The sequence below is a fragment of the Aristolochia californica genome, unplaced genomic scaffold (genome assembly GCF_029961685.1).
Source record: "Aristolochia californica isolate CCGP_79_NKW_82.1479 unplaced genomic scaffold, dmAriCali1.0.hap1 SCAF_8, whole genome shotgun sequence".
In the NCBI taxonomy this organism is placed as follows: domain Eukaryota; kingdom Viridiplantae; phylum Streptophyta; class Magnoliopsida; order Piperales; family Aristolochiaceae; genus Aristolochia; species Aristolochia californica.
In genome coordinates, this window is record NW_027182279.1 from 36003809 (window position 1) to 36075897 (window position 72089).

Genomic DNA, 72089 nt, shown 5'->3' on the forward strand with positions numbered 1-72089 from the left:
ATTTGGGAGATGTGTTAAACTGTACTCTTGTCCGGATACTCTACATAGACCATATGACATTTGTTAAGCACCTAGCCAATACTACCCAAAAGACTGGCCTATTAGGAGCGGAAGACATAGGTACTTAACCCTAGGACCATAACATCACACCTCACCTTCGCAATCCGATGACCATGATGGCGTAACGACACTGGCCCAACCCGGTGGCCTACTCTAGCGGCGGCCTGCTCCTAGTGCCCCTTCGCAGTTCTCCAGGTCGCCCCCTCCGCTAGGTCGCCCCTTCCAAACCTACCAGTAATTTTAATCCAACCTTTGCACACCCCGGGACTTGAACTCGCTACGTCGGAGCCCGCTCTGACACCAAATGTTAAACACTTAGCCAATACTACCCAAAAGACCAGCCTATTAGGAGCGGAAGACATGGGTACTTAACCCCAGGACCATAACAACATTCTCCAAAAAATGTTGAATACTAAACAAGGAGAAAATATCCATGAGTACTTGGCCCGCTTTAGAGGCTTTCTTCAAGAGTGGAAGTTAGCTCAGCCTTCAACCACAGATATTTCTATCCAAGACAAACAGAAGGAAGCTTTAATTACTCTTATTTTTCTTGTAAATGTTAAACCCCATCTTGAGATTGCCAAGAGTCAACTTGTGAGTGCTTCTACTGTCCCCAAGTTTGATGATGTATGCGCAACACTACTTTGTATTCCAGACACTTCTTTCTCCACTACTGAAGCATCATCCACTATGTATTCCGATCATAGAGGATCATCATCTGATCGCGGCCGAGGCCAAGGAAAAGGTTATAGAGGAGGCAGAGGAAGAGTTGGAAGGACTGGTGCTGACATATGTTAAGCACCTAGCCGACAATGCAGCAATCCGAAACAAAATGTAGTAAATCAAAGAGGCTATTCTCCAAATTAATCTGCGCATGGGTGAATGGATTCCACGGGATGCTCCTCTGTCGGGAAGTTTCAACAGACCTTCCGATCAGCCACCAATTCACCCACCCCCAATGCCTCCTCTACGCCCAGCTCATCCAATTCCAGGGGGGACTCACGACAAAAACCATTCCACCGTGCCCAGGTATACCAAACTCGATTTCCCAACGTATGATGGGTCCTCAGACCCTCTGATATGGTTGCACCGATGTGACCAATTCTTTTGGAATCAAAGAACCCAACCCGAGGATAGGGTTCCTTTAGTTGCCTTCCACATGCTCGATGAAGCGCAACTGTGGTATCATCAATTTAATTATAAGCATCATGTGTATGATTGGGACATTTTTAAAGATTATTGCATGTTAAGGTTTGGTCCACCAACACGCAGTAATCCTTTGGGAGATTTTGTCAACCTCAAACAAACAGGTTCCATTGAGGGTTATCAAAAACAATTTCAGGAATGGCTGGCACGAGCGTATGTGAGACCGACTTAGTATGTTCATCTGTTTACTGCTGGCTTAGTTGAGGCACTTCACCTAGAATTAGAATTACATGACCCCCTGTCCTTAGCACATGCTATGAATTTGGCATGTACATTGGACACCAAGCAAAGGGTTCTGAAAGAATCTCTAGGGCGTAGACTCCCCTGGCCAAGTCGAGTGGCCACTAGAGCCCCACAAACCAATAACTCCCCTCTGTGCCAAGGGCCACTTCCCTCCTATCACTCAGAGGCACCCAAGTCCACACCACCCGCACAATATATTCGATGCCTTTCCAAATCAGAAATGGACCAGAGAAGGGCACAAGGTCTCTGTTTTAATTGTGATGCAAAATACCTGCCAGGGCACTTATGTAAACGACTGTTTTGGTTAGAGGTGGAGGATCCAGAAGATATCCCACAACCAGTGGAAGAGGAAGAGACTGAGGTGGAAGAACCAATAATTTCCATTCTCGGCATGACAGGGTTACACAACACCAACACTATGCAGGTCCACACTGGCATACAAAACCTCATGTTACTTGCATTAGTAGACTCGGGCAATACCCACAACTTTCTCAGCCAACCAGTAGCACAACAATTGGGCTTGCCAATTCAGTGCAATTCTGGCATTTCGGTCTCAGTAGCTAATGGGGAAAAGGTTTCCAGTGTTGGGTTATGTTCAGTAGTTTATTTTGTTATTGAAGACAACCACTTTGTCATGGATTTCTTGGTCATTCCCCTTGTTGGGTTTGATTTGGTATTGGGTATTAAATGGCTGCAACAGTTGGGTCCGATTTTTTGGGATTTCATGTCCTTAACTATGAGTTTTACTTCTGACCAGCAACCCATCACACTTCATGGGAATCATGCACCCTCCCCTTGCACACTCTAGAAAATACAGGTGGTAGACTCCGACCGTTGTAAGTTAAACTCTCTAATTAAAAAATTTGTGAATTTATTTATGGAGCCACAATCACTTCCTCCTATCAAAGACTGTGACCATCGGATTCGTCTGAAGATGGGCATTGAGCCCGTAGTAGTGAGGCCATACCGTTACCCACATTTACAGAAAGATGAAATAGAAAGGCAATGCCAAAAAATGTTGGAGCAAGCCATTATCAAGTCCAGCAGGTCTCCCTTTTCGTCCTCAGTGTTATTAGTAAAGAAAAAGGACCACACTTAGCGATTTTGTGCTGACTACAGAGAATTAAATGCACAGACAGACAAGGATAAATTTCCCATACCAGTGGTGGATGAACTCTTGGATGAACTACATGGCGCAAAATTCTTTACTAAACTGGATTTACACTCCAGGTACCATCAGATCAGAGTACACCCTGCAGATGTGGAGAAGACTGCCTTCAGTACCCATCATGAACACTTTGAGTTTCTGGTCATGCCATTTGGGCTCTCCAATGCCCCCTCCACATTCCAAGCGCTTATGAACGAGGTATTTTGACCACTTTTACGAAAATATGTACTTGTTTTCTTTGATGATATTTTGATCTATAGCCACAACTGGGCAGACCATATTCAGCATTTGCACTTTGTGTTCAACATCCTGTGTGCCCATCATTTATTTCTCAAGCAATCCAAATGCTCTTTCGGTACCTTCGAGGTCGCTTATTTGGGCCATGTCATATCCGCATCAGGCGTTCAGGCAGACAGTACTAAAATCCAGGTCGTTGTTGACTGGCCCACTCCACAATCAGCAACTGCCTTAAGGGGATTTTTGGGATTATCAGGATACTATCCCAAGTTCATCCGCGATTATGGCCAGATAGCAACTCCTCTAACGAGTTTACTTAAACGGAATGCCTTCATTTGGTCTAATGCAACGACATCCTCCTTTGCTCAGCTCAAGCATGCATTAGCCACAGCTCCGGTGCTCCAACTTCCAAATTTTGAGGATCTATTTATTATAGAATGTGATGCTTCTAGGGAAGTCATGGGCGCAGTTTTGCAACAACAGGGTTATCCAATTGCATATTTCAGAAGACACCTTGCAAAACACCATCAAAAATTAGCAGCATATGAACGTGAACTTATTGGCTTAGCCAAAGCCTTTCAGCATTGGAGGCCCTATCTTTGGGGTCGCTACTTCCTCATCTGCACCGACACTACAACTTGAAATACCTTTTGGAGCAACACATTACCACTTCACCTCAATAGCATTGGCTCAGTAAATTGATGGGGTTCGATTTTCAGGTGGAATATAAACCAGGCCAACTCAACAAAGGGGTTGATGCATTATCACGCAGAGAGATATCCGATCCCCAACTCAATGTCATCAGTCAACCATGGTTCTTGTTGATGGATTCTCTTCGGGAATAAATTCAACAAACTCCTTAACTCCTAGCAGTGTTTAACAGCATTGAGCAGCAGACCAAGGACAACAACTGGGCCATCCATGACCGGCCTGTTAGGAGTGGAAGGCATATGTACTTAACCCCAGGACCATAACAGTACACCCCACCTTCGCAAGCTGACGTCCACGATGGCTTAACACTCAACGACGGGTGTTGGGTCAAGATCCCATAATCCCTTACAGCAACCACGTTCGGGCTCGCAACACCCGCGTCGGGACTCCCTCACGGATTTGAACTCGCACTATGGGAGCCCACTCTAATACCAAATGTTAAGCACCTAGCCAATACTACCCAAAAGACCGGCCTGTTAGGAGCGGAAGGCATAGGTACTTAATCCTAGGACCATAACAGCAGAGTCGATGGGAAAGAATGTACTCATTGTAAAAAAAATTGCTACAATATAGATCAATGCTATTATAAGGATCCCAAGGCATGCACTTACTGTGGATAATATGGCCATTATAAAGAAATATGTTATAAAGCCAATGGACAGTTAGAATTGACAAGGGCTAATTAAGCCTTTATAAGTGATACAAAAGAAGAACAACCCACAAAATCAGCAGCACAGAAATTGTTTACTGATGAAGAGTATGAGCTATTTCAGAAAATGAAGACAATGTTGGGTTCTTCTACTAGTTCCTCCACAACTACTACTGCCACTACCGCTTCAGGTATGCTATTTGCCTCATCTTCATCCTGGATAATTAACTCAGAACCCTCTAAGAACCTTACAGGTAACAAAATTTTATTACATTTTCTATCTCCGAGTCTTTCACACAAGTTTGTTACCATAGCTAATGGTTCTCAAACCAAAGTCCAAGGGAAAGGTTCCACTTCTGTCACTCCATCACTTCCGCTCACTAAAATTCTTTTCATTCCTACTTTCCCTTTGAATCTATTATCTATTAGTCAGCTGACAAAATATTTTAATTGCTCTGTTACCTTCTCACCCACTTCATGTGTCTTTTAGGATCTTATAACGAAGCAGGTGATTGGTGGAGGCCATGGATAGGGGGGGCTTTACTACTTGGACGTGCCAAAAGTGAATATGGTTTCCACTACTAAAAATGAGACACGGTTGTGGGACAATCGGTTGGGATATCCATCTACACAATCTCTCCATTATATGTTTCCTTCTCTTAAAGTAAGGTCAGAATTTCATTGTGAGGTTTGTCAATTGAGTAAACATCAAAGGAGTACATACTCTCCTCGTCCAGAAGTCAAAAGTGTTACTCCATTTTCTTTAATTCATACTGATGTTTGGGGGCCCTTGAGTGTCTCCAACATTTCTCAAGCAAAATACTTTATTACATTTATTGATGATTTCACTCGTACAACTTGGTTGTTTATATTTAAGAAGAGTTCTGAGATACCATTTATTTTTAAGTCATTTCATGCTATGGTACTCACACAATTTGGTCAGAAAATAAAAATTCTCCGGTCTGATAATGCCAAAGAATATGTTTCCAAAGACCTTGACTCTTTTTGTCAAGAAAATGGCTTTATTCATCAAACATCATGCGCTTACACTCCTCAACAAAATAGTGTAGCTGAACGGAAGAATTGTCATATTATTGAGGTAGCTCAAGGTTTATTATATGCCATGAAAGTTCCATACTTTTATTGGCCTCATGCAATCCTACGACTTGCTTTCTTATTAATCGTCTACCATCTACCATTCTTGGTAATAAATCTCCTTACTCTAAATTATTACCAAATGATGATTTGTTTTCACTACCTTTGAAAATCTTTGGATGTCAATGTTTTGTTCATAATTCATTTCCTAGACACAGCAAACTTAATCCTAAATTTATCAAGTGTATCTTTTTGGGATACTCTCGCACACAAGAGGGTTATGTTTGTTATAGTCCTACTCTTCAACGTTTATTTGTGTCCAAGGATGTAACATTTTTTGAAGACTCCTCATTTTATTCTGATAGTGCTCCTCCTGTTCTGCCCTCAGTACTAGGTTCCCCTCGACCAGTTATGCCTCGTGATACCCCCAGAGCAAGTTATTGACCCCACACCTGCCGAGTTAACAGATCCAATAGAGGTAAGTCCTTCATCACCAGTGATTTTTGTCCCTCAATATGATACTCGTCCTATTGCTATAAGGAAAGAACCTAGATCATGCACTAGACCTTCTACTTCTCATCCATTTCAAATTTTGTGTCTCATCATCGCCTCTCACCTTTATGTGTCAGTTTCTTTCTTCTATTTCCTCCATATCTATTCCACAGTCCTATCAGGAAGCTCTACAACATCTAGGGTGGAAGGCACCAATGGATGAAAAAATGAAGGCCCATAATGACAATCATACATGGTCACTGGTTTCTCTTCCAACAGATAAAAAACTCGTCGGTTGCAAGTGGGTTTATACTGTGAAACATAATCCGGATGGATCAATTGCATGACTAAAGACTCGATTGGTTGCCAAAGGTTATACTTAGTGTTATGGAATTGATTATGAAGAAACCTTCTCTCTAGTGGCAAAATGAACCTGGTACGTATATTATTATCTTTGGCGGCCAATTCATCATATCCGATATATCAACTTGATGAGAAAAATGCATTTCTTAATGGTGATATTAAAGAAGAAATTTACATGCAACAACCACCTGGGTATGTGGTTGAGGGAGAGTCAGTATGTCGCCTAAAAAAAAAATTATATGGTCTAAAGCAATCCCCTCGGGGGTGGTTTGAGAAATTTAGTCAAGCCATCATACGAGCCGGCTTTTACAGATGCTCTGGAGATCACTCAGTATTTATTGAAAATACACTGAGAGGTAAGGTGATTCTGGCTGTATATGTTGATGATATTATTTTAACTGGGAGTGATTCCAAGGGCATCCAGAAAACAAAGGAGAAAATATGTGCTAAATTCAAGATGAAGGATCTTGAACTACTCAAATATTTTTTGGGTATTGAATTATTACAATCCAGACATGGGATTGTGCTATCCCAAAGGAAGTATGCCCTTGATCTACTAGAGGAGACAAGAATGATGGGATGCAAACCAGTAGACACTCCTATGAACTCAAATACAAAATTATGTGGAGACATTGGAGAAGATGTAGATATTGGAAAATATCAAAGACTAGTGAGACGACTTATTTACCTGAGTGTAACAAGGTCGGATATTTCATATGCAGTAAGTGTGGTAAGTCAATTCATGCACAAGCCACAACTTAGTCATTGGCAAGCACTTGAAATGATACTACAATATCTGAAAGGAGCTCCCGGAAGAGGGCTTCTCTAAAATAGCTATGGTCACTTCAACATCGAAGGATTCTAAGATGCAGGTTGGGCCGGATCCCCGAATGATAGAAAATCTACTTCGGGATTTTATACGATGGTTGGAGGGAATTTGGTGACATGGAAAAGTAAGAAGCAAAATGTAATAGCACGGTCTAGTGCAGAAACAGAATACAGAGTCATGGCACACACTGTTAGTGAACTCATATGGATAAGATCTCTTCTCCCTGAATTGGGATTCTACAAAGAAGCTCTGGTAGATCTATACTGTGACAATCTAGCAGCAATACACATTACATCGAATCCAGTCTTCAATGAAAGAACAAAACATATTGAAGTTGACTTCTATTTTATACGAGAAAAGTTCTAAGCAGGTTTCTTATTTTTTGAAGCATATATCATCACAAAGTCAAATTGCAGATATTCTCACCAAGTCGGTCACTCACAAGATTATGTCTACCATATGCAACAAGTTGGGCATTTATGATGTCTTCTCACCCCCAGTTTGGGGGGGGGGGGGGGGGGGTTGTTACAATATGGGAATCAAGGAAACACGAGTTAAGGAATTAAGAAGCACAAGCTGAAATGAGTTAAAAGTCTTGAAGATCAAGTGGGACCCACAAATATCTCACGAGCTGGCAACCTTATCAAGATGAGCTGGAAGATCATGAGGGACCCACAAGGATAAGGCTACGAACTGGCCCTCCCTTATATTCACATGAATGAAAAAAGAGTTCTAGTTCTACTCATATTAGTCTTCTAGTAGATTGGTTTGAATAGACTTATCTTAGAGAGTTAGAGTTGGAATGTAATTAGGATTGAAAGGCTAATTGTATAAGGACTCTACCTTTTCCTGTACTATAAATAGAGGTGTTGTAATTCGAAATTAATCAAGTTACACATCTATTTCGTGAGTTAATCTCTCTCTCTCTCTCTCTCTCTTTCTCTCTCTTTGTTTGGCGCAACCTCTCTTTTCTCTTTTATTTTTTCTTCTCTCTACTTTTTTCTCTTGCTCGGAATTATGGAAAATGGATCCTAAATTCAACAATATTCTAGGAAAAACTAGAAATATTTTTCCTAGGATACATATTTTCAAAAAAACCTTTAAATAAAATCCTATTACTATTAGTGAATTACTAGAAAATTACAAGAAATATTTTAAAATTTTCTTAGGAAAGTTAAATGGACCTCTTATTGCCTCTTTTAGGGAAATAAATAAAAATTAATAATTAATCTAATATATTACTATACTTATAGATAATTTTTTAATCAAATAAAATGTCAAACACAAAATTGCTATGAAATTTGCTTCATGCTAAAAATATTACAGCATCAACTGTCAAATACTTAATCAAAGTTTTTTTATACGGTTTTTGCAAAAAAATCTTGCTTATAAAATTATATCATTTTTTTAATAAGAATTTCCAATTAAAAAAATATTTCAAAAAAACATGAGGTACTAATAGTCTCTAGAAACGTATTTCTACTAAAAATATTTTTTTCAACATTTATTAAAAAAACTACTAATAGTCCCTAAAATTTTTTATTATTTTTTTCACTTGTTTATGATCTCGCACGTGCGAAATCGTCTTCTCGTGGGGGGGGTAATTATTTTTCCCTTCTAACTTAGGTCCTCTGGTATCTGCCTAGGACAAGGAACGATGCGGAGGGAAAACCTTCCAGCGGCATTAGCGAGGAACGTTCGTCGGAGATAACAACTATGACGACGAAAACAAAGGCAATGGCAGACGAGGGGGAAGAAGTCGAGCGGTGACGGGAAGGTAGAAGGCGGCCGGAGAGGCAATTGTCGACGGCGACAGAGGCGGCCACACAGTGGACAGGAGGGGCTCGACGGTGACAAGGGGAGGAAAAATCCCCCCCTCTCACTCCCGCTCCGCGCGGCGCTCCAACTTTTGGTCCCGTTCCCGGTCCCGACTCCCCCGAATCCCGCGTCACTCGTTAAATTAACGAGCAGGCTCGCGAGCTTTCGAGCCAAACCTTGATTCAATCGAACTCAGCTCGTTAATTTAAATTAGCCGACCCCTGATCTCGAACTCACTCGAGATCCGAGGTATACTGAATCGAATCAAACCGGGACCGAACAAAGTTCGAGCCGCTCACGAGCTGGCTCGGTTCACAGCCATCCCTAATCGGGGTCAGACGATACGAATCATCCAGGAGGCTTCCCCAATTGAATAGGAAAGGATGCGTGTTCTTCTACGATGCACAAGTAGGTCCTTCTCCGTGGTTTTCAGATGCGAACTTGATTTCATAGTAATGTCGATCTTCGGTGACGCAAAACTAGGACCTTACGTCTCTTGGTTTTTCCTATTCTAAACAAGAATTGTCTCTGAGATCACAAAATTTTCTCCCTTTGGCTTTGATCTTTCAAAAGGATGCGTTTCCTCCATTAAAGTGGCCGTCTGGTTAGAGCAGCTAAACTTCTCGTGACCATTAGAGCACGCATAGTCCGAGAGACGTTTTTTTTTTTTTTTAATCTTCAGAGACCTAAACGTCTTTCTCACAAAGTACAAACCATGAGGGCAAGCAAGTCATTGTAATTACCAGAGGAAACACAAAAAGACAAGAAAGCATGTTAATTTATTGTATTCCTCATTTGCACGTCGCGTTATGTCTTCAGGTCTGGCAAATCGATGTTTTTGAAACTCTTCAAAATCACCTTGGTTTCATTTCTACCGCTGCATTCCTGCCTATAATATATCTTTGCATGTGTAGCTTTTTCCCCATCTACGGTTTAAGAATTGAAGGGTCTCATTTGAGGAATCTATGTTAGATTTGCTCTCCTCTAGCATATGTTCTTCTGTTGGAATTGGCAGGCGAAGAGCTTTATTGGTGAGTGTATCTAGAGGTATTTATCTTCCTTGACCTGTTTTATTTGAGATTATTTCTGGTTTTTCTTAACTTATCATAACCCATTTGCTCTTTTCGAGTAGTAATGGATGCATGTTTGTTTGTGAAGACATTTTTTTTACAGCTTTTATTTCGATGGGTCTTCTCTTATCTGCTTAGTTGGCATTCTGCAATTATGATTTTTTTTTTAATTTCTACCTTTGAGGTATGAATATTTGGTGGCGTACTGTCGTTGGATTTTCGGTTTTATGCATGTTTCAGTTTTTGGTTCAATGGATAAAGATTCCTTGCGATTCAAGTTTTTCTTAGTGCGCACGGCACTGAAGATAAACATTGAGTACCCTATTTTTGAAGGGTGTGTTGGAAGACTAAGCTGATGAGTCTGGTGTATTTTCTTTCACAATTCTTGAATCTATGTTGGAAAAAGGAAAAATCGTGATACCTGCGGCAATTTTCTGTATCGTGTTCTTGTGTAATTTTCACGGCAGTCTTCGGAATAGCTTCAAAGTAAATTTTTTCCTTCGTATTTGTTCGAACTTTCTGAGTAACTTCTTGCAAGACCTTCAAATGTGGGCGAGGTAGGTAGACAAATTCAGGGATTTAATTTGGGTATATATTCTGTTATTTCTTTCTTTTCCTCTCTTAGAATGTTATATCAGTTAAAGTGTACGGGAATAATTATATCAGACCGGCTATTATTGTGTTATAGTTATTTTTTATTGTTATTTATTGTTTTTTTTTTTTTTCACTTTGGTTATCTTTTCCTGTGAACTGGATTACTACCAATTTTGTCCTCTCTTAGAATGTTATAGCAGTTAAAGCGTTAGGGGAAAATTTTAATATTTTTTTTTTACTTTGATTACTACCAATTTTGTGGGGCTAACCTGTCGAGCAAGATTATTAATTAGTTTCACAGTCATGACCACTGGAAAAAAATTATTTTATAATTTGAGAGGAAAAGGAATTATTTCTCAGAGAAATTATGTAAGGAGATATTAATTGGTTTTATCAGTGACTGTCTGTAAAGAGCATCCAGCAGGGAATGGATGGCCTTATCCCTGAAAATATAGCATTTAGAAGCGGATGAGAAAAAAACACAAAATCTGGACTATAACATTCTCAACAGACGTTAAACCCTTAATGACACTGATAAAAATCTCAAACAATGTTACTCCTAATAAAGTTCACCTAGTAACTCTCAGGTTAGTCTTCCACAAGTGGGGCACTGGTTGTCTTGAGATGTCTCATTCACATTTGCTTTAAGAACCCTGTAGCTGTTTTATTTAGAAAGTTGATTTTGTACATGCAGTGAGCAACAAATTAAATGATCAAGCAATTCAACATTAACCTGTTGTATCAAGATGAGAAAAGCATTAAGCTGAGGTTGTGCTCTGTAAGTCACACGAACTGCATGGGCATTTATCATCTTGTAGCTTCTGCTGAAGTCTAGCACAGGTGTCCTTGTGGTTTAGAGGTGACCATTGGAAGGGAAAATTTTGCACTTCTGTCTGTTCTTTATTAAGCTCTGTTTTCTTTTTTTTGTTTAGAACTCCCTTCAGATATCTATAACACCTTTTCTTTCACTTAGACCATCCATGAATCCACTATAAGTTGCTCTTTCCATATACCCTAAACCCATGTTTGTTACTCTTTGAATTAATTGCTCTAGAACTCCTATTATTTCATGAATTACCCTAGTAAATAACCTCTATTTCTTTTTGGGGCTGTGGTTCCCAAACTTTCAGTTTTGCTTGTATAATTATCAGATGGCATCTTTAGATCATGCACCTCCCTTAAGGTTTCTGGAATTCAGACCTTGTCTTTGGCATCTCATGTGGCAGTTTCTCTCTTTTATCTAGTAAAGTTTCCAAAGATTAATCTCAAAGATTAGAGGCTTATGCCTTTTTAGATTTTTAAAAACAATTTTTGTATTTACCGGATCTTGCTTTGTTTAGTAAAGAATGGATGAATAAAGGCAAATTACAGATTAGATTTCTAGAAATAGTTAATGCAAATTTAAGGGTTAATTTTTTTTATATCACTTTTCAAAAAGAAAGAATCTTTATATCAGTATCACAGTGATAGACTTTCTTACCGTCATATACTTCTTTGATAAGCCTTTTGTTCATGCTTTCTCATTTGGATGTCTTGATCGATCGCATATTTCTATACCTCCTGACTGAGGTATTTATTTCAAGCATGCATTTCCAGGAAAAGCAGTTAGGAGATTAATCATGAATGTAGGACATGCAGGTTGGAGTTTTGAATTCTTTAAATGGAAACTCAGGAAAGGAAGTGGCTTAAGAGAATGATAACACCATATAACTGAGAGAAAAAAATTGTGGTCCCATCCTTTTATGTTGAGGAAGTAGGATTTTATGTAACAAACGTAAGAGGTTTCAACCTCCTTATTAGTCAGTACCTGAATGCAACTTCCTTACTGCAATGTCAAGGAATTATAAGTGCCCAAGCTTTTTGTTCAGTTAAGTGAGCATGTTGCTCATGCATGACAGATATGAAGCTTATGGCCAGCAATTATTGCAGTTATGAGGAATAAATCATCTTAATGCTTTTACCATTTGTAGAGTCGTGTTAACATAAAAGTAATTTTCAATAATTAAATTTTGATCAAAAGAGAAGAGGTTTTTCAAAATTAAAATAGTAAAAATTATTCTTAGTCATCTAAATGGCACATTCTCATTTCTGCAGATGACCTGCTTCCACAAGTGCATTATACTTGGAACATTAAAAGTACCTTGCACTTTGAGGTCTAGTGAACTTATCTTTGACTGGATAAACTTAATTGTTACTACCATGCAATTTTAACCCCTACTTTGTGTCTGTAGACTTTAGAGCTGCTTTTTTATATTTCCAAATTACATGAAACTGAAGGGTCATTACATCTTAATTCTTCTAGAAGATTGCTGTGTAATTGCTCTGTGATTACTTGGGATGCCATTTACTTTATAATTCCGTCTTTCAGTTTGATGATTATAATAAACTTCAGATTGCTGATTGCGTTCATTTTCTGGAGCTTGTATACGTAGCATTGTGTTGATGTTTAACTATTTTGCATTCTTGATACTAGTTCAATTAGTTCGGCACTTCCAGTAAGCTGCCCATAGCCCTATGATTGGTATGACTATATGTAGATTGAGAATCAGAACATCGAGCAGCTCGACTATTTCATTCATCACATTATCATGGGTATTTAGAAAATTGCATCTAACAAGGGGGGTGCAAGTAATGGTTACTTTCTCATACTATATTGTCCTATTTCCTTATCCTAATTGATGCAATTCCTGTAAACAATGGAGAGAATGATAGGAACCATTTTTCGTGAGACTTGAAATTTTGACATCTCAAAGCAACTAAGCAAAGTCAACAGTAATTTTACAAAATAATTGGCTGGCTATAAAAAAATAAGTTGGTGTCTTCTCAGTGTAGTCAACTAATGATTTATTTAAGAATAGTCTTACATGGATCAAAGATTAGAAATATCCTGTGCTTATCCGTTGCCTCCTAATTTGACTAGTTATTTTGGGATAGATTTCGACCCAACTCTAACATGTTATCAGATTGGGTATTTTTTATGTGTGCTTCTACCTAAAATTGTTCACATGTAGGGGTCACAAATAGGGCCTACCGCAAAAGGGGGGAATGTTAAGATTAGTTTCACATGGCCAAAGATCGGAATGATCCTTTGCTTATTTTTGGAAGTGGCCTTCAGATTTGATTAGTCATTTTGGGATGGACCTTGACCTTACATTAACTGAAAGGATGCAATTTCGGAGACATTACTACCCCATAATTTAAGAATTGATAAACATGGATTTATGTTCCCATAAGAGCATTAGGGTTCTTTTGATATTTATAGTAAAACAAGGACACGTGGTGTGAGAGGCAAAATCTTCTTTTTTGCACAAAATTTTATGAGAAGGCAGATAGTATCCTATTTTCGAAAATGACATGTTTTCTTTTCCAATAACATAGGCCTTAAGCAGGGAGTGATCAAATGCCTCCTTTTTGTTGGGTTCCTTCTTGCTTGCAAAATTTGTTGGAGAGTTTTTGAATTGCAAATTTGACAACTATGTGAGATTGCTTTCGAGGAACTTGTTGTAGAAACAAAGAGGGTGAGATCTGATTTTACTTGTGGCAATTATTTACTGCCAAGCCTTACTTTGACTATCCAGAATGTTCCCTGGTGCAACTGGGCCATCCTGGACTTGAACCAGAGACGTCATCCGTGATGTAAATCATTGCACCTATGATCTAGAGAGAATCGATAGATTCTTTTTTGGGTCCTTCCTGAATGCAGCATACAACTCTCCTTTGTACAGTGCTTTCCAAGTGTACTTGTTTCCTCATGATTGGAAGGAACGTCTGATTTATTTTTGTGTTAGAAGTCATGGGTATTTTATCTCCCGTATCAGCCATAGAGATGCCCAATAAACAGCAATTGCACTAGTAGTAATAGCAGCAGATAATTCCGCACAAAACAACTGTCTCAAACCTAAGGTCCCCACACTTTATAAAATTCACTAGAATTTATAGAAAATCCTGAATTAGTACTCGGTAGTTCACTAGGAACAACAATTACAGCAATTAACCAAAAAATCAGGAACATACATGTACCCTATAAGGTCTGCACAGGCACACTTGTGTCCCAGAGATAGGCACAAGTCTTCCAAATCACTTCCCAATGCTTCATTTGATCCTTACAGGATCGGAAAGACATAATAATTGCTTTATGTAGCAGCACAAGCCATTAACCCTTAGGTTAAGGCACAGAAAGGGGATAAAGAACTAATCTTTAAGTTCAACCAATGGAAAATTGAAATGACCCAACTTGGAGAAAGGTCACAGGCTTGAGGAAGAGAAAATCTCTGACTTTAGGTTTATCTACAGATTGGATTGCTCTGATAACATGAAAAGTTGAAAATTGAAGAGAAATAAAAGAGAAAAAGAAGAAATAAGAGAGAGGGGAAGAGAAGAGCTGCATTGTGCTGCCTGCTTGTTAGGGTTCAAAATCAACCCCTCATCCTTTATTAATCTCAATTAACTGAATAAATGCAAAAGGACTAAAATGCAAAAGGACTAAAATACACTCATAAGTGACATGTACAGCAACATACAATGGGGCATTAGATAAAGGAAAATTACAGATATGACCACATCAAACAGTATTAGATTCTGGACTGTTTCGACTTCAAATTCTCTGAACTAACCATCTATAAAATTACTGAAATACCCATAACTTCTAACAATTTGTAAGTGCATCTAAAGTGTCTTTCAATTGAGGATTAAATAGTGAAGATCTCCTTGACTTCTGTGTTATGCATGAAGTAAACCATATCAGAAATAGATGCAGCTTAACCATTGTATTTATACTGGTGGGTTCTTTTTTGTTATTTTTTTGTATTTGCTTATCTCTATTTTTCTGATCTTTTTCTGTGAAATTATGTTTTGAGAGTGTGAAATATTTCTCTCTTGGTGAGGGGGGGGGGGGGGGGGGGGGGGGGGGGGGGGTTAGTCCACGATGAGCTTGAATTGAACTTAAATGAATTGATTCAACTTCAACTCATCTTTGGGTGTTAGTGTAGACAAGTTTAAGTGCACTGGAAAACAGATTCCAGTGTTAGTGCCCCCATATGAAAAGTATGATATAAACAAGAGAATGAGTAACCTTTTATAATATACTTAAATAGAACATATATCTAAACAGATAATTAACTAAAATAAACATGGTTACTACACTTGTAAGTGATTTAACGTGTAATATTAGAATATATTAATATCTTAATTAATAAAAAAACTATATTATATTACTTAATTATAATAGTTTATTATAAATTAATACAATTATAATTTGTGACTAGAATAAATTATTAAAAAATAAAATAAATAAAATAAAAATAACATAAGATATGTTTTAACATTAAAAACCACTAATTTAATACAATAATAAAAAATTAATATAATAAATAAATATATATTTATCAATAACATAAATATATATATATATTAAAACCATTGGTTTAATTAATTATAGCAATGGGATAATTAAACCAAAATAATTTATCAAATATTTATTTTAAAAATATTTTAATTATGACTATTAAATCACTAATTTAATATAGTAATTATAATATAAATATATTAAATAAATAAAAATAATTATTTTACAAATAAACATTATAAATTATTATTTTTATGACGATGGTTTAATTTTTCCTAAGTTAGGAAAAATTAAACCGTCGTCTTCCTTAGCGCACGTCGTCTTCCTCAGCGGCGGGCCAGTGGGCAACGGCGACGGAGGTGGCGCTCCAACGGTACTCCGAGAGGGAGGCTGAGAGAGAAGAGAAGTTGGGAGCCCGAGAGGCTCTGCGACAGAGGTTTGGCCTCCCGTGCTCTGCGACGGAGGTCGAGAGGGAAGGAGAGGAGAGGGAAGCCGAGAGGGAGGAAGGCCGACAAGGGGGAGGGAGGAGAGAAGCTGAGAGGCTCGGCCTCCTGTGCTCTGCGACGGAGGTCAAGAGGGAGAGGAGAGGGAGGCCGAGAGGGAGAAAGACCGAGAGGAAGGAAGGCCGACGGGGGTGGGGGGAAGAGGGAGAAGAGAAAAAAAAAAACTTTGTTGAAAGATCGCAGGGGGGGGGGGGGGGGGGGGGGGGGGGGCGGGAGCAACGCGTCGTGCGCTTCAATCGGTTGATTCGCAAATAGGTCTGAATCAGCTTTCCCCGATTTTTGCCTGAGAGAATGAAGTGATATAATTTAACTTCAATGTAATTCATTCTACACTAACGACATTATTTAATGAACTAGGTAATGCGGGAGAATTCATTCCACTTCATGGTGGACTAACCCCCCCTTGGTAATCTGAGAGGGTTCATCCATTCAAATACCAGTATTTTTGGTGTCATCCAGGGATTGGGGATGTTCAGCATCAGGAAATTGTCCTCTTTGCAAAAAGAAAAAAAAAAAGCCTGTACTTGATGAGTATAGGAGAACTCCTTGCAGATGAATAAGTTTAATACTCCGTTGTTAGCATTACAAACTTGATCTTATGTTTGATTTTGATAAAAGATGTGTCACTGTATTGTAGGGAAAATTATAAATGGTATGAATAGTTAAGAGATCTTGCACTTAATGGGTGATTTAACTAGCAGCCCTTAGTTTTATTTCAAAATTGAAAAGTAAGTAGTCTAGGGATGCAAAATTTGAAGATATGGGCGAGACTTCTGTGAACAACGTTAGTATAAATTTGGGAAGATATGTGTATATGCCTAGCCATTACACCAGAAGATTTGATTAATGCAGCATAGAAATCTAGGCCCTAACCTATCTTTTTCTAAGCTGCCCCAGTGTCATTCCCTTACCTCAGGGTACTCCATAAACAAATAATAACCCAATACAGTGTTTGGATTTACTTTCAATTGGTAACTCTTACTCTCTCACTTTGTAGCATTTTCTATAGGTTGCCCTGCTGGATTTTGAATACATGACATGCCAACTTCCACCCCAACCCACTCTTTGACCGCTTATACAATCAGGTAGCCTGTTTCACTTCTGATGGCTCTGATTTAGGAATCAAGCACGAGAGTGGTGCTAAATTTGTATCATATTAAAAAATACAAGCAGTGGTTAATGCATGTATTAAACTCTGCATAGAAGATTTTGTTTTAAAATAACGGAGAGTGGTTGTGAGATCTGTATGAGAATAACAACCACCTTAGAGAATGATGGCCCTTACATCTGTGGATGAAATTTGGCAATTCTCTGGGATTTGTACTTTCTCTGATTCAAGGGATGAGACATTTCTCTGAATTTTAGTGCCTTCTTATGTTAGAAAGTACATTCTGCCATCACCATTACCAGGAGTGCTTGAAGGTTCTATTGTCATCAACAGCTTGTTTTCAATCTATCAATGTTCTCTCAGAATAAGGTTACTTGACATACCACAAAAGAGTTCAAATAGTCAAAGTTTTAAGAACAGTGTCCAACCCATCAACAAAACCAGATTGGACAGATCCGATGCGGTCTGTATCTTAGAAATTTTGAATTAACTTATTTCAATAATAAAAAATAAAAAGGAAGGTTTGTCTTCCAAAATAAACAGAAAATTTACCCTGTTTATTCCAATTTGTCTTGTAAATATTCTCTGAATAACATGGAGTTGGATTTGTTATTTCCATAGGAATCTGGGCATGTGGTTGTGGTAGTACTTGTTCGGTCGCAATTTGGTGTTTATTCTTTTTTTAGTTTTGTTGAATTTGTTAAGGATTGATACGCCTGAGTTTTGGATAGTTGAAATCAAAGTGAGTTTGACAGCCTACTTTATCATATAATGAAAACAATTGAGTGAAAGAGCTTTAGCAATGATGAGGTTAGGAATGGCACAGGTTGGATGATAGTCCAGTTGGGTTGTGCATACCTAATTAAATTGGATAAGCATGGTTAAAAAATTTCTCGCTATAATCTAAATGTTTCAATGTTGGCTCATCTTCGACAATACATGAGTTTTGACTTCAGTAGGCAAACCAGTCACTGTAGGTTCATGGTCATTCAATATTCCAAAATGTCTTTTGCTGCTACTAGGCTCAACTGCGTAAAAGGAATGGAAGGTTGAGGGATACATTTGGCTGACCTGAACATGGTTGGGATAAACCCTGATCATTGATGATTGTGTTTCTCATCATGTTATGCTTTTTATATCTCTCTGTCTATGATATCATAAAACCACAATTTACCTCTGTTAATACCTGTTCAATTACTGGGTTGGGTGTGATAAGTTTAAGTCTAGAAGGTAAGTGTAACCTGTGGCAAACTTCTGAATATCTTATAATTTGATTTGTACATTCATGATTCATATATCATTTAGTATGGTTGGAATTCTATTGAGAAAGCATTTTCCTTGTTAAATAAGGTTCTAATGTCTAACTTGATTGCTGCTATTGAACTTGATTGATGTATAAATGTTTGGCAAGATAGCACAAACAATAGACCTTGTTTGAAGATATTACAAATGGTGATCTGGTGAATATTTGGGATGAAAAATGTTCCTAGGGGGCCTCATGTCTGTTTAATACTGTAGGTCGCAACAATCGTGATTAATATTGTGGGCTTTCACAAGTGTCATGCTTAAGCTCTATCTTGTTTCAGTTATCGTTATGTACTTCCAATCCAAATCTAATAAATAACCCAGTGGTGTATGTTGTTTACAGATGATTTAGCATTTGTTAGCTGATGTATAGGTGGGATGTGTAGGAAGGTATATACACGGACGCCTCCCTTAGAATAAAAGGCTTCAAAAGATGGCTGAAGTAAGGCTTATATGTATGCATTGCAAATTTTTAGTTGAAAAATTCAATTAACTTCATCTGAAAAGGTCAAGCTTTTGTTAACTAGGCCTGATCATTCGAGGAGAGACTGAGGTGAATGACAATATAGGTAAATGCTGCTTGGCTGAAGCCCTAAGATTAGTGTATGAGAAAGGGGTTAAGTAAAATCTTGCAAACACTTGTATAGCAGGTGCAAGTCAGCCTAAGCTTGAGAGTTGGGTAGAACAGAGGGCGAGGACAGTAGGGAACCAAGAGTGGCTCAGTTTGGGCATGAGCAAGGAGCAAAATAAAGAAAATTGAGAAGGGTAGAGCAAGTTAGAATGAGAGAGAAGAGGATAGAAATAGGGCAAGAGAGGAGAGAGCTCAATGTGAACCCTCCTCTAAATTGTCTTCTAATTTATAAAACAGCTACTTACATCCTCATCGTAATCAAACTAGGACTTCTTTAATTGATACTTTTCTAAATTAGACTCTACCAACTCCAGCAACTTGGAGACTTCTCTAATTGAAACTCTGCGAATTTGGACTCTCCTAACAGCAATTTCTAAACTAAAAGTCTTTTAACAACTAGGACTTACCAACAAACTTTCCTAAATCACTATGGATTCACTAGGAACTCGTGCACCTGATTTGCACGTTCCATGCGCCCCCTTTCTCATGCCACTTAATTACATTACAAAAATATTCTGTATTAAAAAACCCTAAATTACATCCTATGCCCTTAAACCTTAACCCAATATGCTACAAGGAAGCTGTAAATACCTGCCTTGCTTTGTGAAGTGGAGCAATGGGCAACAATGAAGCACCATTGTTTCCAAACAAGGGGATGCATCATTTCTAGAAGGGGATGGCAATACAGATCAGTGTTTTGGTGGTGCATGTATGGTGAACTGGGAAAGACAAAGTTAGAAATGAATGTATGAGAAATTAGCTATGAGTCGCACCACTAGAAGTTAGTGGAATTTTTACTCAAAAAAAAAAAAAAAAAAAAGTCACGCCACTAGACAAGAAAATAAAAGCTAGTTATTTGAGATGATTTAACCATGATCAATAAAGACTCAGTAGTGCACCGATAGGAAGGTTTTATTAGTTTAGGTGACATACAACAGATAGAGGCCAAAAATATCTTAAATGGAAGTCATGAAAAAGTACTAGAAGGCTAATTTAGTGAATAAACTGTGCTGGAGAACAATGGTTGAGGTTTTTTTGTTGTTGACATAAAGTTAATTGGGATTGAAGCACAATGGATGAGGTTTTTGTTACTGGCTTAGTTTTAGTAGGGACAAGGTGTAAAAACGAAGAGGAAGATTAAGGTTTGCACAGATCTGGGTGTCAGAGCTAGGTGGTTCCGTCCACCCTTGGTCCACCTGGGTTAGGTACTTGGCTTTCCGCACTTAACAGACTGGTTTGTTGAGTTGTATTGGCTAGTCGTTTGACATGGTATAAGAGTTGGGCACTACGTTCCGCGTTTGAATCCCGACGGAAGCGGTAGGGAACGGGAATGGTGGGTGTCAGAGCTAGGTGGTTCTGGCCCACCTCGGTTAGGTTCCGTCCACCCCTGGTCCACCTGGGTTAGGTACTTGGCTTTCTGCACTTAATAGACCGGTCTGTTGAGTTGTATTGGCTAGGGGTTTGACACTGGGAGAAAGAGAGAGAGGTGGATGAATATGCGCTAACAACTAATAAAAGAAAAGGTTATCCTTCCTCTAGCCATGCACTTCTTTCTTATATAGATGAAATAATATAATTATAGTGAAACTAAGAAATATAAATGAATGAGGATGCTACTAGGCTAAATAGGCTAGATAAACTAGGAAACTACCTGGCTAGGATGCTCCTAATTCAATTGGGCACATTCTCCTAAGTGAGAAGGGAAAGTTCTTCAATCTAGCACCTTTATGGCTGGCGCCCCCTTTTCTTAAATTCCTTCTCTACCCCTCTACTTATAAAATAATTACGAACATGCACTTATTATTTATGCTCTTGCTTGTGGAGTGATGTCATAATAGAATTGCAAATAGTTGCTTAACTATGACATACCTGTTTCCCAATGAAAAAGTTTGGTTTATGTAAGTTTGAGGTCCAGATCTTGCTGTTCTCATTATCTTATTATCTTAATATCCATAAAAGATCTTATCACTAGATCTTGCATAGTGTGGTGATACTAAAATCTGCACGTTCTGTGGCTTTTTATCTTTTTTACTATTTTGTGAGTTTTTTTGAGAACATAATGTGAACGGTATCAAGTTTTCTGTATTTGCATTGTTGTCAATGTTTTTCATCTTTGAAGCCATTCAAAGAAAAAAAAGTAGATTATCCTATAGCTTTCCATATTTTGTCAGTGGTTATCGTTGTAAAATGTTTGTTTCATAAATCAAGTATTTATTTTATCTTTGATGTCTGGACTATAATGTTTGAACTTCTGACTGGAAGAAACCTAGCATGCTAACTGGCTGAATTTTTGCAGGATTATCAACATCACAGAATTAAAACAGTTGGATGACTTGGCATTTGTAGAGCCGTTGTAATTGCTTGACACCATGGATAATGTACATGGAGAAGATCAAGTAAGATTATCACTTTTTTAACTTGTTTATTCAAACGTGTGCATGTTTTTGTTATTCTGATCTCGAAGATTTTGCAGGATGAAGTGAATGTAGCGGGATTTGAGGTTCCAAGGTCGCCCGAATCAAGCTACAACAATCCTTTTCCAGGAACAGAAGATGAATCACGAGACCCACCAGCTGTCCCTCCTCACTTGCAGCACACTTTGCTGAGCGTCCCAACAAGCGGAGATGCTTCAAGCAGTCTCCCCCTACCTCAGAATGTAATTCTGAACCATCTATATATAGAAAATCGGGAGAGTCCAAGATCTGTTGTGGCCCTGGGGATCACCCATCGTTTCCGGTCCAAATTCGTTACGGTCGTACTGTATAAACCAATCCAAAGAAGGGGAACTTAGTATGACTGTCTCCTTTCATATATGCTGTTTAGATAGGAAATCTGACCATTTTGTGATGGAAGATGGAGGTGTAGCTCCAACTTAAACGGGTAAATAGATATATTGCTGTAAAGCTGCTAGGCTCTTCTGGCAACATCAGAGGATACATTTACAGTAACATGGTTTGTTGGGATCACTTGTAGACAATGCAAATCCCTCATAAGAAAATTGACAGCTTCAGAATTGCTACTTGAAAGATTGCAGATTGGACCCAATTTGATCTGCTGCCATTCTTTTCTATTTGACTACTTCCATGCAGGCATTCCTATATGAAAATATTCCTAAATGTATCTCAAAAAGTATTGAAGTTCGGAGTGGATGGAACTTGTGGTAGGGAGTAATTCTACTACCAGGGAGTGAGTAGGATTGCCTGCATGGAAATAATCTCTTTTGGTTGGAATGTGCAGAAAGCTTTCATTGCACTGTTATGTAGTAGCTTTAGGGTTTCCTAGATTGTGTTCCAGTTTGAGACAAAATTGAGGGGTTGAGAATTTTGGCCAACATTTTCTTTCAGGTAGACATGTAATTGGGTTGGCTGTTCATGTTTTTTACTGCTAATAGATTGGCCAAAAATGAAAGAGGATGATTGCTAAAAAAAGAGGCATGCATTGAAAGAGGTACCTTTTCTCATGCATGTAGTTGAATTAATGGACGCTGTTGATAAACATCTGAATTTTGAGGAGGAAACAGACGAGATGGACATGTTAATTCAAAGATGCAGAAGTGGAACCAGGGGCTCCAAATTTGAGTAATTACCTACTAGAAAATTGCTTGAAAATTTAATAAGATTTTCCTAATAGTTATTAGTAAAATTTGTAAAGAAATAATGAAAAACATTTGTGCATCGATGAATTGGAATGGATTTGAACTTAAGTAATACAAGTTAGTAGAGTATTTGATTTAGGATCTCATGATAAAGTCCTCAACCAAAGTGGTGAGAGAGGAGAAGAAGAGGAGGAGAAGAAAGAAAAGAGGAAAATGAGAGAAGGCTAGAGAGAGATGGAGCTTATGAGAGTTTGAGCTAAGGGAGAAAGGGTAGGGATGAATTTGAGAGAAGAGGGGAAGACTTGGATGATCTACCGCTTACCTTGAGCTCTATTTATAGTTTATGAGAGAGAGTTACATTGACTACAATGCCTTTAGGGCTACAAGTTTTTAAAAGGAAAAACCATAAGTAGACATATATCATCTTACATAATTACGCTCATTGTGTCATCCTTATGAGAAGAACACTTATTTACCCTCTGTGCCACCTCTTTAACGTGGGCATGCATATTACCTTAATGCAACTTGAGGTGTCTTCCAATACTCCCTCTCAAAGTGGTGGAGAGAAAATATCGTAGATACCCAGCTTGTCGACATTTTGTAAAAATGTCTGTCACTTGCCCTTGTGATGAAACATGACTAAGAGATAAAATACCAGCCTCAATTTTTTCCATAGAAGGATCAACCAACAAACCTTTTGCTGAGATCAAAACACTATCAAAATCATCTCATGAAAGGTAGAGAAAAAAAAAATTTATCTGACTTGTTTGCTGAGCCTTTGCTTCACCAACAAGAATGCATGAAGCTTGATAAAACTCACTTAATTACCACCTTAATGTTGAGATCCTAAACCCATTGCTTTGATATCGTATTAGATTTAGGATCTCATGATAAGGTCCTCAACCAAAGTGGCGAGAGAGGAGAGGAAGAAGAAGACGGGAGAAGAAAGGAGAGGAAAAAAGAAGAAAGAAGGAAAAAGAGAGAAGGGTTAGGAGAAAGGAAAAAGGCTAGGACGAATTTGAGAGAAGAGAAGAAAACTTGAATGATTTACCCTTTACCATGAGTTTCTATTTATAGTTTATGAGAGAATGTTACATTAAGGGGGGGTTAGTCCCCCAAATGGATACATGAAGATCAAGTTCATGTCCAACATGAAGATCATGTCAGTCATGTACATGAAGATCATCTTCGCACTTGGTGTTAGTGTTGACGACTTTATGTGCACTGGAAAACAGTTTCCAGTGTTAGTGCCCCAACATGAGAAAAACATAAAAAATGTTAATCTTTAAACCCCAAATTAGGTAAAACAACCATTATTACTACACGAATAAATTATTTAATGTATAATTAAATATATTAATATATTTATTAATTGAATTAGATATTTTATTATGTATTAATATAGTAATTACATGAGCCAATGAAATACGCACATGATTAATTACAAATAATAAATAAATAATGTTATAAATAAAAAAAATGAAAGTAATACATGGAGTTATTAATAACATATGATATACTTTAACCTAAAAATGAATAATTTAAGAGAAAAAATTGATCTAATCATAAATTTAACACACTATATATTTGTACATAATATATTTTATGTATTATTAATTAATAATATATTATCACAAAATTTAAAACCATTGGTTTAATTAACTATAGCAATTGGATAATTATGCCAAAATAATTTATCAAATATTTATTTTAAAAATATTTTAATTATGACTATTAAATCACTATTTTTAATATAGTAATTATAAAAAAAATAAAAATAGTTATTTTATAAATAAATTTGATAAATTAATGATTTTGATGCCGATAGTTTTAAACTATCGTCGTCTTCCTCAGGGACGAGCCAGTGGGCAACGGCGACGGCAACGGGCTAGTGGGAACCGACGACGGCGGCGGCCAACGCCGATAGAGGCGACGCTCCGACGGTACGCAGAGAGGGAGAAGAGGGAGGCCGAGAAGCCCAAATGTCAAAATCAAAGAAAACCAAAACTGAAACAGCGGAAATCACAAGAAATTGGAAGGTCTTTTTGGGGAAAAAATAATAGCGTGAGGGAGAAGGGAGTGAGATGCCGAAAGGGAGAAGAGACAGAGAGATAAGAGAGAGGGAGAAGCGAGCGGGAGGTTCAGAGGGAGAGCGAGTCCGAGAAGGAGAAGGACGTCGGAAGGACATTCGCAGCGAGAGAGGGAGACCGGAGAGGGACGGCGGAGACGAGAGAGGGAGCGCAAAGCTCGGGCTTCAAGGAGACGACAGAGGGGTTGCGGGAACGAAATGAGGAGAAATGAGTGAGACGGTCTGAGCTAGAGAGAGCCCGCGCGAGAGTCATGTAGATGATTCTCAAAATCGGGCAAAAAGTACTTTCCGCCCTTTACTCTTGAGACATGAACTCTTGAGTCATGTATGTTCATGTACATGACATGAATTTCAGCGTTCCTTAACGACATCAGGACATGAACTGCGTAATGTGCATGAAGATCATGTCCTGAGTCATGTGCACTAACCCCCCTAACTATAATGCCCTTAAGGCTACAAGCTTTTAAAAGGAAAAGACATAAGTAGACATACATCATCTTACATAATTACACCCTTGTGCTATCCTTACGAGAAAATTACTTATTTACCCTTTGTCCCACCTCCTTGACGTAAGAATGCATATTACCATAATGCCACTACAGTCAAGTCTCTTTGATATTGAGCTACCATTTAATCTTTTTACATTGAGCATGCAAACAGTCCTTTGACCAGTCCAGAAGATGTTCTGCCAACTTTCTAAGGTTTTTTCTACCATTTTAGTTCACTCAAACTTCATAATTAATCGTATAAGTGTTTATTATCCTTAAAATTAGCTTAATATGGATCTATATAGAGAACAATATTAATGTCCTCCTCCTTTAAGGAATTTCTGGATACCAACGATTTAGTTAACTTTGAATGCAGTAGGGGATGGTATAATAAGAGAAATGATATTAAAGATAGACTGGCTTCATTGGCTTCAAAACACCTCATTCATCACTTTAGATTCTTCCCGAACTGGGATAGATCACGCTCCCATTTTGGCAGTTCACGTGCTCGCAATAAAATCTGGAACTGTTTCAATGTGAAGCCAAAGTGGATAGATCGCAAGAATTTGGGAAAATGGACTGCAGAATAGAGAGGGGGAGTGGCGAAAATTACCTCAGGCCATGATTTTCACTCTCTTCCCCTCTTTGTTAAGATGGTTCGTTGTTCAGACTTGATCCCAAATCAATTTTGAGAAGCTAGTGAAGGATGCTTGGGAAGGATTCTCTTATCTCATATGCTTTTGATTCCAATTCGACTTTGGATTTGGATTCGGATTCTGGTTCTGGTTCCGATTTGAGTCTGTTTTTATAAATACAGTGTGAGCCAATCTTAACCCACTTCACCAGGGCAAAAAATGAACACTCTGACCATACGAGAAGAAGTGGGCTACTTCTCGAAGGAACCAAGCGTGACACAAGTGTGGCAGCAGCCTGCAGAGGTTCAGATTTCTCCACAGTCCACACAGATGCTTCCTACTTAACCTACTCCCCTCCTCTTCAACCATTGGAAGGAATTGGCTGTGGACGGAACGGAACAAATGGAGAAAGCGATGTCGAACCGCCAAAACCAGAGCCTAGACGTGCTGATGCCGCTCTCCGACGGATGCAGCGGGGAGGCAAGGCCGCCCGATGCTTGGATGGATTCTGACATACGTCGCCTCCTCACTTCTTCTTCTTCTGCATCATTCTGTCCCCTCGATCGCGTCCAGGAGGGCTCCCTAGACTACACTGAGCACCCTCAATCGCATGAGATGGCCCATCGAGTTTGCAGGGAAAAATGGAGGACCCTCGTTCGGAAGCTCAAAACCCAGCACCAGAAGGTCCAGCACCATCACGAGGTGGATGACGATGCTTCTGATGACTCCTTCTCCTTTCAGCGTCATGACATTCAGTCCAGCCCCATTGGTATCTTTTTTTTGTCTCCGTTTTAACTACTTCACTCATATTTGGGCAATTTCGTTCACTACTTCTTGTGGTTAAGTTCACCGTATAATTTTTTCTTCCTTTTTAGATATAGAGAGTGGTGATATTGGTGTTCTAAGTCGAACTTACGGGACGTTTTTGGGGGCATTGGTCGGTTACTCTGTCTGAACTCTCCAAGCTAAAAAGTTGCAAATTTGCCTTAGAAGCTCAGGAAGATAGAAGTTTGCTCCGCAGACTCCTATTGACAGTGTTATTTGATGAGGTTCGAATTTTAGTTGTTTATACATTAACAAGGAGATCATGAAAGCATATAGGGAAGGTCAGACTTACCCCTTCTGTCACATTCTAGAGTGTAGAAAAATCGTTTCACCCTTCTTGTATTTGCCTGCAATGTTTATCTACTTTGTTAAATGTACCAACAAGTGCGTGTCCATGTGTTAAGTAGGAACTTCTGTTGTAGTTTGCCCGGTTGTAGGAAAGCATGCAGTAGATGCATCTGCTTGGGTGTGCAGGGTTTTGAAAGAAAAATTCACATGCCTTCGGCCTATGCTCTTAAGTTTCGAGTGAGAATATGCAATTGCATTGTCATCACACTTCTGGAACAATATTGCACGATCAGTTAAAATGGAAGAGGCTGTATTGGAAGAGTTTACAGTTTTAACAATATAGTCTTGCCCACTTTTTTATCCATTGGATCTCCATCAAACTGGAACAGTGTTATAAAGCTGCATTCACCACTAGAACAAAAATAAGTAAAATGATCTTATGAAAATGTGTTTTTGGTCATTTCAAAAAAGAAAATGTGTTTTTGGTGATATCACCCTGTAAGTGCTTGACAGATTGACAAACTTTACATTTGCTCTATCTGATGATTCCAAATGGCTGTTGTTTCTCTCGTGACATTGTCAAGGGTAGAGAGCTGACTTAGTAAAATACGGGTATCATCATAGAATAGTTTTATGTGATATGGGCAAACACGGAGGAACTTGATGATACTCAAAGATAGGTATTTTCTTTAACTCAACTCACAATTTTCATGTTCCAAACCTAGCAGCTGGTTTTAATCCATCCTTAAATCAATCTTCATGTGTCGGATATCCTAAATATTCAGAACTCACAAGCTCCACAAAAGCCCAGTATTCTGCAAATTACATTAACTACTAAAAGAAAAGTCTTTGGGAAATCCGATCAGAAATCACCGTGATTAAACTTCAGTGTCAAAATGGTTTCGACATAGCCTGGTAATAGTTCTTTATAGATAAAAGGACCAAACAATCATAGCAGGTATCTTCAACCCCAATATGTAAAATTTAACATGTTTTAAGGTTACTGCTGACTTACAAGAATTGTTTGCTTCAAAATGTTATTGATTCCATAAAACAAGGATGAAAGAGAAAATTTGTTTTTGTTGATGTGTCTTCTCTAATGTGTTGAAAGGGAGAAAACAAGCAATTAATGTGTTGCATCTCCCCAAGCTGTTGCTGTAAGGGTCTAAGTCCTTGTCTGACAGTGGATTGAGCAACAAGCTCACAGTTATGAGCAATTTTTTCATTCTTAGATATTTTCTGTGGAAGCAATTTCTTAGTTTTTTGCAGCAGACATTATTTAATCAAAGAGAACTTTAAAACCTACTATAAAATCTCAATACTGGAAATTATATCTCACATTGATTTAAAAGAACTGATCAAATTTAATTGAATCACTGGAAGTTATATATCATACTGATTTAAAAGAATTGATCAAATTAAGTTGGATCAAAGAGGATTCCTTGCACTTGTCAGGTCACAAGAGCTTGATAAGGGATTGATGTGGCTCTGTCAGATGATTCAGATCCCAGATAGAATTCAATCTGCTCTCTTTCAGGTCCTTTTCATTGTGGAAAAGAAGTAAGGAAATCTGGAAATAATGTGATTGCAGATGAGACCCTATAATTTTTGTGGTTCTTGTGAGATTGGAGGTTTCCTGAGTAAATACAGATTTTTCTGAGAGAAGAAAATGCAGATATTTATGAAGATTTATTATATTTTCTGTTAGAAGATAGGACTGCCATTTTATACGAGAAGATTTTAAACACCATTTGCACCAAGCTGGGAGTTCATGATATTCTCTCATCCCCAGCTTGAGGGGAAGTGTTGGAAGATGGGCCCAAGCCCACACGACAAAGGAAGACCCACATATCCAAGTGTGTTGGAAGATGGGCCCAAGCCCATAAGACCAAGGAAGGCCCACACATCCAAGAGATGTGGAAGATGGGTTCAAGGCCCATAGATCAAGGAGAAGCCCCACAAGCCCATACAATGATGGCAGCATGGTAAATAAAGAGTCATCTCATAGAGATGGCATTGGTGTAATTGGGTTAAAGTTCTAGGGTTATAATTGTAATATTGTAGATTGATTAATCTATAAATTGAGATTAGGGGAAGGGTTATCAGAGCATTGATTTTCAGGATTCCGACTATGGTTTTTCAAGTTTCATTCTCCTCTGTTTAGGGTTAGAATATATATATATTTTTTTCTCTTAGTCTTGTGCATTGTTTTTTTTGCTTCCTTGTTTTGATTAAATCGTATTGCCTTTGGAGTCTTGAGTTTTCATATCCTTGCTCGTCATTGTCTCTACCATCGTTCTCTATTTCTTTGTGATCTCTTGGCTCATCTTCAATCAATGGCAATCTGATTTCCAGCATATCTTCGGAAGTTTATTTACGCTACTTGATCAGCAGTCTGTTCTGATTCACGTAGTTGTCGCCGGAGAAGACAACACTGAAAAATTTACTTGTCTTCACGCTGCTGATTTATCGTCTTCTCTGTTGCTGAGTTACCGTTTCTTTGTGCCAACTAAAAGGACTGTCCTCTTTGGCCCACAAAATATCTGATTTGGAGTTGCCTTTTACGGTTACTAGGTGGGAAAAATGCCTGTGTTACATCTTGAGGCCTTTGAGAAGGCCATGAACTTCCACCTTTTCGAGTTGGAAATCCCTAGAGGAGCGTAATAGGAAAGGAAAATTGAATTGACTTCATCCTGCTCCTCTAAGCTCGAGGGACTGGAATTACCTAATGAGCTCTTGCTGAAGTTTAATTTGAGTTGACCAAGAGGGGGAGCAATCCAAGAAGCAGAAGGCTTCGGTTTGTAGCACGTCAGAGCTGAAATTTCTTGCCATTTTCCCCTAATCATTGCAGCAGGAATCTCTTGCAAGTCTTTCAGGAACTTGGCCTATGCATGATTGCATAGATAGCTTTCTCTATGACCTTCCTCATTGACAAAATCTTGGCCAAGAAAGTGCAGTTGTTTCTCTCCAGCGAGATGAATCAAAGGATGGCGGTGACAGGTATGAATCGAAGGAGCCTCCTCAATTTCTGAAGTCGATGGAAAAGGATCTGGTAATTATGTTGGCTGTTTGGCATACAATATGAGATCCCAAATCGGCTCAAAAAGGAGTTCTAAATTTCCCTTGCAAAATTGCACTGTAAAAATAGATGGTTAGTATCTTCAGAATCAGCGTTACAAAAACGCACACCAAATGGAGAATTTGACCTTTGAGGGGGCAAAAAGCTTTCAAGCCATAGCAGGGAGTGGGCTACCATTTTGGGTCTCTCGGGCAAGCTGGTCATAATACAAGGCCACTGAGAAGAGGCCATAGCTCATGGCTGTCCAGATTATTTTGTCATCCATCTCCCAAGATGGATTAATATATAAAATCCCTCCAATGTTTGAAGCAGCCCCTTCCTTTGGGGGTGTTCATAATCAAAGAGGGGCCTCTTGACGTTCAATTTGCCGCCCCTTCGGTAGTTGGATTATGGATTTGTCTTACAATAATATATTTTTTGATTGATAATTCAATAGAAAGAGGGAAGGAGGCTACACCTATTCTCGAAATAATTTTTAATTGGACAATGGTAGAGCAGATGGTTTTCCAAACTGCAGATGCATATCTTGGTCTTTTATCAAGAAAAGTAGCTGACCACTGGTCATTATATTTTTCGTAGACGATTTTCTTCAATGGCTGGTATGCTCATACCTGAAGTGCCAAATCCATTTAATAAGAAGGGCTTTATTCATTAGGGTGACCTTGCTAATTCTGAGGTCACCATCACACTTCAGCTGACTGACCTCCTCCCAATTGATCGGGCTATATCTGAAATTGTTTTCTGCACCTCCAAACAAACCACCTCTCAATTTCCTTAATTCTATGGTTAATAGCCAAGGACAAGGGAAGAGCGAGAGTTGGAAGTGAGGGATTCCGGATAGCATCGATTTGATGAGCCTTAGTCTGCCTGCAAGGGTGAGGAGCTTGCCTTTCCATGCAGATAGGCACTTCTCTAACTTGCTGATGATTGAGTCCCTATGAGGAGTGATATGTCCATGAGTTAGGGTAATGCCCCAGTAGGTCAGTGGCAGGGATACCATCTTTTGCAACCCTGGCCAGAGAGATCGGGAGTGTGCAGCCTCCATAGTCAGCTTGATAAAATGAATTTTTCCCAATTGACATTTTGTCCAGAAATTTGCTCGTACACTGATAGCGGGCCCTTATGTTCAGGATGTTATCCTCTTGGTCGTTGCAGAAGCAAAGAGTATAATTCAACATATTGAAGGATAGGAGCGGCAAGAAGAGAGTTGGCATCATCATCAGAAAACCATCCTATTCATTGCTTCAGCAATGAAATTGAATAATTAAGGGGAGACTGGGTCCCCTTGTCTGGGCCCTTCTGATGCAGAGAAGAAACTGTTTGCAGCGTCATTAATTAAGATGGAAAATTTGGCTGAAGCAATGCAACTGTTGATCCAATGCCTCTATCTACTGCCGAGTCCTATCTTGTGAAGAATCTTGTCCAGAAAAGGCCCAATTGACCCTATCGAGTGCTTTTTCAAGGTCCAACTTGAGGATGACTTTAGCTTTTGTTCCCGTTGCATGAAAATTGACGAGCTCATGAGCAACGGGGGTTGTGTCAAGCATTTGTCTCCCTTTCAAGAATGTCATCTGGTGCACGTTGATTGGGTTATTCAGGACTCAGAAGTTTGTTTGCAGGGACCTTGGTGAGTTTGAAGGTGTTGGAAACCAAGCTAATTGTCCGAAAGGTCCCGAGGTAGGCAGCCCTGTCCTTTTTAGGAATAATTGTGAGGAAGGAAGCCTCAATAGAATTGCTAGTGATTCCAAAATTGTGGAACTTATTTAACAACACAAAATCTTCTCGAATGGATTCCCAGGTTGCTTTATAGAATTCAGCCGCAAAACCTTCATTCATACCTAGAGCTTTGTCATCAGGTAAAGCCATCACCGCATTGTCAATTTCTTCCAAGGAGAAGCTTGACTTAAGCATAGCCACCTGCCCATGGGACAGAGTTTTGAAGGTCAGGTTTGAAATGGAGGGACTGAAAGGCAGATGGTCCTTGTATAAATTAGCAAAGTGGTTGACCAGTCTAGAAGCAATTTGAGTGGATCTGTGGTTGACTGCCAATCAAGATCAAGGCTACCAATAGTGTTTCTCCTCCTGGCTGATGCAACAACGTGAAAGAACGCTGTGTTTGCATCCCCATCCTTGCACCAGCGGAAATGGGCTCATTGCCTCCAACAAATGTAGTCTTGGTTTGTCATGTCTTTAAATTCTACCACAAGGGTGGCCCTTCTAGTGATCCACATATCATTCAGGCCAGAGGCTTGTTCCAGCATATCGAGGTCTTGAATCTCCTTTAAGATGTTCTCTGTTTTTTCCTTTGCTCCCACCATAATTTGTTTTAATCCATGATTTGATCTTCAGTTTCAGAATTTTGTTGCATCAGCATAAAGGCGTTCATTGAGGACCCATCAGAGGGAGTTTCTATCCAAACGTTTTTCAACCAGCTGATGAAATGATCATCCTGCAACCAAATCAGCTCAAAACAGAATGGAGAGGCCCCCCAGGGAATCTCATTGCAATCCATCATAATGGGGGAGTGATTAGAAATTGGTTTGGGAGGATATGACAGGAAGAACTCGGAAAGTAATTCAAGCGCTGCTAACTAAGTACCTGTCCAATTTTGATAAGGTCGCCACTCTCTGGTTGTTTAACCAGGTATATTGGCCCCCAAGATTTGGAATATCTTCCAAGCTGTAGTTATTGATGAACTCCTGAAACTTCCTCATTGTTGTTGTTGTGGAATTGGCTTCAGGGGATTTTTTTCCATGGGCAAAGCAAATAGCGTTGAAGTCCCTCCCCATAAGCCACACCTTGTCCCATGCATTGTATTTGGCTCTAAGTTCCTGCCTGAAGTCTGCTCTTTTGCAGTATCCTGAAGGTCCATAGACCTCACATAGGGTCCACTTGATCCCATTGCCCCTGGTCTCAAACAGCGTACCAGATTTAAAATTCTCCAGTCACAGTTTTGGTGGCAACAAGGTGGTTGGGATCTCACAAGGATGATTCTCCCCGCCATCCGAACGGCCTCCTTCACAACCCACTCCCAATTACTGCCCCAACAAATTGGCAATGATGTGGTCACTCATAGAGGCCAGTTTGGTCTCCTGGAGGATGATGAGCTGAGACTTTTAGAGGGAGAGAAGACCATTGACAGCAACTTGCTTAAAGATGGCATTAAATCCCTTGACCTTCCAGGAGATTAACTTCATGAGGGTGCTGAAGTGTGGCCGTGCATCATGCAGTTCATTAGCCTTTTCACCTTGTTCACCTCCATGCCAAATTTTGCTAAAAGGTGCAAAATCTTTTGTCTTAGCCAGGTTTCCACATCATCTGTGTTCGGTTGGACCATCCTGATGGGGGTGGGGAAGAGTCTAAGGCTTCCTCCTCCATGATGTGGATTTCTTCTGCTTCGATCAGTTAATTGTTGACATTGTTTGGATGGTTGAACAATTCTAAGTGGTTTTTGTTTGATAGGGCCGTATGGGTCGGGATATAAGACAGGCTGCAAGGGGGATTTCTGCTATCAAGAATAGAATGCATCATTTGGAAGGAGGGCTCCACCAATCCAGGACTGGGGAGTTTGGGGAGTCTGGGTGATTTGGGGCCTACCTGCTGCTCCCTCCTGATCTTCTGTGTTTTCTTGTATGACAACCATCTCATTTGGCGAAAAGTCTTCAAGGGCGCCTTCTTCATCAACCTTTTCTAGGTTTGTTTCCATCTTGCTTAGGCTGGCAAAAGTTCTTGGATGCTCCTCTATGATCACATTGGTAACTTAGTGGCCCCCAGGGTTCATCGCCAGTTTTCTGAGGATGGATCTTGGCAAGCAATTTTAGGTACTGTTCACTGGGCAAATCTCGCACGGCTCCAGATGAAATATTGGCTTGTCTTGAGATTGGCAATTTAGTCAAATTGTTTATGGCTCTTGCATCTAGAAAGTTCTTGTCTTGCACTTTGCTCTTAGGAATTTCTTGAGGGATCTAAGGGTTGTCAAGGTCAAGGGGTCAAGGTTTAGTGACTAAGCTGGCCTGCATACCTGACCTATCTCAATTTTGAATTTCAAATAGCTGTCTGTTGTCAGCTTCAGTCTGACCATTCGTTTGATGCACGCAAGATCTTCTATAAGCCTCCTCATGAGGCAAATTTTCTCCTGAGTTCACCTCCAGGTGCTCGGTGACACTGAAAATCAACCTCTTGTCTTCTCGGTTCTGGAGCCCTCCCCCCCCCTCCCAGGTTCAATCAGAATCGTCTTCATGTCTTTTTTGGATGATGAAATGATTTTCAGTCGCACTTGATCCAGGCATTTCCAGTATGTCCACATCAATTTCACCAAATCCAATCGATTCCGCTGCTTCAAGCATAGGCTTTTGCTCCAAATCTTCACTGGGATATTTCTAATACTATACCATTGGCATGTGTAGCCAAAGTGGTTGGCCTCCAGGGTGCAAATCCGTGAGCAGAGTCCCAAGGCAGCAGTTGTGTTGTTGAGCACAGGCTGGATGTCATCCTCTGACACAAGTGTGTGCAGAAAGCTGAACGGCCCAAGAAGGATATGACTGGAGGTTGCTCCAGCTTCACTGGTCTTGTGTCCAATTCATCATTTGAATACAAATGGTGTTAATATCTCACATGCTTCATTAAAACTGTTTCAGGGCTTCTTTTTCTTCTGTCTCTCGCTCTCTCTCTCTCTTTTTTTTTTTGTGATTACTCATGTACTGGATAATTGTAATGTGTTATCCAGGTCTGTGAGCAACTTTTTGTCGTACTTAGCCTATTTATGTGTGAAGGTTGAATTGTAAAGACCTGTTGACTAAGAGGTGGAGGAAAAATTTGATGGTTTGTTTTCTTGCTTCATACATGTCAAGCATTCAAATATAGATTCCAATTGAAACTTCAGTTAAGAAATGTTTTGGGGTTTCACTTATACCTAAGCAATATATCCTGTTCTTTTCATGGTGATTTAGAGAGCTTTACTGTGATGTGCATGCAACTATCTGTGTGAATTTAGCCTACCATCTTAGTGACCACTCTGTTTGCGTGAGTTATAAATCAAACTAGTATTGATGTTCAAGTGATGCAGTAGCACATAGTAGATAAATTCCATGGAAGATATACTCGATGAAATTGAAGAAAGCTGCTAAAAAAAATCTTATGATAGCTTCTATTTTTGGAAAGTGAGTACTTGAAAAGTTAACCCTGTGGGAAGTTCTTCAATCCAGCTCTTGTTTTTAAAGAAAGTCATATTAGGGAAAGTCTAAAATTATCCAGTTGTACTTTAGTATTTTGGGTCTAAAGAAGTCCATTGTTAGTAAGTCTTTCCGAAGTAAGTTACTGGATTTTCTTCCTGCCTGGTGTGAGTGGAACTTTAATTCTCTAATTGAGTCCTTGGAAAGTCTTCTGTTAGTAAGTTACTTGAGTGAGGAAGTCTCTCACAGAGTTGTAAGAGGAAATACAGTTCTAAGAAGTGATTCTAAATATGGGATTCAAAAGAATGCTGTAACTTGATTTTATGATTGAAATTAATAGAATTTCCAGGCACTTTAATCTAAGCCTTTGTTTTCTTAGTTTTGTTTGTCGAATTCATTCATAATCACACACTAGTTTCTAAGCTGCATCCTAGCCAGGGAGTTTTGGTATTGGAAATCTATAACAGGTTTAAATGGGTTGATACATCTTTTTATTATGTTAATCGTTCATTAGTTTTGTTTCCTGCAGTTTCCTTGCTTTTCATTTGCCATTCTAAAACTATCAACCTCATGATTGCTCTTGTAAATTTATCAGTACAACAATTTCTTTACTTGTCCTTACAACCCATGATTCTCAGACATGGAAATGGAAACATCTTCTCTGAATCCTGAGAGAAGGTTAAATGGGGATGGCCAGAGTGTGATATCTGTAACTTCTCAAGATTGCCCATTGGAAAATGAACAAAACCATTGGAGTTGGAGGGAAAGCAACTGTGCAGGTGTGATAAATTTGCTCTATCATGAAGGCTTTGCTGATGTCCTTGAGCTCTTTTTTCTATCACTTGTTTGTCTATCTTTCAGATGTATCTCCGTGGGAAACTGGGATGGATTGCCACCCAACTGCCCCCAAACACGCAGGAAGATTTATCATGGTGAAGTGGGGTGACGTAACCCGTAAGATAGGAATTGATGGATCTGGAGATGCAATTAAAGATGCTATAAGAAGTGTGTTTAGGTTGAGGACGAAAAGAACTTTCTGGGTGGAAGATGAAAACGGTGTTGGAAGGGGATTTGATCGTACAATGCCTCAAGCAACTTACACCCTTCACACAGGTCAGCTATTACTTCCTAATACATTATTTCTCCTAAAGATCAATACACTTTTAAGCTTATTATAATGGCTGCACTGCTTGGACAGTTTAACATGCGAGGACAAATGAAGCTCTGTCTGATCTCCAAATGAAGCTCCATGTGGTTCAGTTTACAAGCTGACGACTCTTGCAAGGACAATGGTGCATAGCAAGCGTCTTCGAAGTAAACAGATATTGTGTATGAGCTCCAATATATCCAGGAATTGATGATGAATTTGAAACCTTCTGAAAGACGGCATGTTTGATTTTGGAAACCTATAGATCATGTATTAAAGAAAATCCCTGGTCATTCGATCCCCTTTCGACATGCATGCCGCCGGCAAATGCCATTTTTTGCAGCTTTTATTGTCGAGTTTCAGAAGCAGCAAAGGAGACGAAAGCAAAAGAGAAATTAAACTGTCGGTCTTCAACTTTCTCTCCATTGCCTTCTACTGATTGATAGTGGGTAAGAGAGAACTAAAGAAGTCAAATATGGATCTTCTCTTGCTCCATGTGCTTGAACTACCTTTGGAGATGTTGGAGATGAAGTTCTTGAACCCTCCCCACACCCATGTAAACTTGAATAAGATTATCTCATGCTTTCTGGCTTAGGTGGAAGCGAGCTTCTTAAAAATTGTTGAATCTGTTTTGTATGATGAAGAAAAGAGTTTTGTGATCATTCTTTCGATGCTCCTGCATGGCCTTTTGTTTCTAGTATGGTAGAGAACTTAGATTTTCCACATCTTGGAATCCATCTTTGATGATTTCTAGAAGTTTTTGTACCTAAAGAGAATCTCATGTTAACCTAGGTTGATCCAAGTCACAGATTTTGTTGATAAAAAAAACTTTATCTATCGCATTGATATTTACCATTCAAGCATTTCAGGATGTATTACTTTCAAGAGACACAAAATCAAGGTCTATAAGGGAGAACCAACAAATGCACACAAAAGACCTAAAGCTAGATGATGAATCGAGTCATCTTGGAGAAGCATCTATGGAAACATGAAGTTTTGAAGCTCTAGAATATGAGTCATAAAGAAAATCTCAAGAAATATAACTTTGTAAGAGGATAGGCAACCAAACTCCAATTCTTAGTTAAAAATATGTTTTGGAGCATTAGAACATGAAAGACTTTCTAAAACCACAATTTAAAATCTCATAAAAATGTTTTAGAAACAATTAATCACTTAGTTTGGCCTAAATCATGCTTAGAGTTTAATTACATACTGTAAAGGACTATGGACACTACCTATCTCCACATTGGTAAGATATTGTCCACTTTGGGCTTAAGCCCTCATGGATTTGTTCTTGGGCTTTACCCCCAAAAGCCTCATACCAATAAAGATAGTTTCTACAATTATATATTCATGATCCTCCCCATTTCTAGTCAATGTGGAACTTTAGTTATATATCCAACAATACTCCCCTCGAACAAAGGACCACCGAGCCTCCCATCAAACAATCGTCCATCTGTCCACTCTCTACCAACCTGGATTTTTCACTTCAATGCGTTGGAAGCACACGCCTTACATGGAGCACCACCTATCTCGAGAGCATGCTCTATCCAGATCAACTCCTCTTCACCGTGTTGGGACTTGGACACGTCCATGAAGAATCTGGAGCACACCACCTGTCCAATAGAGCACATACACGGATCCCTTTGCGATCTAATTCGAGGCCCACCACCTTCGTTCGACATTCAAAGGATGCCATCCACCATGGCTAACTCCGAGGCATAACTCTGATACTATTTGGACACTACCTATCTCCACATTGGTATGATATTGTCCACTTTGGGCCTAAGCTCTCATCGATTTGCTCTTGGGCTTTACCCCCAAAAGGCCTCATACTAATAGAGATAGTGTCCATACTTATATATCCATGATCCTCCCCATTTCTAGTCAATATGGGACTTTAGTTGTATACCCAATACCTACACTACTAACATGTATGATCGGTTATTTAGAATGTAATTGACCTTCAACATAAAGAATGATCAATCATCTTGTATAGCATGATCAATTATCTAGAATGTTGGAAGGCATGGCTTATAATGCAACCTTTTATGGGCATGATCAATCAACATGTATTTCCACTTCCCAGATTTTATGACTACTACATGGGAAGCAACACAACTATTGCAAGAAGACTAACATCTTCCCCAGTTGAGATAAGTTCCTAAATTTTTTTTTTCTTCATTGTTTGGTCCCTTGTGCCTCATGGCATTTGATTAGTCCCTTATTATAATCAAATGAACATCAATTTTGGTGCTTTTTGCCTCCATGCACGTTTGAGCCATGAAATTCTTGCCAAACTTAATTTGGTACGAGTTTTATTTCCATTGATGCAAATTCCAAGTGTTATATTCATCAACTAGATGTTAAGGAATGTTTTCCTTAATAGTGACCTTCATAAAGAAGTTTATATGTCACAACTAGATTTGTGGTTGAGGGGGAGAAAACTATTTATAGTTTTTAACTACCATCACATGCATGGTTGGAAAATTTTAGTATGGTTGTTAGTCATTTTGGATTTAAGAGGTGTAAAGTGGATCACTCAATTTTTGTTAAATATTCTAATTAGGGTGTAGTATATGTTGGTGATATAATACCCACATGAAATGATATAAAGTTGACATTCAACAGGTCGAAAGGTGGTGCAAGTTAATTCAAATAAAAGACCTTGGTTTATAGAAATATTTTTTTGGGATTGAGTGTTGTACTCACATGACATTGTTTTGTCTCAAGGAAATATGTTTTGGACCAAGTTGAAGAACTGGTATGCCCGGATATAGACCTCTTCATTATAATTTTATGGATCCAAATGTAAAATTATATGTTGTCTTTGATAATATTATAGATGTGATAAAATTTTAGAGACTAAGTGGTAAGCTAACCTTCCTCACTGCGAAAAGACTTGATATTTCTTATATTGTGATTGTTATTAATCAGTTTATGTATAAACCTCAACTTTCTCACTAGCAAATCTTAGAGACGAGTTTTGTGATACTTTAAAAACAAACTTGGACAAGGACTATTATGTAAATGTTATGGACATTTAAACATTGAAGGATTTGTAGATGGAGATTAAGCAAATACTCTTCATGATATGAAGTCAACTTTCGACTTTATGGTAATTTGGTAACTTGCCACAACAAGAAATAAAGTGTCATAGCAAAATCAAGTGCAAAGGCATATACTGTGCTATGGCACATGTAGTTTGTAAAATATTGTGGTTGGAATCTCTATTGACTAAACTCAATTTTTTTGTGGGAAAACTTATCCAACTTCGTTGTAATAACCAAGTTGTCATCCATATTATAACAAATTATATTTTACATGAGAGAAGTAAACACATAGGTATTGATTGTCACTTTGTTCAAGAGAAGCTCCAAGTTAGAACCATGAGCATGTATCGTATTATTTCCAAAAAATATCTTGTAATATCTTGTAATATCTTTATAAAGGAAGTGTCAATAGGTCGTTTTCACAATTCGTGTTCCAAGTTGGCATTTTTTGTGTTTATGCGCTAACTTGAGAGTATTAAAAACTAAAAAAAGGTGTTTTGATGTAATTAGCCTAGCTTAGTTTACATTTTTTCTTTCTTTTAGGAATCTTCATGTAACCCTAATTAGGACAAGGGTATTAATGGAATTGTGTAAACTTTCATTCATTACAAATAAAAGGAGGAGAAGGCCTTGACCGAATTCAAGTAGGGTCTAGTGTCTCCTCTTCATGCTTCCATGCTCCTTTCTTTTTCTCTTTCATCATCTCTCTTATGACAACCATTTAGTTCTTCTCCTCTTTCTGATCTTCCTGACTTCTACTTCTCTCTCCTAGGCTAAGAACAAATAGTATTGTGTAAAGCCCTAGAGTTTACCAATTTTAATTAAAACACATATTCAATTCATAGTATTCGATCAATATATTATTGGGAAATTTTACAATTAATCCCTCAATTAAGATCTCATGTTCTTTATGTGTTTATTTCAAGGATATAAATTTATGTTCTTTAAAATTTTCAATTATTTTAAAATCATGTGTACATTAGTTTCTATTTTAAATAGTTAGTGTATTTAAATTTATATTCGTAATTTTTTAATTACTTGATATTATGGTTTAGATTATTTAGAAACATAAGATATTTTTAAAAATTTTCACTAAAAGTGACATGATACAAGCATAAACCAACATTTCGTCATTTACAAGTTCATCACATATGAAATCTTTATATTTAGTTGAATCTAACTTTCAATTTTTAAAATTCAGAAATTTTGTAAGAATTTAGAAAATTTCATGAAACTTAAAATTCTATTTCAATGACCCTCATAGTCTTTTTATTATAAATGATAGGTCTTTTTTAGTAAAAACTATTTTTTTATAAAACTTGGACAAGACTGACTAGTTGAATTGGACTAGAAACTATAGTGAAATTCACTAATTTTCGTTTTTTTTTCTTCCTCTATAACTTTAATTTATTATATTGAAATGATTTTTCAGATTTTGTTCTTTGGATTCAATGTTTATAATTTGGTTTTCTGGATGTGCATACACACGTAGAGCGGGTAATTGGTCGTGTTTGGGTAAGCCTAACCCCATTTTAAGTGTTGAATTTATGAAAAAAAGAGAAACATTTCATTGACTTGATCATAACTGAGTATAATGAGTCTCTATTTATAATAGAGAAAAAAAGTAGAATCAGATTACCAATAAACTACCTATGTCTCAATTATCCACAAAGTCTAACACTTAAAGATAAGTCATAGAACAATTACACAACCAAATATAATTAGAAGGCTAATATAACTAAAACACATTTAACTGAGACTCTTCTATGAGACCTCCTTCCATGAGACTCATCTTAGACTCCACAATATTAAATCCGATTGTGTGAGACTTTTTGCTGTAAGAGTCACGTAAGACTCTTTCCCATTTGCTCTTCAACACTCCTACTCAAGCTGGAGTTTATAATTTCATCTTGCAATGAAAATGATTTTTGTTCTTCAATATTGGTTTTCAATCTTCATTAGCTGATTTTTTTTTATAGATGTAAATCTCCATCTTTTGTTCTCCTCCTTTCCTAAATAATTTTGTCACATAAAAACTGCCACAACATGTGGAACAAAATACCTCTTTTTAATACTTCTTCTTCTACTTCTCCCCCCTCAAGTTGGGGATAAAAAGGACATAGAAACCCAACTTGGACAAAACATAATATGGGAGAAAAAAAATCACTCTTAGTCATACGATAAAGCTCTATACACCAATCAAAACAGTCTTAATTTGAAACACATTCACATTCCGCTCAATATTAAAGGCAAAAAAATAACCCAACATTCGTAATTTGAAACACACTCCGCTCAATTTTAAAGGCAGAAAAATAACCCAACTTTAGGGCACAACAAAGAGACTATTGACTTTTTAAGGGTAGATCAAACACAAATCACCTCTTGGGTGAAAAATAAAAGACTTGTCTCGAGCTAGTTCTTGGGCACACTCCTATACTTTTTAGGTAGTGAGTCTAGGTATTGCTCTGAAGTGATAAAAACATAATATGAAAAACTGAAGAAATACGAGAGGAAAAATATTTTTAATCAAAATGAGGCGACTGTGCAACACTCATACTTCGAAACAAATCTAGAATTTTACCTTTTAAAAAAAAACTAAGTGAGTCTATAACGATAAAACTTAAATAACTTAACAAATTTGACCAAGTATGACTTCAAAAAAATTTCATGGGGTGAATAATTTTTTTTCGAAACTGATGATGTAGAAGAAACACAACTGATGCAAACAAGAAAGAAGACTAGCAAGAGAGGAGACACTAAAATTTTAACTAAAAAAAATTGACCAAAGAATAAATACCAAATTTAAGATAAATCACATTACCAACAAACTCCTATGATGTGGATTTATATCACCGAAACACTAGAAGTTCATGCTCTATTGAACTATAAAATTTGACCAGGCAGAATTCTTCAAGCCAATGGGAAGAGCTCCTGAATGTAGATCAGCAACACGTTGATGATAGTTCAAGCATTATTGAAATATGAAAAATGGCTGACAACCTTAGTGTTGACACTCGAACTCAACTAGTGTGTGATAAGATGATGGTGGTGGAGTTTATGAGCCAAAGATTATGAGCACTCCATCTACTCAGTTTGCCACACCAGGAAGGATGTTTCTCAAACTCACCATTGGCATAGAAGTCCGAGTTGACTCGGTAGAACAAAAGCAACCCACAGGTTGCTAGGTTGACTTGGAAAGTTCGGTCCTCAAAAAACGGTATGAATTGAAAATTACCTAACTTGGCGAAAATTTAATTCAGTAAGATGTTGTTGTCTTCCCTGTTTCTGAACAAAGCAGGACAACAGTGAGAGAGCAGAGAGGGATTGTCCCCGCCACCGGCAATGAACCAGCGAGAACAAAAAATAGTTAGGTTTTCATCCTTCGGAAAAAGACAACTTTCCAGGCTGGATACTGAGTAACAGAGCAAATTAATTTCACCAGACAATGAGGCAGTCAGCCAGCAGTGCAAAAAATAAAACAACGATGATATCCAGGAGAAGCAGCGAATGGAAGATCAGAATAGGAAATAACATCAGGAGAGATATGATTGTTGAAACCGCGCTAAAAGGCTTGAACCTGTTAGGAAAGCAACCGCACAGATCTTATACAAAGACTGACATGGTCGATACAAACAAATATTTCAACACTCCCCCGCACGGGGAAAACCCGTGGACAAATTCACCGAAAAAACCCGGGACAAATTCGGTGGGAGCGGGACTCGAACCTTTTAGGAAAATAACCGCACGGATCTTATACAAGGACTGGCCCGGTTGATACAAACAAATATTTCAACAATGATCTTCTAAAAGCAGCAATGTGCCAAAAAAAGAGTTTTCTGAACTTGATTATAGGTGGAGATATATTAATCGAGATTCTACTCAATCATTGGCGCAAATAATCTCACGGATTTGCAGAGAATTCATCTATTAACGTCCGACTGCTCAGCGGTGATGATTTCAACAAATAATCAGCGATCAACTCCAGCTGCATCTTCTTTGCCACTGATAAGCTGCTCAAAGTGGAACAGTTGTCGGTAGGTCCCTATGCGAATTTCATCACTGACATTGGGTTCAGGATCCACAAAGATAGCACGAGGAATGTGCTTTCTAGCATCAGTTTCACTAAAGAAGGTATTGAAAACATCATCTCCTCCAACGGTTTTGTCACTAGGCGTTTTCCCATCGGACTAGATGCCATGCTCAAGGCAGTAAAATTCCCAGCAGATGTTTTCGACCTGAATACCGGCCTGGCCGATGTGGATCGAGATGCCCTCTCTCATTTTTCACAGAAAAATGAAGCAAAAGGCAAGAGGAAGACAAAGTGATCGACAAAGGTAAGAAGAAATAACACGCGTTTGACAATGGGGAAATATAACCATAGTCTATGCTTATCATGCAGGGATGATGGGTTCCTACTCCGTCCCTTTTGTTTTCCAAAGAAAGTGATTTATCTATTCTTCCGTTGGTGCTAGGCATGGCTGTTGCCATGATGGTTCTGTGGCTTGTCTTAAAGCCCACCTCGTCTCCAAAGGCTATATACTCAATACTGTGGAGTTGATTACGAGGAAACCTTCTCCCCAATGACCAAGTTAAATTTGGTACGAATCCTACTTTTACTTTTTGCAAATTCTTCTTGGCCGGTATATCAACTCAATGTAAAAAAATACCTTTTTAAATGGTGATATTAAGGAGGAGATCTATATGCATCAACCACCTAGTTTAATGGTTGAGGGGGAGTTGGTATGCTGACTGAAGAAATCACTATACAACTTAAAACAATCTCCTCGAGCTTGGTTCGACAAATTTAGCCAAACCATGTTGCAATTTGGGTTCCATAGATGCTTTGTTGATCATTTTATATTTGTCAAGAACACCTCGATGGGAAGTGTATTATTGACAGTTTATGTAGATGATATTGTCTTAATTGGCAGCAATATGAAAGGAATATTAGAAGTCAAAGAGAATATATGCAAGGAGTTCAAAAATAAAAAGACCTTAGACTTCTGAAATATTTTTTTGGGTATTGAGGTCTTCTAGCCAAAACATGGGATTATCTTATCTCAGAGGAAGTATGTTCTTGATATGCTAGAAGACACATGGATGATGAGATGTCGATTTATAGATACTCCTATGGATGCAAACACCAAGTTGTATGCAAGCTCAGGTGAAGATGTGGATTTAGGAAAATATCAGAAATTTGTGGGAAAAATCATTTATCTTACAATAACAAGGCCATATTTAGCATATTTAGCATATGTTGTAAGTGTGGTTAGTCAGTACATGCATAAACCACAAATTATCCACTGGATAGCTAAGGAGAGAATCCTCCGATACTTAAAGGAGCTCGCAGCAAGGGACTTCTATATAATTGTCACAGTTAGGGGTGGCATCGAATCGAGCTGGTTCGCGAATAGCTTGAGCTTTGCTCGGATTTAGCTCGGTTTGGCTCGATTCAAAAACATTTTGAATTGAATTCAAGCAGTAATTCATGCTCGTTTAAGTAACCGAGCCAAACTCGAGTGAGCCATGGTTCAATTTGCGAGCTTACGAGCAAGCTTGATTAACCACTTTTGGCTTTCACCTTTCGGGACTTGTCAGCAACAGGAGGGGGAGCTTCTTTTTTAAATTGAAACAAAGTCTCGGAAACTCTCTTTCGATCGTAATTTTGCCTCTCCTTTAAAAAACCACACCTTGCACCTCAAATCTCCATAATCGCCAATGGTGCAAGAAGACCACATTTTTCGCAGTCATTATCCGATTGTCCTGGTGCCGAACCTCACCTTGCCGGAATTCGTCCTCCAAGACGCCGATAAGGTTGCCATAATTGAAGTATTTCATTGTTCCTTTTCCTTTTTTAATCCTCATGTAGAAAGCTTTAAATACTCCTCCCTTCATTCATTGATAAGGAGGAATCCATCAGAAGCTCGCATAGGATGTATTAAAATGATGAAGGAATATATTGTGAAAACTGGCAACCAAGTGTCAGAGTGAGAATTATGCAGAGTTTCTTAGTTTGTTACAAGTTAGTGGAATTTTGTTATTTTTGTTATTTTCCCTTATTTTCTGGATGAACTGGATCTTCTACATTGTTCTAGCCTTCCTATTTAAGTTGCTCTTGTATGAACAGTTGGGGCATCGAGTCAATGAATTAGTTTTCTTCCTCTCTCAGGCCTTGTAGCCTTTCTTGCTATTTTCTAGTTTTATTGTCTGTTTATTAGCCTTGCACTTATTTTCTAATAGGATGTGTGAAAGAAAGGACCAACGACGATCTTGGAGGAGGAGGAGTAGGAGGAGAAAATCTAATTTGTGAGGTCCCTTCGGCTTGAATTTACTTGAGTAAGGCCTCAAGTTACATTTTGTGCTCCTTTAGTTCAGGGAGCTTCTCTGCCAATGCTCTCGACTCGTTGATGCTTTAAACTGGGTCTTCCCGAGAGGTTTATCTCCAGTGATGATCCAAGTGAGGGTTTCACTCGTTCCGTTGAAAGCTTTCTCTTATCCGCATCGACGCTTGGGTGATACCTAACTGTTGTCTCACATATTGCATTATGCAGTGCATGTTGTTGAGTCGCTTATGTTGAGCAAACAAAAGGAGTTTAAGGTCACTATAAAGGCTTTCACCTATGGAGAAGTCGTACGAGACACCGCTAGGTTTGCCAATTCCTTGAGAAGTACCACGCACCTGCCGAATGTCGCCGAGTATCCTGTTGGAATTGGCTGTCTATCTTTAATATTCACGTTGCGCCTTCTCTAAAAGGTCGATCTTTTAGAGAAAATGGTTTCAATATGGTATCAGAGTAGGTCGGTCGTGTGTTTGAATCCCGCTGCCCCCAATATATGTGTTGACGAATTTGGTCCCCTGGTTTGTGGGTGTTGCACGTGTGTGGGAGTGCTGGAATTGGCTGCCTATCTTTAATATTCACGTTATGCCTTGTCTAAAAGGTCGATCTTTTAGAGCAAATGGTTTCAATATATCCCGTGATCGTGCTGGGAATTCTAGCCGCTGGCGGAATATTTTTCAGCGCGAACCCCATGCCTCATCCATCAGAGATGCGGAAGTAGGTGGAAGATACTTAAGCAGCCATGATTGCCACCAGCAGTTCCGTCTATGGCAAGGTTTGCTTCTTCCATTTTGAAAATGATGGAAGGAGTAGATTTTTACAATTTTTTAGCTCCTCAAGGTTCGATTTTATGAAAATTTTGGTTTTTTCTTTGTATCCTTTGTTTCGATTTTGTTTCCAATGCTTGTTAAAATGGGTAAAAATGTCTCTTTTTCCTATTTTTGGACTTTATTTTGGTGTTTTTGAATCTTCAATGAACTGGCACTAATTCCAGAAAAAAATGCGGGACATCTATGATGGTTTTATTTTTTAAAATTGCAAAAGCTGCTTCGGAGAAGTTCTGGCAAATAGAAAAAAATGCATGCAATAGCTTCTGCTTCTTAGCCTTTCTCTTACACCTTTTAATTTGACTCGTAAAGAACTCTCTTTATAGTTTCTGATCTTGACTTCCCCACCTATACTAATTTAACAGAGGTGGTCTGTCAATGCAGGTAAGCAAGAGTTGTGCCTCTTGAGGGTGCAATTATTCTAATCTATGACTATAGTTTTAACTATCCAATGACATATTAAATCTGTCTTGAACCTCCCTATTTATTTTTTATCATTTATCTCTAACATCAATTAATTTTTATTATCAAAGTTTCTTCTAAATGCATAAATAGCCTTGAATTTGATCTTAAGCAGGATAGTGAAATCCCATTTATTTATAATTCAGTATCAATTAATAGCCCAAATTGACAATCCAAATGCCGGTCCATACGATGCAAGGCAAGTTGAGGGAAACCTCACCAGAAAATATAATGGTAGCCTAACTCACTAAAATTTGTTCAATTACTTATTTTTTGTTTGCTAGCAAGATGAGTTGTCTTGAGATTGCAGATGTCAAAAGACAAGTTTAATCCCCACTTGAATTGAAATGTTCTAGCTTGTAAATAATATGGTATTGGCATGTAATGACAACGGCTAGCCAATACACCCAAAAGACCGATCTGTTAGGTGCGGAAAGCTACCAACTACAAGAGTGGACGGAACCACTCTGACACCCACCCTGCCCATTCTTGACCGCCTCTCACGGGATTCGAACACAGGACGTGGCGTGCCCAACTTTGATAACATGACAGCGTGACAACGGCTAGCCTATACACCCAAAAGACTGATCTGTTAGATGCGGAAAGCTACCGCCTACAAGAGTGGATGGAACCACTGTGACACCCACCCCACCCGTTTTGGAGCCGCCTCTCACGGGATTCGAACGCGGGACGTGGCGTGCCTAGCTCTGATACCATGACAACGGCTAGCCAATACTACCCAACAGACCGATTTGTTAGGTGCGGAAAGCTACCGCCTACAAGAGTGGATGGAACCACTCTTACACCCACCCCACCCATTCTTGACCGCTTCTCACAGGATTCGAACGCGGGACGTGGCATGCCCAACTCTGATACCATGACAATGGCTAGCCAATACACCCAAAAGACCAATCTGTTAGGTGCGAAAAACTACCAACTACAAGAGTGGACGAAACCACTCTGACACCCACCCTGCCCATTCTTGACTGCCTCTCACGGGATGTGGCGTGCCCAACTTTGATACCATGACAACGGCTAGCCAATACACCCAAAAAACCGATCTGTTAGGTGCGGAAAGCTACCGCCTACAAGAGTGGACGGAACCACTGTGACATGTAATCCTAACTTTTCAATGTTTAATCATAGCCTGAGAAGAAGACTATGAAGATAATGCTACCAGTTACTTGATATTTCATATTTTTCTCATCTTGGTAATTTTAAGTTTATATTGGATTTATAGGTTTTTTTGGGTGATTGTAAATTTATATTGATATTTTATTTGAATTGTTTTGTTTGATTATTGAATAAAGTTTATGCATAATATTAAACAATATTTATGAATAATTTTATGCAGTGCATAGACAATTTTATGCAGGGTTTATGCATAGAGGTCATGCCAAATTTTATTTAGAGGTCATGCCTAATTTTAAGTAAAATTTATGCATAATTTTTATATACTGTTTATATGACATGTATTTTATGCAAAGTTTTAAATATCAGTTGGAGCTCAAACTTTACTTGAGCACGAGCTCAAACTTGGTTAAAATTATTGGGCTCGAACTTGATTACAATTTTAGGCTCGAGGCTGGGCTCGGCTCGAGCTCAAGTTTGAAATATTTAAATCAAGCCCAATTCAAGCATAGGCAGGTTCAACCTTGGCTCGACTCGATGCCACCTCTAGTCACAGTCACCACAACATTGAAGGATTACGGATGTTGATTGGGTTGGATCACCTGATGATAAGAAGTCCACCTTTGGGTATTACACCTTAGTTGGAGGGAACTTAATTACACGGAGGAGTAAAAAATAAAATATGGTTGCTAGATCCAATGTTGAAGCAGAATACAGGGCTATAACCCATGCAATTAGTGAGCTTTTATGGATCAAATCTAGCCTCACTGAATTAGGGTTCCAAAAAAAAAAAAAAAACCCCAAGGAACTCTATTGAGACAACCAAGCAACCATACACATTACTTCAAATCTAGTCTTTCAAGAGAGAACAAAACATATTGAGGTAGATTGCTAGTTCATACGAGAAAAATTTTAGGTTGACATTATTTCTCTTAAACATGTTTCATCTCAAGGACAAACACCAAATATACTCACGAAGTATGTCACATCCAAGATACAGATCACTATATGCAACAAGTTGGGTATCTACGACATTTTCTCGCCCTTAGTTTGGGGGGAGTGTTGGAAGACATCTCAAAGGGGCATTAAAGTAAATACCTTTCCCACATCAAAGTGATGGCAAATGGTGTAAATTAGTGTCTTTCCCATATGGATGCACAAGGGTGTAAATAGAGAAGTTGTATGTCGGCTTATGTCTTTTTATTTTGAGAGCTCATAACCCTAATGGCAATTCAGTCATCATAATCTTCCATCATAAACTATAAATAAATGGTCAAGGCAAGTGGTAGATCATTAAGTCTCCCCTCTTCTCTCTCAAATTTGTCCTTGCACTTTTCTCTCAAACCCTCTCTTTCTCTCTCCATCTCCCTATCTGTCCCTCTCTTCTCTTCTTTCTTCCTCTCTTTTTCTTCTTCTCTTCTTCTTCTTTCTCTCATCTCTCACCTCTTGGCTGAGTACCTATCATGGTATCCTAAATCTAACAGATCTCACTAATTAATAATAATAATATTTACCTATTTTTAATATTTAATTATTTTTTATAATTAATACTAAAATTCAAATTTTCATTATAAAATGCCATAGTAAATGATGAGTTTTGATAGGCAGGTTCTCCCTCTATTGGTCACTATGCCAAGAACGGGAAGGGTCAATGCTTTTACAACTCTCCGAAGTAGGGTGGGTAAAGGTTGGGTTGGGGTCGGGTTTCCCAAAACCCGAACTCAACACCGACCCCACCCTTGAAACATAAACACGAATAAAACTAAAAAAAACTTAAAAATATCAAACTCGAGCTCGATCCACTCACCATCACTACAACCCCATCTCCACCCTACCCTATAAACTAGACTTAAACCCCAACCTATCTCCCTTCCGTTCTTGTCAACCTAACCCATTCCCACCACATCCCCGTAAATCCCATCCATTTTCAACCCATCCCTACCCTATTTTATATTTCTAATCCGTTTCCCATCCCAAACTTATAGGGTAAAACTTGAAACCTGTAGTGGTTATGGGATCAGATTAGAATAACATGCGCATGAAAGCATGCACCCCTACTTAGGGGTGGCATCAAATTGAGCCGAGCTCAAACCTACATATATTCGAGTTGGGCTTGATTTAAATAATTCGAACTCAAACTCGAGTTGAGGCCAGCCTTGAGCTTAAAATTGGAATCAAGCTCAAGCCTAATAGTTTTAACCGAGTTCAAGCTCGAGCACTAGTTAGGTTCGAGCTCCAACCTACATTTAAAATTTTACATAAAATATATATCAAATAAATTATACAAACTTATGCATAAATTTTACATAAAATTGTGCACGACCTTTGCATAAAATTGTACATATATACTATACATAAACTCTGTTTAAAATTGTCTATATACTCTGCATAAAAATATTTAGAAACACTCATAAAATTATGAATAAACATTGTTTAATAAACAAACACAAAAATTTAAATAAAATAACAATATCAAAGGAAGCACAAACTAGTCATAAGGGCTAAATAAAATGCAATCGCGAAACCTAAAGAAATCAAAGGAAATCAACTAAAATATTTTAAAAAGTAGATAAATGAAGACCAAACGACATTACAATTTACAACGCACCTAGCTAGTAGGCAAAGAAACAAAAGACCAATGCAAATCACTTTTTTTTCTTGTCACCAACTGATTTTGTAAGTGTTAAACATGAAGAGTGATAACATTGCGAAAAGCTCCTAAGGTTCTTCTCTTCTGACCGGAACGGGAGAAGAGTTAAGAGAGAAACTAGGAGAGAGTCTGTTCGTCCTTACCTCGGTGAGGGTCTATCCACCCCGGACGTTGCCTCATCTCCGCCTGCCCAAAGATCACATTCCACAATCTGCCCAACTCTCTCGTCTCGACGAAACGCCTTCCAGGATAAGCTCGAAGACCGAAGCCGAAGGCGGAATAAATCAGTCCTTTGACTCCCCAAACCCCGATCGCCGACACCGGACTTGTCTGCTTCTCAGAGATGGACCACTCCGCTTCAAAGTCCAACCCGACTGAATTCTCGACACCGCACCGAGAAAGGCGAATCGCTAGAGCAGTCGCGGGAGTGTTACATTGTGTTCGTATACACGCGGGCCTACTTGGACTTTTCCATCCAGGTAAACAAACCCGGGTCGGATTACTGACACCTGTACTTGTCGATTCTTCATCTAGCCTCCGTTGGTAGGTAATTGGGTGGACCACAAGTCCACGATTACTCGGTTTGGTCAAACGCACTCGCGTGAGTCTCTTGCTATTCTCTGTTACTTTTTAAAAGATAAACCGCTTGCGACCAACGGATCTGCTTCTCGTCGGCTCTCTCTCTCTCTCTCTCGGTTCTCTTTCGGAAAATCCGATCTTGACGCTGATTATCGTAGCACAATGGAATCGCAATAACTTGTCATTTTATTGCTGAGAAAAATCGCATTCCTATGGTTGATTGATCAACTGCCAGGAGTTGCGACCGCGAAGCTTCTTGGGTGTAGTCAGATTGGATTTTTTTTTCGACCTCAATCTTCTAGGTACAGAGACATGGGTATTCAATCCGACGACATAGTTCTCATTCGTGAACCGGAAAAGCCTGGAGATCCCAGCGTGATTACAGTAAACTGCCCGGACAAGACTGGCCTTGGATGCGATCTCTGCCGAATCATCTTCTTCTTTGGGCTTAGCATTGTTCGTGGTGGTAAGCAGATTAATTGCTCTTCACTAACCCTTTTGGCGTTTGCGCGCTTTATTCGTTTGATTTGCTTTTTATTCAACATGTTTAGATCTTTCGACGGACGGCAAATGGTGTTACATAGTGTTTTGGGTTGTGGGAAAAAGGAAAACGAGATGGAATGTCTTGAAGAAGAGGCTTTTAGCTGCTTGTCCTTCCTGCTTTTCCGCATCGGGCATTTATTACTACAGTTCTCTTGATAATCAGCAGCCTAAGGAGCCTGATTTGTTTCTTTTGAAGCTCTCTGCTTTAGATCGAAGAGGGCTGTTGCATGGTGAGGCTTTTTTCTTTCCCATTGTTGAAAAGTGCTAGTTTGATTCATGGTTGTTCACTAATTCATTTTCTCTTTTGGTCACTAGGTTTCACTCGTTTGAGTGTTTTAAACACCGAGCTTTTTAACTTTATGATCTTTTGAGTTGTCTATCGGAATTTATTTAAACTCATGTTCCTATTTATTGTTTCTGGTGCTGGCACTGTCGCTTCAGATTAGATCTTTCGATTAGGCGAGGGAATTAATTTTGCTTTCTTCTTTAAAGTCGCATTCTCATTATTTTTGAGTTTTTGCAATTTTCACATTATTGCGGAGAAGTCACACTATTTTATTTATTTATCTATTTTTTATTTTTTTGTAGCATTGTGAACTATGAAGTAACACTATGTTTGTACATAAGCAGGAATTTGAACCGGAATTCACCCAATATTAGATGAATGACATCTCCAAAATTTCCTCCCTCCATGTTCTAGTGGAAAAAAAGAAAGTTGCCAGGAATATGCTTCAAATCTTTCTTCTTCTCTTGGCCTGTCAAGATGCTAGTTTTCTGAATAAATTATGTTTTATTTGTTGCACGTGCTTTAGTAAATGATAGAAATTGAGTTTTCACTGGCGTACTTATATTTTTCCTGTGATTATAATTTATAATTTTGAGACTTGCGAATTTTCTGAATGTGGACATAGTCGCCTTTGAAATGTTAAATAATTGTTCTCTTTTTGTTTCTTGACATTCTTATTTCTTTAAATCTGTAGATGTGACAGAGGTTCTATGTGAGCTGGAGCTTACAATAAGGAGAGTGAAGGTATCCACAACTCCGGATGGAACAGTAATGGACCTCCTTTTCATCACAGACACCAGGTTCACTGCTTTGCGTGTTAGTTGTATTTTCTGCAACAATTTTGAAAAAAACAAGGGTGCATTAGTTCTCTTATCTTCCCCCAGTGCAACTTCATTGTTCTATAAAACAATTTTAACCAAATTAACTTCCCAGTTATCAGCAACAAGGAATATTCCGAATGGGTCACACAAGCTGTAAATATATACTTGGAGTTCGAGTATCTACTAATCGAGTATTTCAAAATTTCACATATCACAAGAAACCATTGTTGCTCAAATTAAACCATTTGCATCTTATGGAGTCACATACTCAATGAGGTGCCTCAATGTTGTGATGTCAGTGATACCATGTCAAAAGCCCAAAAAAAAGAAAAAAAAAAAGGAAAAAACAAGATAATTTCCTACCACACCGTTCTCTATTCTCAGACAGCGAGATCATGTCTGCAGTTGAGGTAATGTTGGGACACTCCTGCCAGCCCTTTGGTGATCAGCATCATCTGGACTAGGGTGTGATGATTTCATAAAGTCATTTAGCTAGAGTAGTTGACGCATTTTTCGGAATGATTTTTTCCTGTTTTTGATCTCCCCTTTATGCAGATTTATGTCTGCATATGTTTTTTATGCAGCCCATGCTTTTTTTTAATACCTTTATAACCTTCTGCCATCATTCTTCCTTTGGATGAACGCTATAAATTGCTATTAGAACTGTGTGTTTTTATGCTTAAATCTGAAGGTATCCCCTCTGATATGACAAATATCATTAATACGCCATCCCTAGTAGTAGGTTTTTTGTGTTGCTTACCTTGAGATCTCATGTTTTGTCTTTTTTCCCTCAATCGATGTTTCCTTTTGGTTTTGATCAGGGAGCTTCTACATACAAGAAAAAGACAAGACGAAACACAAGATCAACTCAGAGCTGTTTTAGGTGACTCCTTGATAGATTGTGCCATTGAATTAGCTGATGCAGAGGTGAGCACATGTTCCCAAAGGGCCTTGTTTCTACCTCCTGCAATTGTAGGACAAATGTTCAGTTTAGAGATGCCTGACGAACCAGAAGGATCTTCTAAAACAACCAACACTCTCTCTGTGACAATGGATAACTCCCTCAGTCCATCTCATACTCTCATCCAAATCATCTGTCAAGACCATAAAGGCCTTCTTTATGATATCATGAGAAGTCTCAAGGATTACAACATTCAGGTACTAATTTTAAATCCATGCCCAAGTTTAACTACCACTACTACTTATCCCCCAACCAAAACTAGAAAAAGAGTAAAGACAACATATAAAATGGGGAGAAGGAAAAGGAAGCAATATAATCTCTGACGGGTTGTTTGATGCATTTGGAAGGCTCTAAGCTGTTAATTTTTGGTGTTTTTTAATGTTGATCACACATGTGCATGCCCTTACACCTGGTGAGAGTTGAACCTAAAGCCTCACACTAGAAACCCCTCATGTTACTGTTAAGCCGAAGGCCCAAGTTAATTTTCATTATGAACTGCACCATATACTGGTATGCTTGAATAACCTTACACTCATGCGCTTCTAAATGAGCTGCAAGCATAATTTGAAGGCCCCACACCAGGTTTCCTGTTGGTTGAAAGTTTCAGTTAACAACATGAAAATATTACTTGGTACTATCATAAATGTCTTCTTTGTTTTAATTGACTTTCCATCTGTGAGTTTCATTCGTTTTGGAGGATTCTAGAAAATAAGATCCTGAGAGTAGCCGAGAGTGGACTCTTTATATTCCAATAAAGTACGAATGAATATTATTTAACACTTAATATGTTAAAATATATTTTGATGTCTTCTCTGTCTGTGTTACTTTACATCATTCGGTGCCTGTTCTATATTATTGATATGGCAAGTAATGTTATGTCATTGAAGTGCTTTGTTTTTATTTTTTTATTTTTTATTTTTCTAATGCATGCCGCAGATCTCATATGGACGGTTCTCTGCAAACAGAAGAGGAAAGTGTGAGGTGGACTTGTTTGTGATGCAAGCTGATGGGAAGAAGATTATAGATCCACACAAGCAGAAGGCTTTGAGCTCACGTTTGCGGATGGAACTGTTTCGCCCACTCAGAGTAACAGTTGTGAGCCGTGGACCAGATTCTGAGCTTTTGGTTGTAAACCCAGTGGAATTATCTGGAAAGGGCAGGCCTCTTGTGTTTTATGATATTACCCTTGCTCTGAAGATGCTGGACACATGCATCTTTTCGGTGTGTTTATTTCCTTCATGGTTTTCACATATAAATGATTTCCTTTTCACCAACACTTGGAGGAAATGAACTCTTTCAGTCAATTGGATGTAGTTAAATGTTTTTTGGTCATTCCATGGCATCCAAGGGCTTCCTTAGGGTGTATAACCTCAAGCTGAACTAGAATGCATTGCTTGACAAGGTCTCTTAAATCTTGCAGGCTGAGGTTGGGAGACATCTCATTGGTGACCGGGAATGGGAAGTGTATAGAATTCTTGTAGACGAGGGTGACCTGCATTTTGTTGCACGAGACACGATTGAAGAGGTGGTGACAAAGATGTTGATGGGTTGGGAGTGAAGATTTAGATACTAAAAGCCTAAACGAGGCCTCAGCTGCTGCAAAAGGAAATTGCATGTTTGAGCCTTTTACAATTTACTTTATCTGCACAGCATACCTGTCTTACCTATATCAATGTACAGGAATGTACATAATGAGATGTACTCTTGTATATTAGTAACTGGTTTTCCAAGTTATAACATGAAATATAAACTTCTTCAGGATATTTCATTTTTAATATAAAAAACTCTTTCATCTCATGCTACTAAATGCATTCATGAAATCAATTTACTAGAGTTGATCGATTGTTTAGTCATACTGAAGGCAATTTCAGGAACTAGTCCTCTTGAGAAGCCTGTATACACCAAACATTGCCCATGTTATTAAACTTGAAATATAAACTTCTTTAGGACATTTCATTTGTCATATAGAAAAACCGTTTCATCTTCTACTACTAAATGCATTCATGAAATCAATTTACTGGAGTTGATCAATTGAGCAGTTATATTGAAGGCATTTTTAGGAACTAGTCCTCCTTTCCTCCCCAGAAGCCTGTATACCCCAAACATTGCCCATGTTATTAAACAGGAAATATAAACTTCTTCAGGACATTTCATTTGCAATATAGAAAAGCCCTTTCATCTTCTGCTACTAAATGCATTCATAAAATCAATTTATTGGAGTTGATCAGTTGTGCAGACATGCTGAAGGCATTTTCAGGAACTAGTCCTAACCAGAAACCTGTATATGCCAAACATTGCCCATGTTATTAAACATGAAATATAAACTTCTTCAGGACATTTCATTTGTAATATAATAAACCTTTTCATCTTCTGCTACTAAATGCATTCATGAAATCAATTTCTTGGAGTTGATCAATTGTGCAGACATACTGAAGGCATTTTAAGGAACTAGTCCTATCCAGAAGCCTATATACGCCAAACATTGCCAAGTTATTAAACATGAAATATAAACTTCTTCAGGACATTTCATTTCCAATATAGAAAAACCCATTCATCTTCAACTACTAAATGCATTCATGAAATCAAGTTACTGGAGTTGATCAATTGTGCAGCCATACTGAAGGCATTTTCAGGAACTAGTCCTCCACAGAAGCCTGTATACCCCAAACATTGCCGATGTTATTAAACATGAAATATAAACTTCTTCAGGACATTTCATTTGCAATATAGAAAAACCCTTTCATCTTCTGCTACTAAATGCATTCATGAAATCAATTTACTAGAGTCGATCAATTGTGAAGACATACTGAAGGCATTTTCAGGAACTAATCCTATTCAGAAGCCTGTATAGGCCAAACATTGCCCATGTTATTAAACATGAAATATAAACTTCTTTAGGACATTTCATTTGCAATATAGAAAAGCCCTTTCATCTTCTGCTACTAAATGCTTTCATGAAATCAATTTGCTGGAGTTGATCAATTGTGCAGTCATATTGAAGGCATTTTTAGGAACTAGCAAACATTGCCCATGTTATTAAACATGAAATATAAACTTCTTCAGGACATTTCATTTGCAATATAGAAAAACCCTTTCATCTTCAGCTACTAAATGCATTCATGAAATCAATTATTGGAGTTAATCAATTGTGCAGACATACTGAAGGCATTTTCTACTAGTCCTATCCAAAAGCTTGTATACGCCAAACATTGCCCATGTTATTAAACATGAAATATAAACATCTTTAGGATATTTCATTTGTAATATAGAAATGCCCTTCCATCTTCTGCTACTAAATGCTTTCATGAAATCAATTTACTGGAGTTGATCAATTGTGCAGTCATCCTAAAGGCATTTTGAAGAACTAGTCCTCCCCAGAAGCCTGTATACCCCAAACATTGATTAAACATGAAATATAAACTTCTTCAGGACATTTCATTTGCAATATAGAAAAACCCTTTCATCTTCTGCTACTAAATGCATTCATGAAATCAATTTACTAGAGTTGATCAATTGTGCAGTCATACTGAAGACATCTTCAGGAACTAGTCCTCCCCAAAAGCTTGTTTACCCCCAACGTTGCCCAAGTTATTAAACATGAAATATAAACTTCTTCAGGACATTTCATTTGCAATATAGAAAAACCCTTTCATCTTCTGCTACTAAATGCATTCATGAAATCAATTTACTGGAGTTGATCAATTGTGCAGACATACTGAAGGCCTTTTCAGGAGCTAATCTTATTCAGAAGCCTGTATACGGCACATTGCCAATGTTATTAAACATGAAATATAAACTTCTTTAGGACATTTCATTTGCATTATAGAAAAGCCCTTTCATCTTCTACTACTAAATGCATTCATGAAATCAATTTACACCAGTTGATAAATTGTGCAGTCATACTGAAGGCATTTTCAGGAACTAGTCCTTCCCAGAAGCCTGTATACCCCAAACATTGCCCATGTTATTAAACATGAAATATAAACTTCTTTCGGACACTTCATTTGCAATATAGAAAAGCCCTTCCATCGTCTGCTACTAAATGAATTCATGAAATCAATTATTGGAATTAATCAATTGCACAGACATACTGAAGGCATTTTTAGGAACTAGTCCTATCCAGAAGCTTGTATACGCCAAACATTGCCCATGTTATTAAACATGAAATATAAACTCCTTTAGGACATTTCATTTGAAATATAGAAAACCCCTTTCATCTTCTGCTACTAAATGCATTCATGAAATCAATTTACTGGAGTTGATCAATTGTGCAGTCATATTGAAGGCATTTTTCAGGAACTAGTCCTCCCCAGAAGCCTGTATACCCCAAACATTGCCATTAAACAAAAAATATAAACTTCTTCAGGAAATTTCATTTGCAATATAAAAAACCCTTTCATCTTCTGCTACTAAATGCATTTATGAAATCAATTATTGGAGTCGATCAATTGTGCAGACATACTGAAGGCATTTTTAGGAACTAGTCCTCCCCAAAAGCCTATATAGGCCAAACATTGCCCATGTTATTAAACATGAAATATAATCTTCTTCAGGACATTTCATTTGCAATATATAAAAGCCCATTCATCTTCTGCTACAAAATGCATTCATGAAATCAATTTACTGGAGTTGATCAATTGTGCAGACATATTGAAGGCATTTTCAGGAACTAGTCCTATCCAGAAGCCCGTATACACCAAACATTGCCCATGTTATTAAACATGAAATATAAAATTGTTCTGGAGATTTCATTTGCAATATAGAAAAGCCCTTTCATCTTCTACTACTAAATGCATTCATGAAATCAATTTACTGGAGTTGATCAATAGTGCAGACATACTGAAGGCATTTTTCAGTAAAAGTCCTATCCAGAAGCCTGTATACGCCAAACATTTCCCATGTTATTAAACATGAAATATAAACTTCTTCAGAACATTGCATTTGAAATATTGAAAAACCCTTTCATCTTCTACTACTTAATGCATTCATGAAATCAATTTACTGGAGTTGATAAAATGTGCAGTCATACTGAAGGCATTTTTCAAGAACTAGTCCTCCCCAGAAGCCTATATACCCCAATCATTGCCCATGTTATTAAACTTGAAATATAAACTTCTTCAGGACATTTCATTTGCAATATAGAAAAGCCCTTTCATCTTCTGCTACTAAATACATTCATGAAATCAATTATTGGAGTTGATCAATTGTGCAGACATACTGAAGGCATTTTCATGAACTAGTCCTACCCAGAAGCCTGTATACGCCAAACATTACCCATGTTATTAAACATGAAATATAAACTTCTTTAGGACATTTCATTTGCAATATAGAAAAACCCTTTCATCTTCTGCTACTAAATGCAGTCATGAAATCAATTTACTGGAGTTGATCAAGTTTGAAGTTATACTGAAGGCATTTTCAGGAACTAGTCCTCCCCAGAAGCCTGTATACCCCCAACGTTGCCCATGTTTTTAATCATGAAATATAAACTTCTTCAGGACATTTCATTTGTAATATAGAAAAACCCTTTCTTCTTCTGTTACTAAATGCATTCATGAAATCATTTTACTAGAGTTGATCAATTGTGCAGACATACTGATGGCATTTTGATAAGCTAATCCTATTCAGAAGCCTGTATACAGTAAACATTGCCCATATTATTAAACATGAAATATAAACTTCTTTAAAAAAATTCATTTGCAATATAGAAAAACCCTTTCTTCTTCTGCTACTAAATGCATTCATGTAATCAATTTACTGGAGTTGATCAATTGTGTAGTCATACTGAAGGCATTTTCAGGAACTAGTCCTCCCTAGATGCCGGTATACCCTAAACATTACCCATGTTATTAAACATGAAATATAAACTTTTTCAAGACATTTCATTTGCAAAATAGAAAAGCCCTTTCATCTTCTACTACTAAATGCATTCATGAAATCAATTATTGGAGTTGATCAATTGTGCAGACATATTGAAGGCATTTTCATGAACTAGTCCTATCCAGAAGCCTGTATACGCATAACATTGCCCATGTTATTAAACATGAAATATAAACTTCTTTAGGACATTTCATTTACAATACAAAAAAGCCCTTTGACCTTTTGTTACTAAATGCATTCATGAAATCAATTTACTGGTGTTGATCAATTGTGCAGTCATACTGAAGGCATTTTCAGGAACTAGTCTGCCCCAGAAGCTTGTATACCCCAATCATTGCCCATGTTATTAAACTTGAAATATGTTGGGAGATGGGTTCAAGCCCACGAGCTCAAGACAAGAATCCCACACGTCAAAGGAGTGGCATCTGTGTAAAATATGGCACTTTCCATAAAGATGGCATAGAAGTGTAAATATGTGTTCCTTTTATGTGTTTTGTGTTATCAAGTGTTAGCCCTAAGGGCATTTCAAAACTATAAATAAAGACATTGGCTAAGAGGTAGGGCATTGAAGCACTCTCCTCTCTTCCCACAAATTAGTCTAGCCCTCATTTTTCTTTTTGACACAACCCTCTTCTCCCTTAATCCAAACTCTCTCCTTCCACATTCTTCTTCTTCTTCTTTTTTGTTGATCTAAAGTTCCTTTCATGAGATCCTAAATTCTACATGGTATTAGAGCAAGGAGTTTAGGATCTCTCTTCATAGAGTTATTATGAAATCTGTTCAAGAGGTTGTAAAATTAGTTCAGTCATGAAGAGATAAGTTCATGTTCTTCTTATTTACATTTTTTTTTGTTTCCTTTTCTTATTTACATACTCCTTTTTACTGTTTTTATTAACTTCTTGAATTTTGAGTCACATCAAGTCAAGATAAATCTTTATATGTTGTAAAGATTTAATTCTATGACTAAATTGATGTTATAATCTTGACTCCTTGTAAATCAATTACAAGAGTGGTCAAGATCATTTTTTGTTTGCATCTTATTAAGATTGATGGGTGAAATTCAATTACCTTTATGTAATTTGGATCCATCTCATTTTAGGTAGAATTCCAGCACATATTGTTGTATCTTCTCCTACTTAAGGTTGCTCATGTATTTGTGTTATGTTGTTGGATGCCCATTATATGTTTGATGAAATTCCAGCAGTCATTTACCCTTTGTAGTTCCGTTTTTTTTTTAACTTCAACAATTGAATTTTTTTTACATTGAAGTCTCCCATGAGTTGAAGATAAATCTCTTCCAAGTGTCTTGGTTGAACCAGGTGAATGAACCATATACATTTCCTCACTGATATCACCATTTAAAAAAATATTTTTAACATCCAACTAATAGACGAGCCATGAGGAGTTAGTAGCAATAGATAAGATGATGCGTACCAAATTCAATTTTGCAACAGGAGAGAAGGTCTCCTCATAATCTATCCCATAGCATTGCGTATAGTCCTTAGCAACCAGTCGAGCTTTAAGACTAGCAACCGGATCCATCCTCTCCTTCTCCTATTGATGCTCCATCAGCGATGTTCTCTGGAAATTGGGGAACATCTTCCTCATCCCGAGGACGAGGAAAAAATATGAGAGGGGGTCGAACTATGAGGGGGGCTGAAAATAGAGGTGGTAGAATGGGTCAGAATTCTTTCCATATTGAGCCTCAACTTTGCACTTATTGTGGCCGTCAGAACCACCTTGTGGCATCATGCTGGAAACTTCATGGCAAGCCTGATTGGGCCACAGCTAACCCAATCTTGGTTAACGTTGAGAAAAATGAAGATAAGGCTGAATCATCATCCGAAAATGTGACTCTTACGGTTGAGGACTATGCTGCATTTCAGAAAGTGAAGTCCTTCATGGAATGATCTATTCCCTCATCATCTACTGCTGCCACTACTATTGTCTCAGGTATGCTTTCTTCCTCTTCTTCCTCTTCCTCTTGGATCATCGACTCCGGGGCCTCCGACTATCTATCAGGTAACAAACATTTGTTGCAGTCCTTATCTCCTTGTTATCCTCATAAATTCGTTACTATTGTTGATGGATGGTACCCAAACCAAGGTCCTTGGCAAAGGATCCTCCTCTCTTACCTCATCTATTCCCCTTCAAGATGTTTTGTTTATTCCTCAATTTCCTTTAAATTTGCTGTCGGTTAGTCAATTGACCAAACAATTAAATTGCTCTATCACCTTCTCACCGTCTTCTTGTGTCTTTCAGGATCTCACTATGAAGTGGGTGATTGGTGGCGGCCATGAAAAGGGGGGCTTGTACTACTTCACACTTCCACCATTAGCTGCATTATCGTCCACCACATCTGAGACCCAACTTGGTCATCCGTGTACCCCTTCACTTTGTTCTTTGGTTCCATCTTTAAAAGGACTTTCTAATTTCAGTTGTGAGGTTTGTCAATTAAGTAAACATGTCAGGAGTACATATTCTCCTCGTCTTACAACTACAAGTACTACTCCATTTGAGCTAATACATTTTGATGTATGGGGCCCATTATGTGTCTCAAATATTTCCCAAGTTAAGTATTTTGTCATTTTTGTTGATGATTTTACTCAAGTGACTTGGTTATATCTATTTAAAGAGTGTTCCAAAATTCTTCCTTTGTTTAAAAATTTTCATGCTTGGTCTTGACACAATTTGGGAAGAAAATTCAAACCCTTAGATCTGATAATGCTAAGGAATACATGTCTCATGACTTCAAATCATTTTGTGAGAGTAATGGGTTTATTCATCAAACATCATGTGCCTATACTCCTCAACAAAATGGTGTTGCTGAAAGAAAGAATCGTCATCTTCTTGAAGTTGCTCGGGGCCTCCGCTACTCCATGAAGGTACCCTATTTATATTGGCCTCATGCTATACTTACAACATGCTTTCTAATTAATAGGTTACCTTCATCAGTTCTTTGTCATATTTCCCAAGTCTAAAAATAAACTTGATCCTCAGTCTATGAAGGTGCATTTTTTTGAGGTACTCTCGCACCCAGAAAGGTTATGTATGTTACAATCCTACCCTTCAGAGGATGTTTATCTCTAGGGATGTGACTTCCTTTGAGGACACCCCCTTCTACTCCTCCCATGATGCTCCTCCAGGATGGACTTGTCCTTCTACTACTCCTTGTCGGCTTGTGCCATTCAATCTTGAAGTAGAACCATCCCTTGAAACACTGGCCGTACCTTCACCTGTGGTGTTGTCGGATCCACCCGAGGTTAGTCCTTCTCCTCCTATGTATGGGCCTGAATTTGATACTTAGCCTATTGCTTTAAGAAAAGCACGTCGCTCATGTTCTACTTCGCATCCTATCTCAAATTTTATGTCTCACCATCGCTTGTTTTCCGAGTGTTTTCAATTTCTTGCGTCCCTTTCTTCTACTTCCGTTCCACAGTCGTATCAGGAGGCCCTGAGACATCCAGGATGGAAGGCGGCTATGGATGAAAAAAATGTATGCCTTATATGAAAACCAAACCTGGTACTTAACATCACTCCCGAAAGGTAAAAGACCGATTGGTTGTCGATGGGTTTTTTTGGTGAAACATAATCCGGATGGAACGGTTGCTCGTCTTATAGCTCAACTGGTTGCTAAGGGCTATACATAGTGTTATGGGATAGATTATGAGGAGACTTTCTCTCCTGTTGCAAAATTGAATTCGGTACACATCATCTTATCTATTGCTGCTAACTCCTCATGGCCCGTCTATCCGTTGGATGTTAAAAATGCTTTTTTAAATGGTGATATCAGTGAGGAAATTATATGGTTAAACCACCTGGTTATGTGGTTGAGGGGGAGTTAAAAAATTCTTTATATGGGCTTAAGCAGTCCCCTCGGGCTTGGTTTGATAAATTTAGTCAAACACTCCTACGGTTTGGTTTTCATCGGTGCTCAGTTGATCATTCCATATATTACAAAGATACGGTCAAAGGGAAAATATTATTGGCCGTATACATGGATGATATTATCTTAACCGGTGATGATGCTTTGAGCATACAAGAGGTGAAGCAGATGATATGTCAGGAATTCAAGACTAAAGACCTTGGTATGCTTAAATATTTTTTGGGTATAGAAGTTCTTCAATCCAAACATGGGATAATATTGTCTCAAAGGAAATATGTCTTGGATCTCAGGAATGAAGGGTTGTAGACCAGTTGACACACCTATGGATACAAATGAAGAAGATATTGATATTAGCAAATATCAAAGACTCGTGGGAAAACTTATTTATCTCACGGTAAGTAGGCCAAACATATCATATGTTGTAAGTGTGGTGAGTCAATTCATGCAAAAACCACAAATTACCCACTGGCAGGCTTTAGAGAGAATATTACGTTACTTAAAAGGAGCTCCAGGAAGAGGATTGTTGTATAAAAAACATGGGCACTTCAACATAGAAGGCTTCTCAGATGCAGATTGGGCTGGATCTCCTGATGATAGAAAATCTACATCAGGATATTGTACTTTGGTTGGGGGAAACTTAGTTACATGGAAAAGTAAGAAGCAAAATGTGGTTGCAAGATCTAGCGCCGAAGCAGAATACAAAGCTATGACCCATACCGTTAGTGAATTTTTATGGGTTAGGACCCTTCTTACCGAACTAGGCTTTTATAAAAAGGGGTCCATGAATCTACATTGTGATAATCAAGCATCCATTCATATCACTTCAACTCCAGTTTTTCATGAAAGAACTAAACATATTGAGGTGGATTGTTATTTTATACGGGAGAAATTTCAAGCAGGAATAATCTCTCTCAAACATGTGTCATCTCAAGAGCAAGTAGCTGGTATCCTCACTAAACCCATTACATCTAAAATCCTATCGTTTATATCTGGCAAGCTGGGTATTTATGATGTCTTTTCTCCTCCAGCTTGAGGGGGAATGTTGGAAGATGGGCTCAAGCCCACAAGCTCAAGACAAGAAGCCCACATGTCAAAGGAGTGGCATATGTGTAAAATATGGCATAGAAGTGTAAATATGTGTTCCTTTTATGTCTTTTGTTTTATCAAGTTGTAGCCCTAAGGGCATTGTAAAACTATAAATAAAGGCATTGGCAAAGAGGTAGGGCATTGAAGCACTCTCCTCTCTTTCCACAAATTCATCCAACCCTCATTTTTTTTTTGCGGCAACCCTCTTCTCCCATAATCCAAACTCTCTCCTTCCACGTTCTTCTTCTTCTCTTCTCCTTCTGTCTTCTTCTTCTTTTTCTTTCTTATTGATCTGAAGTTCTACAAAATATAAACTTCTTCCGGACATTTCATTTGCAATATAGAAAAGCCCTTTCATCTTCTGCTACAAAATGCATTCCTGAAATCAATTATTGGAGTTGATCAATTGTGCAGGCATACTGAAGGCATCTTCATGAACTAGTCCTATCGAGAAGCCTGTAAACGCCAAACATTGCCCATGTTATTAAACATGAAATATAAACTTCTTGAGGACATTTCATTTGCAACATAGAAAATCCCTTTCATCTTCTGCTACTAAATGCATTCATGAAATCAATTTACTGGAGTTGATCAATTGTGCAGTCATATTGAAGGCATTTTTGGGAACTAGTCCTCCCCAAAAGCCTGTATACCCCAAACATTGCTCATGTTATTAAACATGAAATATAAAATTCTTTAGGACATTTCATTTGCAATATAGAAAAGCCCTTTCATCTTCTGCTACAAAATGCATTCGTGAAATCAATATACTAGAGTTGATCAATTGTGCTGACATACTAAAAGCATTTTCATGAACTAGTCCTATCCAGAAGCCTGTATACGCCAAACAATACCCATGTTATTAAACATGAAATATAAAATTCTTCAGGACATTTCATTTGCAATATAGAAAAGCCCTTTCATCTTCTGCAACTAAATGCATTCATGAAATCAATTTACTGGATTTGATCAATTGTGCAGACATATTGAAGGCATTTTCAGGAACTAGTCCTATCCAGAAGCTTGTAGACGCCTAACATTGCCCATGTTATTAAACATGAAATATAAACTTCTTTAGGACATTTCATTTGCAATATAGAAAAGCCCTTTCTTCTTCTGCTACTAAATGCATTCATGAAATCAATTTACTGGAGTTGATCAATTGTGCAGTCATACTGAAGGCATTTCTAGGTACTAGTCCTCCCTAGAAGCCTGTATACCCCCAACATTGCCCGTGTTATTAAACATGAAATATAAACTTCTTCAAGACATTACATTAGGAATATAGAAAAGCCTTTTCATCTTCTGCTACAAAAAGCATTCATGAAATCAATTTACTGGAGTTGATCAATTGTGCAGACATACTGAAGGCATTTTCTGGAGCTAATCCTATCCAGAAGCCTCTATAAGCCAAACATCGCCCATGTTATCAAACATAAAAAATAAACTTCTTTAGGACATTTCATTTGAAATATAGAAAATCCCTTTCATCTTCTTCTACTAAATGCATACATGAAATCAATTTACTAGAGTTGATCAATTGTGCAGTCATACTGAAGGCATTTTCAGGAACTAGTCCTCCCCAAAAGCCTGTATACCCCAAACATTTCCCATGTTATTAAACATGAAATATAAAGTTCTTCAGGACATTTCATTTGCAATATAGAAAAGCTCTTTCATCTTCTGCTGCTAAATGCGTTCATGAAGTCAATTATTGGAGTTGATAAATTGTGCAGTCATACTGAAGGCATTTTCAGGAACTAGTCCTCCCCAGAAGCCTGAATACCCCAAACATTGTGCATGTTATTAAACTTGAAATATAATCTTCTTCAGGACATTACATTTGCAATATAGAAAAGCCCTTTCATCTTGTGCTACTAAATGCATTCATGAAATCAATTATTGGAGTTGATCAATTGTGCAGACACATTGAAGGCATTTTCATGAACTTGTCCTATCCAGAAGCCCGTATACGCCGAACATTGCCCATGTTATTAAACATGAAATATAAACTTCTTTAGGACATTTCATTTGCAATTTAGAAAAGCCCTTTCATCTTCTGCTTCTAAATGAATTCATAAAATCAATTTACTGGAGTTGATCAATTGTGCAGTCATACTGAAGGCATTTTCAGGAACTAGTCCTCCCCAGAAGCCTGTATACCCTAAACATTGCCCATGTTATTAAACATTAAATATAAAGTTATTTAGGACATTTCATTTGCAAGAAAATCCCTTTCATCTTCTACTACAAAATGCATTCATGAAATTAATTTACTGGAGTTGATTAATTGTGCAAACATACACAAGGCATTTTCAGGAACTAATCCTATCCAGAAGCTCGTAAACACCAAACATTTCCCATGTTATTAAACATGAAATATAAATTTCTTTAGGACATTTCATATGCAGTATAGAAAATCCCTTTCATCTTCTGCTACTAAATGCTTTCATGAAATCAATTTACTGGAGTTGATCAATTGTGCAAACATATTGAAGGCATTTTCAGGAACTAGTCCTATCCAAAAGCCTGTATACGCCAAACATTGCCCATATTATTAAACATGAAATATAAAATTCTTCAGGACATTTCATTTGCAATATAGAAAAGCCCTTTCATCTTCTGCAACTAAATGCATTAATGAAATCAATTTACAAGAGTTGATCAATTGTGCAATCATACTGAAGGCATTTTCATGAACTTGTCCTATCCAGAAGCCCGTATACGCCAAACATTGCCCATGTTATTAAACATGAAATATAAACTTCTTTAGGACATTTCATTTGCAATTTAGAAAAGCCCTTTCATCTTCTGCTTCTAAATGCATTCATAAAATCAATTTACTGGAGTTGAGCAATTGTGCAGTCATACTGAAGGCATTTTCAGGAACTAGTCCTCCCCAGAAGCCTGTATACCCTAAACATTGCCCATGTTATTAAACATTAAATATAAAGTTCTTTAGGACATTTCATTTGCAAGAAAATCCCTTTCATCTTCTACTACAAAATGCATTCATGAAATTAATTTAGTGCAGTTGATTAATTGTGCAAACAAACAGAAGGCATTTTCAGGAACTAATCCTATCCAGAAGCCTGTAAACACCAAACATTTCCAATGTTATTAAACATGAAATATAAATTTCTTTAGGACATTTCATTTGCAGTATAGAAAAGCCCTTTCATCTTCTGCTACTAAATGCATTCATGAAATCAATTTACTGGAGTTGATCAATTGTGCAAACATATTGAAGGCATTTTCAGGAACTAGTCCTATCCAGAAGCCTGTATACGCCAAACATTGCCCATGTTATTAAACATGAAATATAAAATTCTTCAAGACATTTCATTTGCAATATAGAAAAGCCCTTTCATCTTCTGCAACTAAATGCATTCATGAAATCAATTTACAGGAATTGATCAATTGTGCAATCATATTGAAGGCATTTTCAGAAACTAGTCCTCCCGAGAAGCCTGCATACCCCCAACGTTGCCCATATTATTAAACATGAAATATAAACTTCATCAGAAGATTTCATTTGCAATATAGAAAAACCCTTTAATCTTCTACTACTTAATGCATTCATGAAATCAATTTACTTGAGTTGATCAATTGTACAGACATACTGAAGGCATTTTCCAGAGCTAATCCTATTTAGAAGCCTGTATACGGCAAACATTGCCCATGTTAATAAACATGAAATATAAACTTCTTAAGGACATTTCATTTGCAATATAGAAAATCCCTTTCATCTTCTACTACTAAATGCATCCATGAAATCAATTTACTCGAGTTGATCAATTGTGCAGTCATACTGAAGGCATTTTCAAGAACTAGTCCTCCCTAAAATCTTGTATACCCCAAAACTTGCCCATCCTAATAAACTTGAAATATAAAATTCTTTAGGACATTTCATTTGCAATATAGAAAGCCCTTTCAACTTCTGCTACTAAATTAAATCATGAAATCAATTATTGGAGTTGATCAATTGTGCAGTAATACTGAAGGCTTTTTTCAGGAACTAGTCCTATCCAGAAGCTTGTATACGCCACATATCCCATGTTATTAACCATGAAATATAAACTTCTTTAGGAAATTTCATTTGCAATATAGAAAAACCCTTTCATCTTCTGCTACTAAACGCATTCATGAAATCAATTTATTGAAGTTGATCAATTGTGCAGTCATACTGAAGGCATTTTTAGGAACTAGGCCTCCCGAGAAGCCTGTATACCCCAAATATTGCCCATGTTATTTAATATGAAATATAAACTTCTTCAGGACATTTCATTTGCAATATAGAAAAGCCCTTTCATCTTCTACTACTAAATGCATTCATGAAATCAATTATTGGAGTTGATCAATTGTGCAGACATACTGAAGGCATTTTCATGAACTACTCCTATTCAGAAGCCTGTATACGCCAAACATATCCCATGTTATTAAACATGAAATATAAACTTCTTTAAGACATTTCATTTGCAATACAGAAAAGCCCTTTCATCTTCTGCTACTAAATGCATTCATGGAATCAATTTACTGGACTTGATAACTTGTGCAGTCATACTGAAGGCATTTTCAGGAACTAGTCCTCCCCTGAAGCCTTTATACCCCAAAAATTGCCCATGTTAGTAAACAAGAAATATAAACTTCTTCAGGACGTTTCATTTGCAATATAGAAAAGCCCTTTCATCTTCTACTACTAAATGCATTCATGAATTCAATTTACTGGAGTTGATCAATTGTGCAGACATACTGAAGGCATTTTCAGGAACTAGTCCTAACCAGAAGCCTGTATACGCCAAACATTGCCCATGTAATTAAACATGAAATATAAAGTCCTCCAGGACATTTCATTTGCAATATAGAAAAGCCCTTTCAACTTCTGCTACTAAAATCATTCATGAAATGAATTTACTGGAGTGGATCAATTGTGTAGTCATACTGAAGGCATTTTCAGGAACTAGTCCTCCCTAGAAGCCTGTATACCCCCAACGTTGCCAATGTTATTAAACATGAAATATAAACTTCTTCTGGACATTTCATTTGCAATATTAAAAAACTCTTTCATCTTCTACTACTAAATGCATTCATGAACTCAATTTACTGGAGTTGATCAATTGTGCAGACATATTGAAAGCATTTTCAGGAGCTAATCCTATTCAAGAGCCTGCATACGACAAACATTGCCCATGCTATTAAACATAAAATATAAACTTATTTAGGACATTTAATTTGAAATATAGGAAAGCCCTTTCATCTTCTGCTACTAAATGCATTCATGACATCAATTTACTGGAGTTGATCAATTGTGCAGTCATACTGGAGGCATTTTCAGGAACTTGTCCTCCCCAGAAACCTGTATACCCCAAACATTTTCCATGTTATTAAACATGAAATATAAACTTCTTCAGGACATTTCATTTGTAATATAGAAAAGCCCTTTTATCCTCTGCTACTAAATGCATACATGAAATCAATTATTGGAGTTGATCAATTGTGCAGACATACTGATGTCATTTTTCAGAAACTAATCCTATCCAGAAGCCTGTACACGCCAAACATTGCCCATGTTATTAAGCATGATATATAAACTTATTTAGGACAATTCATTTGCAATATAGAAAATATCTTTCATCTTCTGCTACTAAATGCATTCATGAAATCAATTTACTGGAGTTGATCAATTGTGTAGTCATACTGAAGGCATTTTCAGGAACTAGTCCTCCCGAGAAGCCTGTATACCCCAAACATTGCCCATGTTATTAAACATGAAATATAAACTTCCTCAGAACATTCATTTGCAATATAGAAAAGCCCTTTCATCTTGAGTTACTAAATGCATTCATGAAATCAATTATTGGAATTGATCAATTGTGCAGACATACTGAAGGCATTTTTTCAAGAACTAGTCCTATCTAGAAGCCTGTATACGCAAAACATTGCCCATGGTATTTTACATGGAATATAAAATTCGTATGGAGATTTCATTTGCAATACAGAAAAGCCCTTTCATCTTTTGCTACTAAATGCATTCATGAAATCAATTTACTGGAGATGATAAATTGTGCAGTCACACTGAAGGCATTTTCAGGAACTAGTCCTCCCCAGAAGCCTGTATACCCCAAACATTTCCCATGTTATTAAACATGAAATATAAACTTCTTCAGGACATTTCATTTGCAATATAGAAAAACCCTTTCATCTTTTACTACAAAATGCATTCATGAAATCAATTTATTGGAATTGATCAGTTGTGCTGACATACTGAAAGCATTTTCAGGAACTAGTCCTATCCACAAGCCTGTATACGCCAAACATTGCCCATGTTATTAAACATGAAATATAAACATCCTTAGGAGATTTCATTTGTATTATAGAAAACCCCTTTCATCTTCTGCTACTAAATGCATTCTTGAAATCAATTTACTGGAGTTGATAAATTGTGCAGTCATACTGAAGGCGTTTTCCGGAACTAGTCCTCCCCTGAAGCTTGTATACCCCAAACATTGCCCATGTTATTAAACAAGAAATATAAACTTCTTCAGGACATTTCATTTGTAATATAGAAAAGCCCTTTCATCTTTTGCTACTAAATGCATTCATGAAATCAAAAATTGGAATTGATCAATATTGATGTCATACTGAAGGCATTTTCATTAACTAGTCCTATCCAGAAGTCTGGATACGCCAAACAGTGTCCATGTTATTAAACATGAAATAGAAACTTCTTTCAGACATTTCATTTACAATATAGAAAAACCCTTTCATCTTTTTCTACTAAATGCATTCATGAAAACAATTTATTGGAGTTGATAAATTGTGCAGTCATACTGAAGGCATTTT

General features: G+C 37.9%; 3 protein-coding genes across 7 annotated transcripts; all 3 read left to right on the forward strand.

The window, feature by feature from the left end:
• Window positions 1-9262: 9262 nt before the first annotated feature.
• Window positions 9263-22447, forward strand: LOC137939310 (SNF1-related protein kinase regulatory subunit beta-3). 5 transcript variants are annotated; one of them, XM_068784590.1, is made up of 4 exons: window positions 9263-9279; window positions 9786-9918; window positions 21723-21822; window positions 21900-22447. In XM_068784590.1, the coding sequence occupies exons 3-4, from the start codon at window positions 21796-21798 to the stop codon at window positions 22215-22217; spliced, it is 345 nt and encodes a 114-aa protein (XP_068640691.1). In that variant the 5' UTR covers window positions 9263-9279; window positions 9786-9918; window positions 21723-21795; the 3' UTR covers window positions 22218-22447. The 5 variants fall into 5 exon arrangements, with proteins under 5 accessions (XP_068640691.1, XP_068640690.1, XP_068640689.1 ...); XM_068784589.1 differs by lacking the exon at window positions 9263-9279 and adding an exon at window positions 9300-9690; XM_068784588.1 differs by lacking the exon at window positions 9263-9279 and having other exon boundaries at window positions 9300-9918.
• A 3648-nt stretch (window positions 22448-26095) lies between these two features.
• LOC137939254 (trihelix transcription factor GT-1-like) lies at window positions 26096-37431 on the forward strand. Its single transcript, XM_068784489.1, has 4 exons — window positions 26096-27002; window positions 36235-36375; window positions 36458-36709; window positions 36795-37431. The coding sequence occupies exons 1-4, from the start codon at window positions 26636-26638 to the stop codon at window positions 36797-36799; spliced, it is 765 nt and encodes a 254-aa protein (XP_068640590.1). The 5' UTR covers window positions 26096-26635; the 3' UTR covers window positions 36800-37431.
• Window positions 37432-51880: 14449 nt separating this feature from the next.
• Window positions 51881-56145, forward strand: LOC137938774 (ACT domain-containing protein ACR10-like). The gene is made up of 6 exons (XM_068783809.1): window positions 51881-52249; window positions 52335-52556; window positions 53307-53412; window positions 54255-54591; window positions 55331-55615; window positions 55815-56145. Exons 1-6 carry the CDS (start codon window positions 52096-52098, stop codon window positions 55950-55952), a joined length of 1242 nt encoding a protein of 413 aa, XP_068639910.1. The 5' UTR covers window positions 51881-52095; the 3' UTR covers window positions 55953-56145.
• Window positions 56146-72089: the final 15944 nt, after the last annotated feature.

Excerpts from the sequence above, each read along its gene's own strand:
- LOC137939310 (XM_068784590.1), top strand. The coding sequence starts at position 21,796 with ATGGATAATGTACATGGAGAAGATCAA. Across the intron at positions 21,823-21,899 it reads ATGTACATGGAGAAGATCAA|GATGAAGTGAATGTAGCGGG; the intron begins GTAAGATTATCA and ends AAGATTTTGCAG.
- LOC137939254 (XM_068784489.1), top strand. The coding sequence starts at position 26,636 with ATGGAGAAAGCGATGTCGAACCGCCAAAACCAGAGCCTAGACGTGCTG. Across the intron at positions 27,003-36,234 it reads CATTCAGTCCAGCCCCATTG|ACATGGAAATGGAAACATCT; the intron begins GTATCTTTTTTT and ends CATGATTCTCAG. Across the intron at positions 36,376-36,457 it reads GAGGGAAAGCAACTGTGCAG|ATGTATCTCCGTGGGAAACT; the intron begins GTGTGATAAATT and ends TCTATCTTTCAG.
- LOC137938774 (XM_068783809.1), top strand. The coding sequence starts at position 52,096 with ATGGGTATTCAATCCGACGACATAGTTCTCATTCGTGAACCGGAAAAG. Across the intron at positions 52,557-53,306 it reads TCGAAGAGGGCTGTTGCATG|ATGTGACAGAGGTTCTATGT; the intron begins GTGAGGCTTTTT and ends TTAAATCTGTAG. Across the intron at positions 53,413-54,254 it reads CTTTTCATCACAGACACCAG|GGAGCTTCTACATACAAGAA; the intron begins GTTCACTGCTTT and ends GGTTTTGATCAG.